A 72,089-nucleotide genomic window follows, 5' to 3' on the forward strand; every position below is an offset into this window, starting at 1 on the left:
CTTTTGCTGGCTGTCCTTCCCCAGTTCCTCCTACCTACCCCCCACCGCTAGCCCTGAAAATCCCTTTTCTGTGAAGCTTTTTTTTTTTTTTTTTTTTTTTTTTTTGAGATGGAATCTTGCTCTGTCACCCAGGCTGGAGTGCAATGGCACAATCTCAGCTCACTGCAGCCTCAGCCTCCTGGGCTCAAGCAACTCTCCTGCCTCAGCCTCCCTAGCAGCTGAGATTACAAGGACCCACCACCACACCTAGCTAATTTTTGTATTTTTAGTAGAGACTGGGTTTCACCATGTTGGCCAGGCTGGTCTCCTGGCCTCAAGTAATCCACCCACCTCAGCCTTCCAAAGTGCTCAGATTACAGGCATGAGCCACCGCACCTAGTCACCTTTCCTTGTTCCATCAGAAGAATGTATTGTTCTCTACGTTTCCATGATGCTTCATGCATTATAGATTTTATCATATTGTGAAATTTGGCCTATTTGTCTATCTGACTAGATTACTCATAGTATTATCAATAATAATAACTAGCTATCATTTACTGAACATTTACGAAATACTATTCCAAAGACAATAGCTCCACAAGATAGGTACTACTATTATCTGTTTTACAGATATGGAAACTAAAACTCCAAGAGTTGGATTAACTTGCCCAAGGTCACCCAGCTACTAGTGGGCAGATCTGAGATTTGAACCCACATCTGACTCTTGGGCTCATGTTCTTAACCACTAGATTATAAGGCAGAGATTATACCATATCATTCTCTGCACCCAGCGCAGGGTCTAGCCTTCAGTATGTGCTAAGTAAATAATTGTTGGATGAATGATGGAATAAAGGCATCATCTCTATGTTTGCTGCTGCATCCCTAGCTCCAGATCCAGTGCCTGGTACAGGGAGAGATGTTCAATAATAATTTGTCAATTGACTGACTGAATTAAATAATCAATTTATTTTCAGCTCTAACACCCTGCAAAGATGGGGCAAGAATACAAAAATGAAATCATCTTCCCCAGGTAAGAGTTATTACAACTTATTGATTCTGAAGACTATTCTTTTCTGAGGCCATCACCACCAAGAACCATTTTTTAAAGGATAACAGACCCCAAGTCCCACAGAGTTCTTGGACTGACTCCTCAAGTTTCATGGGGAGTCCAGTGAGTGAATTAAAAAGGGACTGAGTGGGTAGTGTGTGAGGTTCACTCTAAAGTTATTTTCCAAGCCAGACCCAGAGGCCTGGTCTTGAAGCAAGCCAAAATTCAGAAAAAGCAGAGTTAGCATTCTCGAGCCACTACTTCAATAAAACAATAATAATGAGTTGAAAGAATAACTGCTTCTAGGCCATTATTTCTGAACCCCTGGGCCAACCAGGCAGCTTCAGTGTAAAGCCTTCTAGGTGTCACACGTGATAGGAAAAGATGAGGTGTGGAAACAGATAGAAAAAGAGTTCTGTTTGGCTGTCTCGGTGTGACCTTTCATGGTTTTGCTGGAGGTCTGGTCCCAGTCAGATGCACATGGAAGCCACTTTTCCTAACCTGGTTTTAATCAACTGAGGTCTCAGGAGTACCTTTTTACCTGCCAGGTGCATGGCTAAAGTAGGCACATAGAGAGGGAAGGAGAGGCCCAGAGGAAAAAGAATGCTGGTGTAGGCAATTTGAGTTTATTTTGAAATAAAACAACATCGGCCATGAAGTTAAATTAAATAATAGTCATAAAAGGGCCAGCCCAAGACTTGGCACAAGATTAAATGCTCAGGAGGTGTGAGTTCCCCTTCGTTCTGCAAATTATAGCTACAGTAACCGAGACCTTCACTTTGGCAATGCCTGTTCCCCGAACATGCTTAATACACTGTTAAAGGGAGAGTATAAGATTTCTAACTGCGGCATTTAGTGTCTCAGCCAGGGCTAATATTCAACCAGTTTGCCCAAAAGGCTGTACCAGTTGTTTACAATGAGCATCCATCCCAACTGGATCATGCCTGTACCTTCTAGTTATGAAATACTTTGAATATCACATCTGGTTCCTAGTATTCATTTATTTAATACATATATATTGAGCGCCTCCTCTATGCCAGATGCTGGTCAAACAGCAGGGAAAGACCGGATGGAAAAAAAAAAAAACACCTTGAAAATGTCTTCTCTTCATAGAGCTTACATTCCAATGGAAAAGACAAGCAGAATAGAGTACAATACATGGTAGCTTCAATGGTGATAAGTGCTATGGAGAAAAATAAGGTAGGAAAAGGCATAGCAAGTACAGGAGTGCACTTTTTAAACTTTTCATTGAAGTATCTACATGTAAGGAAAAGTGATCAAACCATAAGTGTAACAGATTTTCTCAAAGTGAACATACCTGATATGGTTTGGCTCTGCGTCCCCACCCAAATCTCATCTAGAATTGTAATCCCCACATGTCAAGGCAGGGACTTAGTGGGAGATGATTGGATCATGGGGGCCATTTCCCCCATGCTGTTCTCATGATAATGAGTGAGTTCTCGTGAAATTTGATGCTTTAAAAAAGTTTGGCAGTTACCCCCTCGCTCTCCGTCTCTCCCTTGCCTGCTGCCATGTTGCTTCCCCTTTGCCTTCTGCCATGATGGTACGTTTCCTGAGGCCTCCCCAGCCATGTAGAACTGTGAGTCAATTAAACCTCTTTTCTGTATAAATTACCTAGTCTTGGGTAGTTCTTTATAGCAGTGTGAAAATGGACTAATACCCATGTAACCAGCACCCAGTTCAAGGCAGTCAGCACAACCAGCACCTATGAGGTTCCATTTTTCAACAGAGTATCAGAACCAACACTCCTGTGATGTGGGAATTGTCACTGGGGTTGTTGCCCAGATATTTCCAGCTCGCTGCCTCCTGTTCTTAAGGTAGGATTGCACTTCTCTGCTGCCTACTGGGTGCAGCCACTGACCTGCTCTGGCCTATACAAGCACAAGTGATGAGTATCACTTCTCCATGGTCCCTATTATGCTGTGGTGATTGTGGAATCTGTGATGCAATGGAGCTTCCATCAGCCTCAGTCCAAAGTGACTCTGTGGAGCAGAGCAGACCTGCATACCACAAAGGGCATGTAGCATGAAGACAAATACATCTTTTGTAGTTAAGCCAATGAAATTAAGGGCTTATTTGTTACTTCAGCATAACCCAACCAAACCTGACGATAATCAAGGTGATAGCTCAGTAAAGATCTGAAGAGATAAAAGAGTGAATCTTCTGGAAACCTAGGGGAAGAACGACCCAGAGACAGCAAATGCAAATGTCCTAAAACAGGAATGTGTATGGTGTATTTGAGAAGCAGCATCTGCTGTGGTCTGAATGTTTGTGTCCCTCCCAAAATTCACATGTTGAAATCCTAACCACCAAAACGTGATGGTATTAGGAGGCAGGGCCTCTGGGAGGTGATTAAGTTATGAGGTCAGAGCCTTCATGAATGGGATCCGTGTCTTATAAAATAGGCCCAAGGGAATGTTTTGGCCCCTTCTACCAGGTGAAGACATAGAGAGAAGACATCATCTATGAACAGGAATGTGGGCAATCATCAGACACTGGATCAGCTGGCACCTTGATCTTGGACTTCCCAGCCTCTAGAACTGTGAGAAATAAATTTCTGTTGTTTATCAGCTTCCCAGTCTATGGTATTGTTATAGCAGCCTGAATGGACTCAGACAGTGTCTTAAGCTAGAATCCTCCAGAAGTTGACCCCAAGAAAGAATCTGAATACAAGTGGCTTATTTTGGTAGGTGATCCCAGATACACTGAGAAGAGAGTGAGAAAGTGAGAATGGAAGGGGAGGAAGCTGCTATAGGAAGGGTTCTGCAATGACCAGGTTACCACTCTGGGCAACTGAGGCTCAGTGCCCTGAGGACATCAGAGAGATGGCACAGAATATGCTTCAGAGTTGTCCCCTGGGGTCTGAGGAGGCTGAGGCTTTATCCTTCAGCATTGGCTATTGGCTGAGGCTGCTCCCAAGTGTTAATACCCAGGCACTTCAGACCTGCCCTTGGGCAGCCAAGAACAGGCCAGCAGGCAGCGCTCCAGGTGCCTGTCCCTGCCACAGGGTGCCTCAGGCATGAAGGGGAAAGGGCAGGGCACTGGCAGCATCTGCTGCCATCTTCAGGCTAAACAAATGATTCAAGTTCTTACCCGTTATCTGGACTATGTAACACCCTCCTACCTATTACCCCTGCCTCCAGCCTTCCCCTGATCTAATCCACTCCTCATACTCAACCAAAATGATCCATAAATCATATGAATCTGACAATGACACACCCCCACTCAAAATCCTTTGGCAGCTTTCAATCTGTCAGGATAAACTCCAAGCTCTTTGGGTTGGCCCTCAAGACCCTGTGGGAGCTGGCCCTGCCCATCTCCACAGCTCAGCTCCACTCTGCATGTGGGCACTGATCCTGCGGCCACACCAGATGGCTGACCACCCTTGCTGCCCATTGTTCTCTCAAAACTCCATGCCTTTGTGAAGGCTATTTCCTCCACCAAGAGTCCTAGAATATCATCCCTCCATCTTTGTTTACCTAGTCAACTCATTCATTCAACATATATGTATTCAAGGCATACTATGCTCCAGGCTCTGGGAGACACAGCTGTAAATAATCAGACCTGGCCCTCCCACATTCAATGAGGCTTAAAGGGGGTGCAGGGTAGAGACAAATAATTTTAAAAAGTAAATGAATAAGAAAATCAAATAGTAGTAAATTCAGGGAAACAAAAAATAACAGTGTTATCTGACAGAGAGTGGAAAGCAATTCTGTATTCAGGGAGGGTCTCCTGAGGAGGTGACTGGCCTGAAGGGCAAGAGGTTACCAGCCATGCAAGAACCAGGACAGGGCAGGTAAGAAATGCAAAGGCCCTAAGCTAGGAAGGAATTTGGAGTGTTGGCATAACAGAAAGACCACTGTGGCAGGGGCATAGCAAGTTGAAGGAGAGAGGCAGGAGATGTGCTTACAAGGCAGGATCAGGGAATCGTGGAGGGCTTTGCTGGCCACAGAGCGCTGGACTTCATCCTACCATCTTCAATTCACATGATACCTCTATGTGTGTCCTTTTCTATCCTCCAGAGGGTGTTGAGGAATGGAGGGGCCCCTTCTCCTAGCATCCTTTACATGCACCATCTTTATGATTGAGACCCTTAACACAAAGGTCCCAACAACTGATTTGCTTCAGGCATCTATTCTCGGCCTTGCTTCTGCCTGGCTGTGTGACATTGGATAAATTATTCAACCTCTCTGTACCTAGAAATTCTCCATACATTTCTGTTCCATCCTCTGAATGTTATTTTTTTCTTTTTTTATTATACTTTTAAGTTCTGGGTTACATGTGCAGAACGTGTAGTTTTGTTACACAGGTATACACATGCTATGGTGGTTTGCTGCACCCATCAACCCGTCATCTACATTAGGTATTTCTCCTAATGTTATCCCTCCCCAAACCCCCACCCCCTGACAGGCCTCAATATGTGATGTTCCCCTCCCTGTGTCCATGTGTTCTCATTGTTCAACTCCCACTTATGAGTGAGAACATGTGGTGTTTGGTTTTCTGATCATTTGCTGAGAATGATGATTTCCAGTTTCATCCATGTCCCTGCAAAGGACATGAACTCATCCTTTTTTGTGGCTGCACAGTATTCCATGGTGTATATGTGCCACATTTTCTTAATCCAGTCTATCATTGATGGACATTTGGGTTGGTTCCAAGTCTTTGCTATTGTGAATAGTGCTGCAATAAACATACATGTGCATGGGTCTTTATTGTTCATTCTACAATAAAGGATTTATAATCCTTTGGGTATATGCCCAGTCATGGGATTGCTGGGTCAAATGATATTTCTAGTTCTAGATCCTTGAGGAATCACCACACTGTCTTCCACAATGGTTGAACTAATTTACACTCCCACCAACAGTGTCAAAGCCATTCCTATTTTTCCACAACCTCTCCAGCATCTGTTGTTTCCTGACTTTTTAGTGATCACCATTCTAACTGGTGTGAGATGCTACCTCATTGTGGTTTTGATTTGCATTTCACTAACGACTAGTGATGATGAGCATTTTTTCATTTGTCTGTAGGCTGTCTAAATGTCTTATTTTGAGAAGTGTCTGTTCATATCCTTTGCCAATTTTTTGATGGGGTTGTTTTTTTCTTGTAAATTTGTTTAACTTCTTTGTAGATTCTGCATATTAGCCCTTTGTCAGATGGATAGATGGCAAACATTTTCTCCCATTCTGTAGGCTGCCTGTTCACTCTGATGATAATTTATTTTGCTGTGCAGAAGCTCTTTAGTTTAACTAGATCTCACTTGTCAATTTTGGCTTTTGTTGCAATTGCTTTTGGTGTTTTAGACATGAAGTCTTTGCCCATGCCTATGTCCTGAATGGTATGGCCCAGGTTTTCTTCTAGGATTTTTATGGCCCTAGGTTTAAGTCTCTGATCCATCTTGAGTTGATTTTTGTATAAGGTGTAAGGAAGAGGTCCAGTTTCAGTTTTCTGCATATGGCTAGCCAGTTTTCCCAACACCGTTTATTAAATAGGGAATCTTTTCCCCATTGCTTGTGTGTGTCAGGTTTGTCAAAGATCAGATGGTGGTAGATGTGTGGTGTTATTTCTGAGGCCTCTGTTCTGTTCCATGGGTCTATACATCTGTTTTGGCACCAGTACCATGCTGTTTTGGTTACTGTAGCCTTGTAGTATAGTTTGAAGTCAGGTAGTGTGATGCCTCCAGCTTTATTCTTCTTGCCCAGGATTGTCTTGGCTATGCAGGCTCTTTTTCGGTTCCACATGAACTTTAGTTTTTTCCAATTCTGTGAAGAAAGGCAGTGGTAGCTTGATGGGGATAGCATTGAATCTATAAATTACTTTAGGCAGTATGGCCATTTTCACGATATTGATTCTTCCTATCCATAAGCATGGAGTGTTCTTCCATTTGTTTGTGTCCTCTCTTATTTCCTTGAGCAGTGGTTTGTAGTTCTCCTTGAAAAGGGCCTTCACATCCCTTGTAAGTTGTATTCCCAGGTATTTTATTCTCTTAGTAGCATTTATGAATGGGAGTTCACTCATGATTTGGCTCTCTGTTTGTCTGTTACTTGTGTGTAGGAATGCTTGTGATTTTTGCACACTGATTTTGTAACCTGAGACTTTGCTGAAGTTGCTTATCAGCTTAAGGAGTTTTTGGGCTAAGATGATGGGGTTTTCTAAATATACAATCATTCATCTGCAAACAGAGACAATTTGACTTCCTCTCTTACTATTTGAATACCCTTTATTGCTTTCTCTTGCCTGATTGCCCTGGCCAGAACTTCCAATACTACATTGAATAGGAGTGGTGAGAGAGGGCATCCTTGTCTTGTGCTAATTTTCAAAGGGAATGCTTCCAGTTTTTGCCCATTCAGTATGATACTGGCTGTGGGTTTGTCATAAATAGCTCTTATTATTTTTGAGATACATTCCATCAATACCTAGTTTGTTGAGAATTTTTAGCATGAAGGGGTGTTGAATTTTTCGAAGGCCTTTTCTGGATCCATTGAGATAATCATGTGGTTTTTGTCATTGGTTCTGTTTATGTGATGGATTACGTTTATTGATTTAAGTATGTTGAACCAACCTTGCATCACAAGTATGAAGCCAACTTGATCATGGTGGATAAGATTTTTGATGTGCTGCTGGATTCAGCTTGCCAGTATTTTAATGAGGATTTTTGCATCGATATTCATCGGGGATATTGGCCTGAAATTTTCTTTTTTGTTGTGCCTCTGCCAGGCTTTGGTATCAGGATGATGCTGGCCTCATAAAATGAGTTAGGGAGGATTCCCTCTTTTTCCATTGTTTGCAATAGTTTCAGGAGGAATGGTATCAGCTCCTCTTTGTACCTCTAGTAGAATTCAGCTGTGAATCCATCTGGTCCTGGACTTTTTTTGGTTGATAGGCTATTAATTACTGCCTCAATTTCAGAACTTGTTATTGGTTTATTCAGGGATTCGACTTCTTCCTGGCTTAGACTTGGGAGGGTGTATGTGTCCAGCAATTTATCCATTTCTCTAGATTTTCTAGTTTATTTGCGTAGAGGTGTTTATAGTATTCTCTGATGGTAGTTTGTATTTCTGTGGGATCAGTGATGATATCCCCTACATCATTTTTTATTGCGTCTACTTGATTCTTCTCTTTTCTTCTTTGTTAGCCTGGCTAGCGGTCTATCTGTTAACCTTTTCAAACAACCAGCTCCTGGATGCATTGATTTTTTTTGAAGGGTTTTTCGTGTCTCTATCTCCTTCAGTTCTGCTCTGATCTTAGTTATTTCATGTCTTCTGCTAGCTTTTGAAGTTGCTTGCTGTTGCTTCTGTAGTTCTTTTAATTGTGATGTTAGGGTGTCAATTTTAGATCTTTCCTGCTTTCTCTTCTGGGCATTCAGTGCTATACATTTCCCTCTGAATACTGCTTTAAATGTGTCCCAGAGATTCTAGTACATTGTGTCTTCATTCTCATTGGTTTCAAGGAACACCTTTATTTCTGCCTTCATTTCATTATTTACCCAGTAGTCATTCAGGAGCAGGTTGTTCAGTTTTCATGTAGTTGTATGGTTTTGAGTGAGTTTCTTAATCCTGAGTTCTAATTTGATTGCACTGTGGTCTGAGAGACGGTTGCTTATGATTTCCATTCTTTTGCATTTGCTGAGGACTATTCTACTTCCAATTATGTGGTCAATTTTAGAATAAGTGTGATGAGGGGCTGAAAAGAATGTATATTCTATTGATTTGGGGTGGAGAGTTCTGTAGATGTCTATAAGGTGCGCTTGGTCCAGAGCTGAGTTCAAGTCCTGAATATCTTTGTTAATTTTCTGTCTCATTGATCTAATATTGACAGTGGGGCGTTAAAGTCTCCCACTATTACTGTGTGGGAGTCTAAGTCTCTGTAGGTCTCTAAGAACTTGCTTTATGAATCTGGGTACTCCTGTATTGGGTGCATATATATTTAGGATAGTTAGCTCTTCTTGCTGCATTGATCCCTTTACCATTATGTAATGCCCTTGTCTCTTTTGATCTTCATTGGTTTAAAGTCTGTTTTTTTTTTATTATTATGCTTTAGGTTTTAGGGTACATGTGCACAATGTGCAGGTTTGTTACATATGTATCCATGTGCCATGTTGTTTTGCTGCACCCATTAACTCGTCATTTAGCATTAGGTATATCTCCTAATGCTGTCCCTCCCCACTCCCCCCACCCCAAACAGTCCCCGGAGTGTGATGTTCCCCTTCCTGTGTCCATGAGTTCTCATTGTTCAATTCCCACCTATGAGTGAGAATATGCGGTGTTTGGTTTTTTGTCCTTGCAATAGTTTACTGAGAATGATGTTTTCCAGTTTCATCCATGTCCCTACAAAGGACAGGAACTCATCATTTTTTATGGCTGCATAGTATTCCATGGTGTATATGTGCCACATTTTCTTAATCCAGTCTATTGTTGTTGGACATTTGGGTTGGTTCCAACTTTTCGCTATTGAGAATAGTGCCGCAATAAACATACGTGTGCATGTGTCTTTATAGCAGCATGATTTATAGTCCTTTGGGTATATACCCAGTAATGGGATGGCTGGGTCAAATGGTATTTCTAGTTCTAGATCCCTGAGGAATCACCACACTGACTTCCACAATGGTTGAACTAGTTTACAGTCCCACCAACAGTGTAAAAGTGTTCCTATTTCTCCACATCCTCTCCAGCACCTGTTGTTTCCTGTTTTTTAAAAGGCCATTCTAACTGGTGTGAGATGGTATCTCACTGTGGTTTTGATTTGCATTTCTCTGATGGCCAGTGATGATGAGCATTTTTTCATGTGTTTTTTGGCTGCATAAATGTCTTCTTTTGAGAAGTGTCTGTTCATGTCCTTTGCCCGCTTTTTGATGGGGTTGTTTGTTTTTTTCTTGTAAATTTGTTTGAGTTCATTGTAGATTCTGGATATTAGCCCTTTGTCAGATGAGTAGGTTGCAAAAATTTTCTCCCATTCTGTAGGTTGTCTGTTCACTCTGATGGTAGTTTCTTTTGCTGTGCAGAAGCTCTTTAGTTTAATTAGATCCCATTTGTCAATTTTGGCTTTTGTTGCCATTGCTTTTGGTGTTTTAGACATGAAGTCCTTGCCCACGCTATGTCCTGAATGGTATTGCCTAGGTTTTCTTCTAGGGTTTTAATGGTTTTAGGTCTAACATATAAGTCTTTAATCCATCTTGAATTAATTTTTGTATAAGGTGTAAGGAAGGGATCCAGTTTCAGCTTTCTACATATGGCTAGCCAGTTTTCCCAGCACCATTTGTTAAATAGGGAATCCTTTCCCCATTTCTTGTTTTTGTCAAGTTTGTCAAAGATCAGATAGTTGTAGATACGGGCATCATTTCTGAGGGCTCTGTTCTGTTCCATTGATCTATGTCTCTGTTGTGGTACCAGTACCATGCTGTTTTGGTTACTGTAGCCTTGTAGTATAGTTTGAAGTCAGGTAGCGTGATGCCTCCAGCTTTGTTCTTTTGGCTTAGGATTGACTTGGCGATGCAGGCTCTTTTTGGTTCCATATGAATTTAAGTTTTTTTTCCAATTCTGTGAAGAAAGTCATTGGTAGCTTGATGGGGATGGCACTGAATCTATAAATTACCTTGGGCAGTATGGCCATTTTCACGATATTGATTCTTCCAACCCATGAGCATGGAATGTTCTTCCATTTGTTTGTATCCTCTTTTATTTCATTGAGCAGTGGTTTGTAGTTCTCCTTGAAGAGGTCCTTCACATCCCTTGTAAGTTGGATTCCTAGGTATTTTATTCTCTTTGAAGCAATTGTGAATGGGAGTTCACTCATGATTTGGATCTCTGTTTGTCTGTGATTGGTGTACAAGGATGCTTGTGATTTTTGTACATTGATTTTGTATCCTGAGACTTTGCTGAGGTTGCTTATCAGCTTGAGGAGATTTTGGGCTGAGATGATGGGGTTTTCTAGATATACAATCATGTCATCTGCAAACAGGGACAATTTGACTTCCTCTTTTCCTAATTGAATACCTTTTATTTCCTTCTCCTGCCTGATTGCTCTGGCCAGAACTTCCAGCACTATGTTGAATAGGAGTGGTGAGAGAGGGCATCCCTGTCTTGTGCCAGTTTTCAAAGGGAATGCTTCCAGTTTTTGTCCATTCAGTATGATATTTGCTGTGGGTTTGTCATAGATAGCTCTTATTATTTTGAAATACATCCCATCAATACCTAATTTATTAAGAGTTTTTAGCATGAAGTTGTTGAATTTTGTCAAAGGCCTTTTCTGCATCTATTGAGATAATCATGTGGTTTAAAGTCTGTTTTATCAGAGATTAGGATTGCTCCTCCTTTTTTTTCTTTCCATTTGCTTAGTAAATATTCCTCCATCCCTTTATTTTGACCCTATGTGTGTCTTTGCACATGAGATGGGTCTCCTGAATACTGATGGGGCTTCACTCTTTATCCAATTTGTCTGTCTGTGTCTTTTTATTGGGGCATTTAGCCCATTTACATTTAAGGTTAATATTGTTATGTGTGAACTTGATCCTGTCATTATGATGCTAGCTGGTTGTTTTGCCCATTAGTTAATGCAGTTTCTTCATAGTGTCGATGTTCTTTACAATTTGGTATGTTTTTGCAGTGGCTGGTACTGGTTGTTCCTTTCCATGTTTGGTGGTTCCTTCAGGAGCTCTTGTAAGGCAGGTCTGGTGGTGACAAAATCCCTCAGGGTTTGCTTGTCTGTAAAGGATTTTATTTCTCCTTTGCTTATGAAGCTTAGTTTGGCTGGATATGAAATTCTGGGTTGAAAATTCTTTTCTTTGAGAACATTGAATATTGGCCCCATTCTCTTCTGGCTTGCAAGGTTTCTGCAGAAAGATCCACTGTTAGTCTGATGGGCTTCCCTTTGTGGGTAACCCGACCTTTCTCTTTGGCTTCCCTTAACATATTTTCCTTCATTTCAACCTTGGTGAATCTGATGATTATGTATCTTGGGGTTGCTCTTCTCGAGGAGTATCTTTGTGGTGTTCTCTGTATTTCCTGAATTTGAATGTTGGCCTGTCTTGCTAGGTTGGGAAAGTTCTCCTGGATAATATCCTGAAGAGTGTTTTTCAACTTGGTTCCATTTTACCTGTCACTTTCAGGTAAACAATCAAACACAGATTTGGTCCCACATTTCTTGGAGGCTTTGTTCATTCCCTTTTATTCTTTTTTCTCTAATCTTCTCTTCTCTCTTTATTTCATTAAGTTGATCTTCAATCTCTGATATCCTTTCTTCCACCTGATCGATTCAGCTATTGTTACTCATGTATTCTTCACAAAGTTCTCATGCTGTGTTTGTCAGCTCCATCAGGTCATTTATGTTCTTCTCTACATTGGTTATTCTAGTTAGCAATTCAACTATCCTTTTTTCAAGGTTCTTAGCTTCCTTGCATTGGGTTAAAACATGCTCCTTTAGCTCAGAGGAGTTTGTTCTTACCCACCTTCTGAAGCCTACTTCTGACAGTTCATCAAACTCATTCCCCATCCAGTTTTGTTCCCTTGCTGGTGAGGAGTTGTGATCATTTGGAGGAGGTGAGGTGTTCTGGTTTTGGGAATTTTCAGCCTTCTTGCACTGGTGGTTCCCCTTCTTTGTGGATTTCTCTACCTTTGGTCTTTGATGTTGGTGACCTTAGGATGGGGTATTTGAGTGGACTTGCTAATCCTTTGTTTGTTTCTTTTCCTTCTAACAGTCAGGCCCCTCTGCTGCCAGTCTGCTGGAGTTTGCTGGAGGTCCACTCCTGACCCTGTTTGCCTGAGTGTCACCAGCAGCGGCTGCAGAGTAGCAAAGATTGCTGTCTGTTCTTTCCTCTGGAAGTTTTGACCCAGAGGGGCACCTGCCAGATGCCAATCAGAGCTCTCCTGTATGAGGTGTCTGTTGGCCCCTACTGTGAGGTGTCTCCCAGTCAGTATACACAGGGGTCAGGGACCCACTTGAGGAGGCAGACTAACCCTTGGCAGAGCTCAAATGCTTTGCTGGGAGGTCCGCTGCTCCCTTCAGAGCTGTCAGGCAGGGATGTTTAAATCTGCTATAAGCCCCTGACTGGGGCTGCTACCTTTTTTACAGAGATGCCTTGTCCAGAAAGGAGAAATCTGGCTGTCTGGCCACAGCTGCCTTGCTGAGCTACTGTGGGCTCTGCCCAGTTCAAACTTTCCAGCGGCTTTGTTTACACTGTGACCGTAAAACCACCTACTCAAGCCTCAGCAATGGCAGATGCCGCTCCCCCCACCAAGCTCGAAAGTCCCAGGTGGATCTCAGATTGCTTCTGTGCTGGCAGTGAGAATTTCAAGCCAGTGGATCTTAGTTTCCTGGGCACCATGGGGGTGGGACCCACCGAGCCAGACCACTTGGCTCCCTTGCTTCAGCACCCATTTCCAGGGGAGTGAACAGTTCTGTCTTACTGGTATTCCAGGTGCCACTGGGGCATGGAAAAAAAAGAGCTCCTGCAGCTAGTTCAGTGTCTGCCCAATTGGCCACCCAGTTTTGTGCTTGAAACCCAGGGTCCTGGTGGGGTAGGCACCGGAGGGGATCTCCTGATTTGTAGTTGTGAAGACCATGGGACAAGTGCAGTATCTGTGCCAGAGAGCCTCAGGCTCAGACCCTCACGGCTTCCCTTGGGTAGGGGAGAAAATTCCCCAACCCTTTGCGCTTCCAGGGTGAGGCGATGCCCCACCCTGCTTCGGCTCACCCTCTGTGGGCTGCACCCACTGTCCAACCAGTCCCAGTGAAATGAACCACATACCTCAGTTGGAAATGCAGAAATCACCCACCTTCTGCGTCCATCTCACTGGGAGCTGCAGACGGGTGCTGTTCCTATTCGGCCATCTTGAATCCCCTCTGAATGTTATTGAATTAGCCTTGCAGGTAAATCAAAAGGAACAGCAGAATTTTCTGCTATCAGAAAAATGTGTTATGAGTCCTCCCCCTTTACCACAGTCATGAAGAACATGGGCTTTGACATCAGACAGACCTCATTTTGCACCCTGGTTTCACTGCTTTCTTGGGCAAATTATTTAATCTCCCTTAGTCTTGGTCTTCTCAGTTGTAAAAAGGAGCTAATAATTGCCCCCACTGTATTGTGTTCTGGGAATGATTCTGTGAAGTAAGGCCTTTGATCACTTAACCACAGTCTTTGCATTAAGCAAACTCAATATATAGTTTCTACAATTCTTCAATCGATCCTTCCAATACCCTCTGGGCTTAGAATTTTATCTCATTGCTTCCTCTCCAAAAAGGCTATGATGTGCATTACAAGAATCTCTCAAAAGTTCACCTTCAAATCCTAGTGCAGTGGAAAAACAGGGGGTCCTAAACTAGGATTCAAATCCCATCTCAGCCACTGTCTTTTCCATTTAAAGCAAGTCCCCTCTGTTCTCACCACATGACTGAAAGAACTGCCTTTCAAAGAAGCCAATAGTACACAAAATAATGGCCCTCTCACCCTGTAGGATGTACACATCCTGATCCTTGAAGCCTGTGAATACGTTGCCTTACATGGCAAAGAGGACTTTGCATGTGTGATTAAGTTAAAGTCTTGAGAAAGGGACATTATTCTGCGTTATCCAGGTGGGCCCAAGGGTCCAAGGATCCTCATGAGGGTCCTTAAAAGAGTCAGAGAGGGATTCGCAAAGAGAAAAGCAAAGTGTCAGAGGGACTCCAGGTTGATCTGAAGATACTGCACTGCCAGCTCTGAGGGGGGCCAAGGAATGCGGGTGACCTCTAGGAGCTGAAAAACACAAGGAAACAGATTCTCCACTAGAGCCTCCAGAAGGAATGCAGCCCTGCCAACACCTTGATTTCAGCCCAGCGAGACCGATCTTGCACTCTGACTTCCAGAACTGTGAGAGAATAAAATTTGTGTTGATGTAAGGCACTAAGTTTGTGATAATTAGTTACAGCAGCCAGAGGAAACTGATACAAGGCTGCTCTGTGAAAGGTCTTTAAAAGTCACTCTCGGCCGGGTGCGGAGGTTCACCCCTGTAATCCCAGCACTTTGGGAGGCCGAGGCAGGCAGATCTCAAGGTCAGGAGTTCCAGACCAGCCTTACCAACATAGTGAAACCCCATCTCTACTACAAATACAAAAATTAGCCAGGCGTGGTGGCACGTGCCTGTAATCCCAGCTACTCAGGGGGCTGAGGCAGGAGAATTGCTTGAAGCCAGGAGGCAGAGGTTGCAGGGAGTAGAGATCACACCACTGCACTCCAGCCTGGGTGACAGAGTGAGACTCCATCTCAAAAAAAAAAAAAAAAAAAAAAGTCACTCTCTGGCCAGGCGCAGTGGCTCACACCTGTAATCCCAGCACTTTGGGAGGCCGAGGCAGGCAAATGACTTGAGGTCAGGAGTTCGAGACCACCCTGGCTAACATAGTGAAACCTTGTCTCGACTAAAAATACAAAAATTAGCCGGGCATGGTGGTGGTCGCCCATAATCCCAGCTACATGGGAGGCTGAGAGGCAGGAGAATCACTTGAACCCAGGAGGCAGAGGTTTCAGTGAGCCAAGATCATGCCACTGCACTTTAGCCTGGGTAAAAGAGCGAGACTCCGTCTCAAAAAAAAAGAAAAAGTCGCACTCTGCCTGCTTGCTTTCACCCACCCACACACACACACACACACACACACACACACACACACACACCATGGCTACTGCTAACATTTAAGGTGAGTGACTCGGCAGATCAGCCAGTAGTCCACGCTCTAGCAGAGGGAAGTGTAAACCCAAGACTTCACTACCCAGAGGTCAAGGGTTCCTGAACCTTCATTAGATGAGACCCAGCTGTCACAGAAATTAAACTGGGAGCTTCCCATTCACAGCTCCCTGGGAGATCCAGAGCCTGGAGAAGGTCAAGGAATTTCCAATCTTTCCAACAAACACTTATTATGCTTTCCACCCTTACTCAGAACCAAAGATTTTGTCCCAACCAGATCCATCCTGGCAGAAATGCACCATCCGCAGGAATTTAGCACAGCCGTGGCTATTTTGCATCCAACATGAAGAATACCAAGGAAAAAAAAGCCAGCCTTCTTCCAGTGGTCGCTGACAGCGTTTTGCTCCATCGTCTGTAATTACCCTGTGTTATTGTTGGTGTCTTGTGTTTCTCTTTTTCCCCCATAAACAATGCAATTTGCCTTTGCTTTTTGGGAAAGTTCCTTGGAGAAAGTGCAAAAAAAAAAAGTTTTTCGGGATCCCTCCCTGTTGTTTCAAACTGCTTGGCTCCAGATTTTTCTGGGGAAAAGTTCCATAAACATTCTGCCACGCGGAGAACTCTTGCCTGGCACGAGGAGCATTGTTTTTGGCAGCCAGATGTGTCACCAGGGGCACACCTGATTAAGGTAGCCCTCTCTCGTGCTCTGCAAAAGCTGAGGCTATGTGGGGAAGTGGGCCATGCAGGTGGCCAGGGCAGAGATGGGAGCCAGGGGCTAAGGCTGGGGCTGGGGCAAAGCTTAATAGGACACACCTGTCGGAAACAGCATCGCAAGGGAGCCCTCAAGTCAGTTGGGCACTTTTCAAGACCACGTGCTGCGAAAACGCAGCCCAAGATAGAGTGATAATAAAAGGGGGAGAGATTTGGGCAAGGAGAAGGGAGGGCGGGTTGGTGGAAGCCAGTGGAGACGGAAAAAGAAGAAGAAGGAGAGGGGAGGGGAGGGGAGGGGAGGTTAAGAAAGAAACTATTAGTGTTGGGGGGATACATATTATTGTTTAGAATTTATTGCTGGGAGAAAGATATGCACACACACACACACACACACACCTTAAATGCTGACATATCCTGAAAGATCAGTGTTGTGTGTAGCTCACTTCAGCTCAAGGTCTTCTCTTTTCTGGGACACTTAAGATGCGGGGGTCTCCCTCTTCCTAGCTCACCCTCCATGGCTGAGTCCCCCAGGCTCAGTGGAAAGACTGCTGGATTCGGGACAGTGAGGAGCTGCTCCCTAGCCTCTTGCTTTTTCTTTCCTTCTGCAGCCCCCTCCTAATGAACAGAGGCCCAGGGAAATGGTACCCTGGAGAAGTAAAACCCAAGTCCCAAGCAAGCCTCTAACCACCAAAATGTGCCCACTGGAGTAGGCTAACCAGACCACATGGAGGAAGCCGCCAGGCTGAGAGTATTATATACCCAGCTAAGGGTCTGAGACCTCAGCTACATGGTAGGTGACGGGTAGCCAGGGAGAGATGCAGGAAAGGAACATGTTAGAATAATGAAGCTGGTAATCTTTGGCTGAGTGGATTAGAGACATAGAAGAGGAAAAAGTGTGAAAAACAGGAGAATTTTGTGGTTTTTCTATAATGAAAGGAAAAGAATGACAAAAGGAAGGGTTAGAAGTAGTGGCTTTATGAAAATAGAATGATAGGCTTTATCTTTCTCATTTTCATGCTAGAAAACACAGAAAAGGATAGCAAAAATAAAAGTGATGCATAATCCTCCCATCAAGAAATATTTTTGTTAACAGCTTTCCTCAAGTACAACTGGCAGATGATAAAGGGCATATGTTTCAAGTGTAGAATTTAGTCAGTTCTGACACATGTCTACACCCATGAAATCAGCACCACAATAATACCGTGACCATGTCCGTCTCTCCCAAAAATTTTCTCCTACCCTCTTGGAATCCCTCCTTTCCACCCCTTTGCATTTTATCTTCCATGGTGGTTTATTAGCTATAACTTTGGTTTGCAACTTTGGTGGATTTTCTAGGGTTCACAACATACATCTTTTTTACTATTATAAGTTCTGGGGTACATGTGCAGAGCATGCAGGTTTGTTACAAAGGTATACACGTGCCCTGATGGTTTGCTGCACCCATCAACCCGTCATCTACATTAGGTATTTCTCCTAGTGCTCTCCCTCCGCTTGCCCCCCACCCCCCGACAGGCCCTGGTGTGTGATGTATAACATACATCTTTAACTCACAGTCTACCTTCAAGTATATAATGCTGCTTCACATCTAAGAATTGTACAACTATCCTATTTTGCCCTTCCTCCCTTTTTGTGTTCTCGTTCTCATATATTTTATTTCTATATATGTTATAAGCTCCACAATAGTTTGTTACTTTGTAAATTTAAACAGTCAATTATAGTTTATAGAATTTAAATAATGAGAATTTTTACTCAACATAATTAACAATTCTGAGGCTCTTCATTCTCTTACATAGATTAAAATGTCTGCCTAGTAGCATTTTGCTTCTGCCTGGAGGACTTCCTTTAATATTTCTTTTTCTTTTTTTTCTTTATTTTTCTTTTTCTTTTTTTTTTTTTTTTTTTGAAGCAGGGTCTCACTCTATTGTCCAGGCTGGAGTACAGTGGTGTGATCATGGCTCACTACAGCCTCTACCTCCTGGGCTTAAGATCCTCCCACCTCAGCCTCCCAAGTAGCTGGGACCACAGGTGCATGCCACCATGCCTGACTAATTTTTGTATTTTTTTTTTTTTTAAGAGATGGGGTTTCACCATCTTGCTAAGGCTGGTCTTGAACTCCTGGGCTCAAGCCATCCTCCTGCCTTTGCATCCCAAAACACCGGGATTACAAGTGTGTGAGCCAGTACACCCAACCTAATATTTCTTATAGTACAGATTGGCTGGTGATATTAATAAATTCTTTCAGCTTTATTTTGCCTTCATTTTTGAAATGAGTTGATGGTTTTTCTGTCAATATTTTAGATATATTGCCCAATTTTCTTCTACCTTACATCGTTTCCAATAAGATATCTGCTGTCTCCTCTTTAGTAGAAAATGTGTTTTTCTCCCTCTGGTTGCTTTTAATATTCTCTACTTGTGACCTGTTTTAAGCAATTGAATCATGATGTATCTTCGTGTAATTGTCTTCATGTTTCTTGGGATTAGCAAGCATCTTGGATCTGTGGGTTTACACCTTTCATCACATTTGAAAAATGTCTGCCATTATTTCTTCAAATATTTTTCTGCTCTCCCCTCTGCTTCAGAGATTCCAATTACATGTATATTTGGCTACTTGCAGTTTTGCCACAGCTCACTAACGTTGTTTGTTTTGAGTTTTTTTCAATGTTTCGTTTCCAATAATTTCCACTGTTATGTCTTCAAGCTTATTAATCTTTTTTCTCAAATGTTTAACCTGCCATTAGTACCATCTTGAACATCATTGTTTTCACCTCTAGAAGTTTGACTTGGGTCATTTTTATAACTTCCAAATCTCTACTTACCATGTTTAATATTTCCTCTAGCTTCTAGAACACATGGAATACATTTATAATAATTATTTTAATATCCTTGCCTATAGCTTTTAACATCTGTGTCACTCCTAGGTCAGTTCTAATTGATTGAATTTTCTCTTCATTATGGGTTGCATTTTGCTGATGTTTTGCATCAGCCTAACATTGTGAAATTTACCTTTTTGGGTAAAATTTTGTATAGTTTTTATATTATTATAAATATTCTCGAACTTTGTTCTGGGACACAGTGAAGTTACCCGGAGACAGTATGATGTTTTCAAGTCTTGCTGTTAAACTTTATTGAGCAGGACCAGAGCAGTTTTGTTTGATGCTAATTTTCCCTACATCTGAGTCCTCTGCCTAATGTACTGTGAAGTATGAGGTTTTGAGGTTTTCACTTTTACTGGTGGGAACAGAATCCTAACCCTATGTGAGCTCTGAGAATTATGGCCTCTCATTCTTTGTGTGTTTGTTTGTTTGTTTTTGAGATATAGTCTCACTCTGTCACCCAGGCTGGAGTGCAGCAGTGCGATCTTGGCTCACTGCAACCTCTGCCTCCCGGGTTCAAGTGATTCTCTTGCCTCAGCCTCTCGAGTAGCTGGGATTACAGGTGCATGCCACCACGCCTGGCTAATTTTTGTATTTTTAGTAGAGACAGGGTCTCACCATGTTGGCCAGGCTGGTCTTGAACTCCTGACTTCAAGTGATCTGCCCACCTCAGCCTCCCAAAGTGCTGCGATTACAGGCGTGAGCCACTGCGCCCAGCCTCTCATCCTTTTAAGTCATTCTTTCTCCAGCCTTGGATAGTTTTCTAAAACACATGTGCTGATGGGTACTCTATTGAAGATTGGAGGGAGACCATCTGCAGATCTCAGAGTTCTATCTCCTCTGCAGTTCTCTGTCCTGTAACCTCTAGCCATGTTGGCCTCACCAGGCTCCTGGCTTTGCCTATTCAACTCAGGGAGACTGCCAGAATCCACCTGGGATCTCCCTCCCTGCACCACAGCCTGGGTTGCCCAACTCTCCTCAGTTGGGCAACATATTCCTCCCCAGGCAACAAGCTAGGGCAGCTGTAGGACTCATTTCATTTGCTTCTCTTCTTTCAAGGATCACTGTCCTTCATTGCCTAGTGATCAGTATCTTGAGAATCATTGTTTCATATATTTGATCCAATTTCTTAGTTTTTTCAGATGAATGGGTAAATCCACTACTGTTATTCCACCTTGGCCAGAAGCAGAAGTCAAAATAATGAGTTTTTCATTTATTTTCTTACAGAATTTTCTGGCATACACTCATCTCTGTTATATATATATATATATATATATATACACACAAATCTTTACTGGGTGCTTGCTATGTGCAAGGCACTATAGCAGTGGTGGGGATAGAGCTCTCATCGAGACAGACACAACTTACAGCCTAGGAGATGAACTAGGCAAACACATAACTATATAATTACCACAGCTCATCAAATCTAGATGCCATTGCTCATAAATTGCACCATTAGTTTATATACCACTAAAAAAAACACTACCAATGTTACTTCTGAGATGCCTTCAATTATAAGACGCATCCTGACTTCAGAGATGTTAGGTGTTTAGAAACATACGCACATATCAGAAAGTCAAGGAAATATAGTAATAATTAATTGCAATTTTGATAAGAGCTGAGATAGAGAAATCCGGAATGCCAGCAGGCCACGTATTAGAAGAACCTGACTTAGCCTGGAGAATCAAGGAAGCCTTATTCACATGCAGCATTTCAGCTGAGATCAAAAAGATGACCTGGTGTTAGCCAAGTGAAGGTGGGTAATAGGAAGGGTATTCTAGGCAGAGGGACTAGGTTGTGCCAAGATGCCAAGGTGGTAAGCAGTTTTGCATTGGTGGGGAACTGAAAGTGCTTCTAGTGAAAACTGAGGGACTGCAATGTGATTTTTAACTTTACCATCAGAGCAACACAAGCCAGACTATAAACAAAGGAGTGATACACAGTTGTGTATCACTTAACAATGGAGACACATCCTGAGAAATATGATGTGTGGTTAGGTGATTTTGTCATTATGAGAATATCACAGAGTTCATACACAAACCTAGACAGCATAGCCTACTACACACCCAGGCTATATGTTATGGCCCATTGCTCCTAGACTACAACCTGTACAGTATGGGACTGTCCTGAATACTGTAGGCAATTGTAACAGAATGGGAAGTATTTCTGTATCAACATATCTAAACATACAAAAGGGACAGTAAAAATATGGTATTATACTCCTGTAGGATCAACATTGTGTATGCAGTCCATCACAGACTGAAATGTCATTAGGTGGCGCATGACCATAAGTAAATTCATCCTGTTGAAACATCACTCCGGCTTCTGTGTGATGGGTGGACTGGGAGAAGCACAGACACTGGTTAAGAGGCAATTACAAGAGTCTGGGAAATAGAGAATGATGGTTTGGACAAGAGTCATGGCAGTGGAAATCAGGAAAAGTTCTCAGGAGATATTTATAGAGATGCAACAATAGGATGACTGGCTGTGGACACTAAGGGAGAGGGAAGCACAAAGACTCATGCTTCTGACATGAGAAATTAGATGGAAAAGCCATTTACTCCGATATGGTTCAATAGAGGAGAAGGTTTCAGAGGAGTGGTCGATGATTTCATTTGGAGCACAGTGAATGTAATAAGTTTGTATCACTCATGGGTTTTTGTTGCAATCAACACAAAACACTCCTGAACATTTGCCACGTCAACCCTGAATGCTCAGTTTCTTCAGTTTCAGTGTAAATAACTTCTGATCATCTATGTGCCACAAAGATTCAGAGCTCTAGTCTGAGAGTATGTAATTGGCTAAGAACTAGAAGAGATAATATCTGTGCCCCCTCCCTAAAATAGAAAGGGTGTTTTAATGACAGAGAGTCCACTGAAAGATCTTTAAGCAAGCCTTGGAAGGATATCCAGTGGCTCATGACCAAGCCCTTAGGACTGGTGGAGGAAGAGAAGCCTGCACAGCTCCCAAGAGGAAGTGGTCATCAGAAAGGCCAGAGACTCAGGTGCTGAAATTATTCAGGCAAGAGGGAGGCAAAGTTCAGGTGAAAGCAGTCTGTTGTGGATGCTACTAGTGGCATCACCACACCTGGACATTCGCCACCTCAACCCTGGACCCTCAATGTCTTCAGTTTCAGTATAAATAACCTCTGATCATCTCTGCCCCACAAAGACTAGAAGTTCTAGTCTGAGAGCACGTAATTGGCTGAGAACTAGAAGAGAGGATATCTGAGCCCTTTCCCCCAAATAGACGGGGGGTTCTAATGACAGAGATCTGCTGAAGGATCTTGGAACATCCGGGTAGAAATGACAAGTAGGCATTGGACCAGTGCTGGGCTGGAACTCAGAAGAAAGGTCTGGACTAGATATAAAACCTTAGGGTCCTCAGCCTGTGTAGGTAGCCTGCATAATGTAGGCATAGATGGCATCACCCAGGAGGAAAACATAGAGCAAAGAGAGAGAACAGCTCACATCCAAGCCCTTAGGTCTGGTGGAGGAAGAGAAGCCTGCACAGCTAGCAAGAGGAAGTGGTCAAGAAAGTAAGAAGAAAACCAGGAGCATGAAGTGGCATGGACACCAAGGGAGGGAGTGGGCACCTGCAGTGAACACAGATGAGAGGCTAAGGGAGATGGGAACAGGAGGAACTCAGATCTTGAAAACTATCAGTGACTTCAGCAAGAACCATCTTGATGACAAAGAGCAGAGTTCATGATACAGGGGATTGAAGAGTGAAGACAAGCAGACAAGGACAGGTGACTCCTTGGAAGTTTGTCTGTGGAGGGAAGGTAAGGGGTGAGATGGCACTGGAGCTTTTCTCTCTCTCTCTCTTTTTTTTTTTTTTTTTTTTTGGTTTTCTTGAATAGGAGAGAGGCAAACATGTTTAAGACTGGACTGGATAAAGCCAGGAAAGGAGAGGTTGAAGAGACAGGAGAGAAGGAAGAGGATCGAGAGTATCTCCTTCTGGGTGGTTGGGGCCATTCATTCAACAAATATCACTGAACCCTTAGCTACATGCATAGGCATGATAGCACAGTGGTTCAGAGCACAGTCTCTGGGCCAGGCACGGTGGCTCATGCCTGTAATCCCAGTACTTTGGGAGGCCGAGGCAGGCGGATCACCTGAAGTCAGGAGTTTGAGACCAGCCTGCCCAACATGGTGAAACCCCATCTCTACTAAAAGTACAAAAATTAGCTGGGCGTGGTGGCACATGCCTGTAATTCCAGCTACTCGGGAGGCTGAGGCAGGAGAATCACTTGAACCCGGGAGGCAGAGGTTGCCGTGATCCAAGATCGCACTACTGCACTCCAGCCTGGGTGACACAGTGAGACTCTGTCTCAAAAATAAAAAGTACATAACCTCTGGAATGTCTGCATCTTGACTCTGCCTCTTACTAAGTGACCTGATCAAGTCACATAAGCCATATGAAACTCAATTTCCTCAGCTGTAAATGGAACTAATAATACAACCTGCTTCACACACTTGCGAGGGATAAATGAGTTAAAGCATGAAAATAATAATGGTAAACATTTAATGAGCACTTATTATGTGCTTATGATTTAGTTGTTTCAGACAGGTGGATAAATCCAGTCCCTGTTACTCTACCTGGCCAGAAACAGAAAGGAAGAGATTTTTTTTTTAATGTATTTTCTTCTGAGATTTTTTTTATCAGGATACATCAATCTGCGTAATACAGACATGCACATATATATTCAACAAATCTTTGTTAGGTGCCTAATAATAATGCTGTAAGCACTTTACAGATTTACTTCTCACGAATACTCTAGGAGGTAGGTACTATTACAATCACCTCATTTTCCAGGTGAGGAACTGAGGCAATGAGTTTAAGTGCTTCGCCCCAAGTCACACACCCAGGTGGTCTAGCTGCAGAGCCTAAGTTTCTAGCCACGAGGCTATGCTGCCCCCACCAGCTCCAGAAACAAGTCCAAAGGTAATACCAGGACAGCGGGTAAGAGGGCCACAGCCACGGATGCAGGAATAGTCTGGAAAATGGGAAGTGTGGTAGGAGGGCCCTGAACAAGTCTCACCTACCCTATCCAGTGCTCACACTTGTGGTGCTGGCTTTGTGGTGCTGGGTGATTCTGGCAGGATCAGAGGCCAATGGAGAAACAAATACCCAGAACCATTGAAAATACCCATTTGTCTCTTAATGACAAGCCCTTAGGCCTCCAGAGCACCCACTGAAATGACTCCAATGGAAAGAGACTCTGCCCAGAGTCAGAGGCTGGGAGGTGAGGGGACTGCCGATGGGGTTTCTGAAGCATAACAAGGCATGTTCGGTGGCCGTCTGAGCCAAGCCAGAAAGGGTTCGCCTGCTGACTTCACTTTTTATCTCTGCCAAGGAGCACCCAAGGCCACCACAGAGTCTGCATCAAGCCATTTCTGGAAGGCAGTTCCATCAAGAAAGAAAATAGGCTCTGCTTTTACAAAATGCAGAGATGGGCAAACCACCAGTGTGTGCTGTCTGTAACTTTAATTGTTTCTTTGGGATTAAGCACTCCTCCAACAAGGGCAGGAGCAGGCTACAATGTCATGCTGGATTCCAGTCGACTTGGGGTGGTTTGACAGGCTGCCCAACCTGAACATGTGACCCCAGGGGAGTTGTTTTAAGGCATTTTTTTTCCTCCTGCTGGATTCACTTAGATTTTAGCCCCCAACAAAAGAAACTTCCCAGCCACACCCATCTCCTCCCCGAGCCCTTGCTTCTGGTTTCTTCCTTCTATAACCCACTTGGAATTCTTGACTGATTCATTCCAGTTCTCTCCTGATGGGACTGCAGAATGTCAGAGCTAGAAGGGGCCATCAGGAAAAATTGGGCCAAGCTTCTTAACAGCAGGTCCCAGCTACTTCCATGCAGTCTGGCCTAGAACCTTCATCGGCTGCAGCTGCTCCCTCCCGGGCCGCTGCACTACAGTGCCCTCTTCTGGTAGTGGATGGAAATTGCCTCTGAGTGGCATCTGATTTTCAGGACTGTCTCGTGGCTCTGACACCTTCTCAGCATAGACTTTCTCTGCAGAGGGGCTCTAGGGGTTGAGTGTGTGGGCTGCCTCTCTGCAGATTTTACTCCCTCTCTCCTGTGCCCCTCCTTACCTCAGCAAGCCCCGGTTCCTTCCCGCGAAGGCTAGGAGGAAAGTAGCCATCTGCAGAAGAATGTGGAGAGGGACTGCCATGGTGGGCTTTAGTTCTTGGCTATAAGAGCCTCTGTTCTCAGCAGGAGAAGCCAAATTGCACAAGAAAACCCAAAGATCTTCTTTGATGTACAAAGCTATGAAGTCACAGCCCTTAAAAGAGGTCGACAAAGAGCCCAAAGTTTCCATCAGGTTGACAATGTCCATGTAATTCATCTCACTCACTGCAAGGATCGAAACACCAAATGCTTCCAGGAGCCAGACAGGAGGCCTAAATGAATGGAGAAGCAGACACAAGTGAGTAGTGGGCAATGTGAGAATCTAGAGGCCACAGGCCCACCTGAAGGCCCTCACAACCAAACACAGGCCCACCTGAAGGCACTCACAATCAAAATTCCAAACTCGGCAGGGCGCAGTGGCTCGTGCCTATAATCCCAACAGTTTGGCAGGCCGAAGTGCAAGGATTACTTGATCTCAGGAGTTTGATACCAGCCTAGGCAACATAGTGAGACCCCTGTCTCCATGAAAAAATCAAAACATGCGCCAGGTGTGGCGGTGTGCACCTGTGGTTCCAGCTACAAGGGAGGATTAAGCGGGAGGATCACTTGAGCCTGGAGGGTCAAGGCTGCAAGTGAGCTATGATCATGCCACTGCACTCCAGCCTGGGCAATGGAGTGAGACCCTGTCAAAAAAAAAAAAATTCTAAAGTCACATTTTGCAGGCCAACAATAGGAGGGCTCATTTCACAAGCTTGGCATTTCAAATTCCCTGCATTTAGTCAATTTCTAAGTACTATTTATTGAGCACTTCACTGTCATGGCCACTGTTCTAAGCACCGCAGATGGAGTAAGCCTCACAACAACCCTATGAAGTAGGCACTATCGTTAGCATCGTTTGCATTTATAGGTGGGGAGACTGAGGCAGGGAGCACTTAAGTAACTTTCCCAGTGTCAGAACATGCCATGGCTGGGAACTCAAATAGTAAAGCTCAAAAACCCAATTTATCCAATTTCTTATCTTTTTTTTTTTTTTTTTGAGACAGGGTCTCACTTGGGCTAGAGTGCAGTGCTGCCGTCATGGGTCACTGCAGCCTCGACTTCCCAGGCTCAAGCAATCCTCCCACTTTAGCCTCCTGAACAGCTGGGTCTACAGACATGCACCACCACACCCAGCTAATTTTTATATTTTTTGTAGACATGGGGTTTTGCCATGTTGTCCAGGCTGGTCTCAAACTCCTGGGCTCAAGCAATCCACCTGCCTTGTCCTCCCAAAGTGCTGGGATTACAGGCACAAGCCACTGCACCTGGCCAGAACCCAGTGTCTTAACCACCAGTATTATATACATAGTACAAGTACATAGTTGTATCCTGGGACATTATGGGAAGCTGATTTTATTACCATGGGAAAGGGAGTATGGTTTAATGGACAAAAAGCAGGCTTTGTTAGAGACAAACAGAGTCCGAGTCCTGCTGCTACCACAGACTCTGTGCTCCCAGAGCAAATTAATGACCATTTCTTAGCTGCAGCGTCTGATCAGTAAATCAGAGACAACCACTTTTACTCCCTGGGATAATCGTCAGGGTAAGTGAGATGATAAATGTGTTCCACCTAAAGCATGACATCGAACACAAAACACAATTATGGGTGGCTATCACTTAAGTGATGGACTAAGCATCCAACATTTGACTTGCCTTATTTAAAGGGCGCCACTTGCACTTCTTTTTCTTTTTTTCCTTTTTTGAAACAGAGTCTCGCTCTGTTGCCCAGGCCGGAGTGCAGTGCTGTGATCTCGGCTCACGGCAACCTCCGCCTCCCAGGTTCAAGCAATTCTCCTGCCTCAAGCCTCCCAAGCAGCTGGGATGACAGGCACGTGCCACCACGCCCAGCTAATTTTTTGTATTTTTAGTAGAGATGGGGTTTCACCATGTTAGCCAGGATGGTCTCGGTCTCCTGACCTCGTGATCCGCCTGCCTCGACCTCCCAAAGTGCTAGGATTACAGGCGTGAGCCACTGCACACTTCTTAACTAGCTTGACGTAGGAATGATAAAGGTCTTTAGGTATCTAAACTTCTACTAACAAAAGATTCATATTAAACAAAACCCTTTATTATCTAAGTTTTCAAAAGGGGCTAATTAGTAGGATAGTATACACATTACAAAAGCATTCATGTCACAGAGAAATACACACTTAGGTCTTTTAAATAGTGGATTTTTCTGGTATTTTTAATGGTACAATTGGATTTTATCCCCTTTATGAAACAAGAGCTAAAAATGAAGAAATCATTCCTGTGATCCCTGACTCAGACACTAGATGGCAATAAATTCTCACTTCAATTATGTTCTCTGGGTTCCTACAGCTGATTTGGGGCTATTCCCCAGCTGAAAGTTCAGGGGCTTGAGCCGCTTTGAATTTTTTACTGGTGCATCCCGGCATCTTCTGAAAGTGAACAGTCTTCACATGAGGTTATCCAAGATGTCAGACCAGCCCGGCCAACTCTCCCCATTTCACCCCAATAAATAAGAAAACATTAATTGTGACCCAGTGTGTGCCGGCCCCCATGGGAGCTACGAACAGACCCTTGGTTAAGACAGAAGCCACCCTGGCCCCTAGAGATCTGCTCATTGTCTAGTCCTTTTTCCCTTAGACCTCCTCCTGCCCACCCGAGGCTCCAAAAGAATCTTGTGCGATGGTTAAAGTCAAGGAAAGTTGGATCTGGAAGAGAACATCAAGATTACTTTATCTCCCTCCCCTCGCTTTTCAGATGGGAAAACAGATGGAGGCCCAGAGAAGGAAAGTGAATTATCCCAGGCAGCACAGCCCAGCAGGCCAGCATTCGGACCAGAGTCCTGATTCCAGGTGACTTCCCCCATCCCTGCTGTTCTTGTCACCCCATGTGGGAACTCCGTCCTGGAGTGCAAACCAAGATCATACCAGTGAATGGAAGAAAAAAAAAGACCTAGGTTTCTGAGTTTCCATGAAGGACTCTGTGGGACAGGATGTGTCCTAACACCAGCAGCCACACCCAGTTGGTAATGCCTCTTTCAACACAACATCACCAGCTATTTGAACACAGATCGGCCGGGATTTCCCCACAGCTCCATTACCCAACAGGTACTGCTCCTGAGTGTTCACTGCCACACGCGGGGGCTTGCACAGCAAGGCCAGGCTGCCACACCCCTTCCTGCCAAGAGTAGGTTTTGCTGCCTGCAGCAACTCAACTGCCCTGATTCTTCGCTTACTTCTGAGCATTTTGGATCTGTGCTTAGGCCTGGAGCCAAAACAAATTGTGGGGGATAAGAGAAGAAATTAGACCCTGTCTTCTTAGCCAGTTAGTGCATGAGCTTGGGTGAACAACTTCCTGTCTCTGAGACTCAGCCTCCCCCTCTGTAAAACAACAGAATTAGATTAGAGCCTTCTCTCAGCCTTAGCTTTCTAAGGCCTGTCACATGGCTGCTTAGCTGTCATTACTATGAAAAGTAATTAATCATGCGTAAATGCAGCACTTCACGTAATATATGTAGGTGTCATTTGTTTTCTGACATGTACTAGTTTAACTATTAAAAGTATAAGCTTTTCTCTATGTGTTTCTTCCCCTTTTTAAAAAAAAAAGTTTAATTACAAAATATTTCTGATCTATGAAAAGATATCAGGAATATGGGGAGGCCGGGCATGGTGGCTCACACCTATAATCCCAGCACTTTGGGAGACCAAGGCAGGTGATCACTTAAGCCCAGGAATTCAAGACCAGAGTGAGCAACAAGGAAAGAACTTGTCTCTACAAAAACACAAAAATTAGCCAAGTGAGGTGGTGCATGCCTGTTAGTCCCAGCTACTACTTGGGAGGCTGCGGTGGGAGAATCACTTGATCTGGGGAGGTAGAGGCTACAGTGAGCCAAGATCGGCCACTGCACTGCAGACTGGGCATATATATATATCACGTATATATATATACCATCTCCCCATATTTTTTTATTGTTCTGAACAGAGCAAGACACTGTTCAAAAACAAAATGGGGAGATGGATATATATGTGATACACAAACATAGCAAAGTGTTCATTATAGTATCTAAGTAGTAGATATATGAGTGTCCGCTGGACAATTCTTTCAACTTTGCAGTTTGAATTTTCATAATAAAATATTGAAAGGAGAAAAATGGTATTATGAGTGATATCATGAATACTTAGGTAGCCCCCACTCAGCCTAAGAAATCAAATGATCTGAATTTGGATATTCGGTCTCCTAGTCATTTCTTGGTACTTTTACTACAATATATAGCATTATTTTACATGGTAAAATGTCTTAGTTTTAAGAATTAAGGAATTTCTGGTGTCACACTGTGTATTTTGTCTGCAGCTTATTTTTTCACTCAGCATTTTAGTTGTGAGATTCATCCCCATGATATATGAGATTAGGATTTCTTCCCTTTTGTTATTGTTTTGAGGTCTATTGTATGAACAAGTGATAGCGGATTTACTGATCTTGTAGCTACTTTCTTGGTGTTTCCACTTTTCTTTCTTCGTAAGCGGTGCTGCTGTACCCATTCTCTCCACGGCTCCATGTCACCTTGTGCGCGGGAACGGGGACACAGTGGTGTTCAGGTGCTCTGTGGAGACACACATGGCCTCTAGCACAGGTGGCCTAAGTGTTCAAACTATGTCCTCAGGAACCTGTGTTTCGCTGACTCTTGGTTCTGTTTTCTTCTATGCTGGCCTCATTCTCAGTGGCCTCCGCACATGTGGTGGCCTTTAGCAGCCCTGGGCATTTATCCAACTTGGCAATCCCGGTGGGCAGAAAGCATCCCTTTCCAGAAAGTTCCAGCAGTAGTCAATGGACCGGATGGCGACCTGTATTCCTCTTGCACAAGTCAGACCAGATTTCTGATTGGCCAAACCTGGGTCATGCACTCAGCCCAGTCAGTCTCATCAAAGCCAAATGGACTGAGAGTGGGGAAGGGGTGATTCCCTAACAGAAAACAGAGAAGTGGTCACCAAATGAAGGAGGATTGGATGCTGGGCAGGCAACAACAACACATGTCCAGGACCCAGCTGTCCTCATGTGGTCCCTTGACCGCTGCACAGGTCACCCTGCATGTGATTATGGTGCCATTTACATGTCTGTGTCCCCTGTTTGGCTGGGAGCCTCTCAAAGAGGGAGACCTCATCTTTCATCTTATCTCTGCTGAGCAAATGCAGCTCAGCACTTGGTTTATAATAAATGACAGTGGATGGAATCAATCCCTTGACCAAACACATCCTGAAGAGGGGGAAGGGCAATTCAACCCTCTACCTCTGAGGTTTTAGGTCCTCCCTCTGTGAACCCAGTCAGAGGGGTACGACGAAGAAAATGTCCACTACACCTCACCCTCTCTTTTTCTGAGTTACTGACCATCAGGACAAATGCAATGTCCAGTTCAGAAGTCCATATGTTCTCAAACAGCTGCCCTTTATTGAACACCTACTATGTACCACACATTTTTTTATATATGGTGGGGCAAGATTCATCCAGACAGGAATGTTTCCAGCCTTCTGTGAATATGCTGAAAACCACTGTACACTTTAATATGGTGAATTTTATGGTATGTGAATTTTATCTCAGTAAAGTTGTCATTTTTTAAAAGAAATACCAAGTCTTATATGGTATGATTTCATCTCTACAAAATTCAAAAATGGGCAAAATAGTCTATGGTGATAGCAGTCAGAATAGTGGTTAGGTTAGAAGGTATTGACTGAGGAGCACAGGGAGCCCCTGGTGTGCTGGAAAAGTTGAATATCTTGAGCTGGTAGTGAGTACATGGAGATATCGTGTGCAGAAATTCATTCAGCCATATATTTCAGATGTGTGTGCCTTAAAGCACCAAAGTTGCACCTTAACAAAAAGTAATCCCAAACAGTGATGTCTTTTTAAGTGAAGAAAAGAAACCAGTTCTAGAGCAGTACAAAATTTTAATGGTTTACAAATAAAATATAATGGTTTGCCATTACTTTTAATGGCAAAAAACACGATTACTTTTGAACCAACCTAATAACTCAAGCTATTGGGTTCTAAACCTGGCTACCCCACTTGCTAGCTATGACTAGGAAGTACTTTGGCCAAGTTACTGAATTGCTTGTACCTCAGTTTCCCCATCAGTAAAATGGAGAAGCCAGTAGTACCTACCCTTAGGATTATTATAATGATTGAATGAGATAATCTTTGTAAAACCTTTAGAGCAGTGTCTGGCACATAGTAAATGCTCAATAAATTTTAGTTATTTCTGTTATTATTGATGTGGGCCAAGCACAATGATCTCTGTGGATGCAGAGATGAAAGACAGAGCCTTATTCTCATGTGGAACACTCCAGAAGCAAGCGGTCATGATACAGACAGAGGAGCACTTTGAAGACAAGAAGCTTGGAGTGTGGGCTCTCGTGGGAGGAGCTCCCAAATTCAGCCTGTGGTTTGGGTTGAAGGATCCAGGGAACGTGCAAAGGCACCAAGAGTGACAGAACCAGGGGGCCGCATGAGGGGTGGTTATGCTAATCAGGGCAGCTACAAACAGAGTTCACAGAAGAGGAGGCTGGAGGGCAGGAAGACAGAGCAATCGGAAAGCTCCTTCTTGGCCACGACCCAGAGCCAGGCTGCTCCTGAGGCCAAGGGGAGAGCCTAGGGATTCAGCAGGGAGGGGACACAGGCAGATTTACTTCTGAGAAAGAGAACGATGGTCATCCATGGAGGATTCCCTGAATCGGAGCCAGGCTAGAGACAGGGAGGCCAGTTAGGAGGCTGTACCCGTCCCTCAAGCATATACTGCAGTCTGTATAATACATTGTCCTGTCTGTTTCTCTATGTCTCCTCCCAGCTGCATCATGAGTACCATGAAGGCAGGAACCGTATCTGTAATCTCCTTAGTCTGGCAAAGAGTGCGTGCTCTCTGAATATTGTTGAATGGATACTGAGTGCATGGACCACGTTTCTGATCTCAGTTGACCAGCAGAGAGCACCGTGGGGAGCGGCTGCTGCTGGAACCCAAAAGGCTGGGAGGAGGGGACAGAGGTGGATGTGTCAAGGCCTCAACCCTAGGAGAAGTGGAGGGAGGGGAAAGGGGAGAAACAGGGAGACAACAGGTGACTCCTGAGCTTCTAGCTTAAGCGGTGAAGAGGCCAGCTGTGCCATTTACTTCGAGGGGAAATGACTTCAGTTTGGATCCGAGGGAGATTTCTGGGGGTGTTAGGGGGCAGCAAGGTGTCCAGATATTATTGGAAAAACAGATCAGTAGCTCAGAGGTATGGTCTGAGCTAGGCATAGGGATTTAGGAATTATTATTATCTAGGTGGCAAATTACATGAATGCATACACAAGAAAAAGTCTAGAAAATGACTGCATCATTCTGGCATCTATGTTGAAATAAAAAATGATTTAATGCATTCATTCATACCCATCCTTGTTATGAAAAAAATTGAGATGGCACTCATAAATACACTTTTTATATTTCTTTTTAGGCTATAGCTTCCGGCTCCTTCATCTTTTTCCTCCAGGTAGAAATAAATACACCTGCCACCACAGATTTTTAGTCTTACTCTCTAATTCTACCCTAGTGGTTTTCAAAAGTGTAATCCCCTCACCAGCAGCATCAGAACTATCTGGAGCTTGTTAAAGATGCAAATTATTGGGTCCCTCCCCAGAAATCCTGACTTGGAAATTCTGGGACCTACAATCAGTGGTGTGTGTGTGTGTGTGTGTGTGTGTGTGTGTGTGTGTGTGTGTGTTTGGATACGGAGTCTCACTCTGTCGCCCAGGCTGGAGGGCAGTGGTGTGATCTTGGCTCACTGCAACCTCTGCCTCCCAGGTTCAAGCAATTCTCCTGCCTCAGCTTCTCAAGCAGCTGGGAACACAGGCGCGTATCACCACGCCCAGCTAATTTTTTGTATTTTTTTTGCAGAGACGGGGTTTCACCATGTTAGCCAGGATGGTCCTGATCTCCTGACCTCATGATCCATCCACCTCAGCCTCCCAAAGTGCTGGGATTACAGGCGTGAGCCACCACACCGGGCCCAGTGTTTTCACAAGGTTTCAAGGTGACCCTGATGCATGTTACAATGTGAGAGCCACTAGTCTGGCCCAATGCCATCATTTTGCAGATGAGGAACATGAGATACAGAGAAATTAAAAGATGTATTTGCCTGACATTAAGAGGTGACAGTGTGCTGGCAGCCCTCGCAGCCCTTGCAGCCCTCGCTCACTCTTGGTGCCTCCTCGGCCTCAGCACTCACTCTGGCTGTGCTTGAGGAGCCCTTCAGCCCGCCGCTGCACTGTGGGAGCCCCTTCCTGGGATGGCCGAGGCCAGAGCCGGCTCAATCAGCCTGTAGGGAGGTGTGGAGGGAGAGGCACCGGCGGGAACCGGGGCTGTGTGCGCCAGCTAGAGTTCCGGGTGGGTATGGGCTTGGCAGACCCACACTCGGGAGCGGCCGGCAGCCCGGGCAGTGAGGGGCTTAGCACCCGGGCCAGCAGCTGCAGAGGGTGCGCCGGGTCCCCCAGCAATGCTGGCCCACCGGCGCCGCACTCGATTTCTCACCAGGCCTTAGCTGCCTCCCCACGGGGCAGGGCTCGGGACCTGCAGCCCGCCATGCCTGAGCCTCCCCCCTATCCCCCCCACCTCCGTGGGCTCCTGCAGCCCAAGCCTCCCCAACGAGCGCCACCCCCTGCTCCATGTGCTGCATGGCACTGGGTCCCATCGACCGCCCAAGGGCTGAGGAGTGTAGGCACACTGCGCGGGACCGGCGGGCAGCTCCACCTGTGGCCCCTGGTGTGGGATCCACTGGGTGAAGCCAGTTGGGCCCCTGAGTCTAGTGGGGACTTGGAGAAACTTTATGTCTACCTGAGGGATTGTAAAGGCACCAATCAGCATCCTGTGTCTAGCTCAAGGTTTGTAAATGCACCAATCAGTGCTCTGTGTCTAGCTAATCTAGTGGGGACTTGGAGAACTTTTGTGTCTAGCTCAAGGTTTGTAAACGCACCCATCAGCACCCTGTCAAAACGGACCAATCAGCTCTCTGTAAAACAGACCAATCGGCTCTCTGTAAAATGGACCAATCAGCAGAATGTGGGTGGGGCCAGATAAGGGAATAAACTCAGGCTGCCCGCCATAGCAGTGGCAACCCGCTTGGGTCCACTTCTGCACTGTGGAACCTTTGTTGTTTGACTCTTTGCAATAAATCTTGCTGTTGCTCTCTCTTTGGGTCAACACTGCCTTTATGAGCTGTAACACTCACTGCAAAGGTCTACAGCTTCGTTCCTGAAGCCAGTGAGACCACGAACCCACCAGAAAGAAGAAACTCCGAACACATCAGAACATCAGAAGGAGCAAACTCCGGACACGTGGGCTTTAAGAACGGTAACACTCACGGCGAGGGTCCACGGCTTCATCCTTGAAGTCAGTGAGACCAAGAACCTGCCAGTTCCGGACACAGCATCACACATTGGCCATAACAGGACGTAATCCACACATCTGAAGAAAGGCTAAGATCAAGCTACACAGCCCAAACAGAGGCAGCTACCTCCGTTGCAGTGGTGGTATCAGGAAGAAATGTCTTCAAGGGGTTGACTCTGCAAAGCCATCTCAAATCACTCAACTTAAGTGTCTGCTAAAAGCAGGACGCTGTGTCAATCTCAGAAGTAAGGCATGGGCATTGCTAGAAACCAGAAAGGAAAGTACATTTTCTTTATCAAATAATGTCTCACCCATTGGAGGCCTTCTGTATGAGTTATGGTCCCGTCAGGAAACAGAAATTAAGTAATTTAATTAGGGGAATTTCAGCATACAGAATTGTGACCTAGTGAGGCGTGGTTAACTACTCAAGCCACGGAGCTTTGGCCGCTGACTGGCCTCCTGGGCCTTTCCTTTTCTTACCATTACTCCCCACTCATTTTCCTCCTTCCTCTCTGATCATTCTTTCGTGGGTTCCTTTCCTTCACATCTCCTTTAAATTATCTAAGCAATCTTATCCACTTCCTTAATTTCATAGTAAGTATGGATGAGTAATTCTGAAAGCAGGCCTCTCAACCGAGCTCCAGACCTGGCCAGCCCATGGGCTCTGTTTGTACAGGCACCATGAGCACAAGTCACCTTCTTATATCCTCTCCCATCTGGGAAGGCTGTTGTCTTAGAGGCCTTTCCCTTCCTCACCCCACATGGCATTCAGCAGCATCTAACCTGGTACGTCTCTGACATCCATCTGCAACCCTCATCCTCAGGGCACATCGGACCCAGCCTGGACCACTACTTCCCAATGTCCACCTGCCCTCCTCTTGCTCTCCTCCAATCCTGCCAATGCGGGGGCACTCTAGAACCCAGTTCTGACCATGGTTACTTCCCCCGCCCCACTTAAACCCTTTTGTTTATTCCTCATAGTTCAGATCCAAACTCTCAGGGATGACACGCAAGGCCTCCAGGTCCTGGCCCCATTAGCCCTCCTACCCCATCTCCACCTGACTCCCCACCTCTGCTTCCTCTATTCCAACTGCAAGAACTGTGCTCAGCCTCTCAACTCTCCTGACCACTTCAAACCCAGTACCTTTTGCCTGGTACCTGACAACCCCACTTATCTTTTAGAACTGGGTTCAAGTTTTACCACCTCATTATGTAGTCACTTCTTTAAAACAAATCTTACACACACACCAATTATTGAGTTTACAAGGAAGGATAACTTCAAAATATCTAATCTGATGGGCACCCACCCATCAGAACAAATGCAGGCCCTGGGGCTGGAGCAGTCTTATGGTCTCTGCTATACTAGAATATTAACCTATTAAGTTGCTGGATTGTAAAGAGGTATAGTGGTCCAGAGAGGACATGCAGGGGGCTCAGGGCAGAAGCTATTCACCAACTAGGACAACAGTATTTCAACATTTTTAACCTCTGGTATGATCCATGCACGCATGATCACTGAAGCACTTATGATGTGCCAGATTCTGTGCTAAGCGAACCCCTCTCAACACGATACCTCATTCAGTCGTGACAACCACCCTGTACCATCACATCATCTCCATCTCCACCATCATCTCTATTATCAACACCATCATCATTCTAAGTGACTTGCCCAAGGCCACATGGTCAGTGGTGTAGTCTCCTCACCAGGGTGCTGTCAGTCCTGCCTGAGAAGTTTCACTGCAGCCTCTTATCCTGGTGCTGGATCTGCAATTTAACCAACATGTTCAGTAATTTGTGTATATCGTTTGTTCAAAGGGCAGAACAACCTGTTTCCTGAAGCTTCCCATTACTCATGAAAGCATTCCAAGGGACTTCCCCCAGCCCTTCAAAAACCTGTTCTAACCACCTCTAGACCAACCATGGCACAACGGTCACTCCTTCCTCTTGGCCCAATACACCCAAGTATAGCACCTATATTTTTAATACCTACCATTTTCCATGACTGTCATTCCCACTGGGCTAGTCCTGTACATTTTAATTCACTGATACTTAGCAAAATGGCTGGCAATCAGCTCAATAAATGTTTGTTGAATGAACACTATATTGAATGAATGAACAAGACTGAGCTGAATTATTTGGTGTCAGAACTCTTAACTGCCCCACCATCAGAAATACGTGAATTCCTAATATATTCCTTTTATTTTCACCACTAGAATTTATATTTATCAGACACCTGTCAATGTTTTCTTTTATAATATTAATGAGAATCTATTAAACCACTGCATAGTCAGAGATTAGCAACTGCAGAAATGACGGCAGGAAAAACAACAAGAACAAACTCAATGCAACCAATTGGCCTGAGAAGGAAATGAATTTAATTTTTTCCATGCCTGCGACTTTATGCTGTTCCGCACCCTCCCCAAGTGGGTGAAAGTAGCCATTTAAAGCATACATGTCAATACTTAAGACTTTAAAATAAAAAGTAAAATGGTTTGGAAATAAAAATAGAAATTATTTACAGAGCCTGTCCTGATTTGCTAATTGCTTTGGAAAAAACTTCCAGCTCTGAGTTGTGAAACTTTGAGGGACCCAGAGTGACTGACAGCAATTCAAAGATGAGGGGCCCTCCAGCCAGAAAGGGGGACATCAAGCCACAGGACCTCAGGTCCTAGCCACCCTCTACTCCCTAGGTGGGAAAGAAGAAATCTCTTGCAGCCTCGGGCTCTGGAACAGGACAGATACTCCACAGGCCAAATGGACCTGTACTGGTGTCAGTGGACGGTACAGGATGTTGTCCCAGTTAGAGCAAGGATGAGGTCCAAAGCTTAGCCCTGCCACTTCCTAATGAATGATCTTGTATGAAGCTTCTCAGCCTGCTGTTCCTCTGTGAAATGGGAAATGATACTGCCTACCTCGGGGGACTATAAGGAGGAATAACAGGTTATTATACATGCTGAGCACAAGACCTGGCACACAGGTACTCAATAAACAGCATGCGGTTTTTATTGGGTGGAGGGTGGAAGGAAATCCAGGGAAGGAAACACGCCCAGGTGTGCACTAGGGCTGAAGGTCACTCAGATGGTCTGAGACACTGGTTCTCAACCCTGGCTGGACATTAGAATCAGAGAGGGAGCCTTTAAAATACCAGTGCTGGCCAGGCACAGTGGCTCACGCCTGTAATCCCAGCACTTTGGGAGGCCAAGGCAGGCGGATCACAAGGTCAGGAGATCGAGACCATCCTGACTAACACGGTGAAACCCTGTCTCTACTAAAAATAAAAAAATTAGCCGGGCATGGTGGCAAGCACCTGTAGTCCCATCTACTCGGGAGGCTGAGACAGGAGAATGGCCAGAACCCGGGAGGCGGAGCTTGCAGTGAGCCGAGATCCTGCTACTGCATTCCAGCCTGGGTGACAGAGCGAGGCTCCATCTCAAAAAAAAAAAAAAACAAAAACTAGTGCCAGCTTCTTTATGCCTATTCAGTCAGCATCTGTGCGGGCAGGACCCAGGCATTTTTTAAAAGCTCCCAGGAAGATTCTAATAGGTAGTGAAGGTTGAGATCCTGTGCTTGAAGCTAACAGAGCTGGAGACAAGTAATCATTGAACACACTTGCTAACAGTCCATCAAAGGAGGTCCCTGGCCCAAGAGTGAGGCCATCTTGGTTTCAGAATTAAAAGAAAAAACAGCCTTCAAATAGTAAACTTACCTATTTGCTAATCGTTTATACCACATGCTAATAAAAAACACATCATAATTACGAAATTCTCAGAATGTAACCACTCTGGAAAAGTCATAACAAAGCTCAAGTGTTTATTAAGAATTAAAAATACTGTAAATAAGCCATACAGTTCATTTCACAGTAAACTAAACTTTTTTTTTTTTTTTAACTTTTCGGGGTTTTTTTTGTTTTTTTTGTTTTCAATTTTTTTTGGAAGGGCAAGACAGCCATTAAAGAACAATACAGCTCAGAGGGAAGGGAGATACAGCAAACAATTACAGAAATGCAGTATGCACGCTCCTTGCCGACAGGGCTGCCCAGACAGCAAACCTCTTCATGGATATCATGTTAAAATAAAAGGACTTGGCCTACATTCCCCAGGGAGACCCCCCATTCCACTGTGGACAGCTCTCCTCACGCATTTTTTGAAAAGAACCCAAGGACTCCCCTTTCTGGTAGTCTAAACCTGTGTGTTCCTTGGTGACCTCCGGAAAGAGAACACGGGCCGGCAGTGGGGACAGAGGGCACCAGGACTCTGCTGGGTGTAGTGCTTCACATTCAGAACCGTCTGGATGCTTTGCATAGTTACCTCTGATATCACAAGATGTGTCAGGAAGAGAAACGACACGCACAACACAGGGGAGGCGGCCCTCAAACAGCGGATTCCTTTCAAAGAAAGACCCAGGGGCTTCTCCCCTCCTCATTCAGAGCTGACAGCTATGAGCTTTAACCGGTTCAAAGTGGAAGACAAGTGAGAGATACCTCATAAAAATTTCGGCCAGTACAAAAAAAAAGTAAAATTAATTTTCCTTAAAGACAACTAGAAAGAAAAGCGTCCCCCCAACCCACCTTTTTTTTTTTTTACTTGAAATCTGCCAGCCAGACAGGATTTCTGAGGTTAATCTGCTTCTGTTAATCCTCAATTTAAGCCTTTATCATTTTTCTCTGACTAGAGACATCCATGAAAAGCCACCTGTTATTCACAGGGGCTGCACTTCAGGAAACCAACCAAATGCAGAAGCAGAGAACTTAAACATTGTCAATAAATTAACTGGGCACGAAAATACAATGCCTTGGTGTTCAGGTGGTGACAACTGCTCTTTAAGAGAGGACAAGAAATTGGGGGGTGGGGGACACTTGGGAGAAAACCACACATTTTTTGGTCATGAGGAATTGGACTTTAAATCCGCGCCCTGCACACGCAATTCATTTAGACCTTTTCATGAATCTTCTCCACTTTCACAAACAACCTATCCAGATCATTCCTCAGGTCATCTAGTAAACCCTTGGCTGATTCCAGATTGTTCTCGTTGGTTTCTATTTTGACCGAGTATGCAACCAAACTGTCCACGGCAGTCCTGAGCATTTTCAAGTCCGCCTCCACTTTGCTGACTGAGGCTTTCAGGTTGTCTAGAGAAGAAAGTCTGTCCAGGAAGTCCTGAGGAGGCAGACGGGCGGCCTGGGCTTGGTCCTGACTGAGCAGCGTGTGCACCTGCTCCTGCACCTTCTGGAGTGATTCCACAGTGCTGGGGAGCTCGCCCACACTCCTCTTCAGCTCCTCCACGTCGCCGTACAGCACCAGCTGGGCCTCGCCCAGGCTCCTCACCGTGCTGGCCAGGCCATCCTGGTCTGCCTCTGAGGACCCCAGGCCTTCCAGGCGCCCCTGCAGGGCGGCCAGGCGCTGCTCGTGCTCCTGGCTCTTGGACAGGAGGGACTCCAGGCTCTCGGTCTGGCGCGCAGAAGCCACCTGCATGGAGAGCACCCCATCCTCCACGTGCTGGAGCCTGGAGTCCAGTCCCTGACTCTTTTGCTGGAGCGCCTCGAAGGCTTCCGAGTGTCTAAAGCCTCCGTCCTCCTTCGGCCCGTGGGAATCGGACTTCAGCTGGCGGAGCTCTTCCTCCAGTCTCCGGATCTCCTCCGGAAGGCGGGAGACGGACTCCTCGGACCTGAGAAGCTTCTCCGTGAGGGCCTTCAGGGCAAGCCGCTCCGTGTCGGCCGCCTCCTTGAAAGCCTGCTGCTCCTGCTTGAGGCTCACCAGCTCGCGGACCTCGGTGTAGACGTCAGACTCCACAGTCTGAAGGGCACTTCTCAGGGCCTCCATGTCCCACTCTCTGGACTTGGCTGAGGTCTGGATCTCCTTCACAGCTTCCTTTAAGGCTTTCAACTCCTGCTTGTGCCCCTCGGATTCTTCCAGGGAGGCAACCTTTGCCTTCACGTCATTGATCTCCTTCTGGCTCCTCTTCTGGACTTCTGTGAAGATGGCGATGTTGTCGTTGATGGATTTGGTGAGCTCCGTCAGCCGCTCCTCCACGGTGTTCTCCAGGGACGTGAAGTCCCGCTCCCGGGCGTCCTTCACCACATGGATCCCATCCGAGAGGTCTTTGAGAATCTCATTCTGGAGTTTCTGCAGCACTTCGCTGATCCGGCTGACCTCACTCTCCCCTTGCTTCACAGCTTTCTCTGTGAGGTCTTGTTTATGTTGGGAGCTTCTCAAGATGGACTCAAAAGTTCCAAATGTGGCTTGCAAAGACTGCACCTGTAATCAAAATCCAGACGTTAATTGCTGAGAAGAGCTGATGAGTTTCACATGATACAACTTTTTTTGTCTGCCCAGCCTCCAGGTCCCGTTTTTTTCCAGAATGGCACCACAATTCTCCTTTGGAGAAACATCCTTCCACATATAGTCCATATGGTTTTGAGGACTAATCCTAGGGCCCCCTCCTAGTGCTCCAGGGATGATTTATAACCCAGGCCTGACTAATCAGGCTGGACAGCACAATGATTAATAACCTGGTAATAAATGGATTAATAACCATTAAAGGTGGCACATGGTGCCACCTTTAATGCTTTGTTGCAAAAAAAGAAAAAAAAAAAAAGGAAAAGACAGAAAACAAGAACCTGACTCTACCAAGTCCCCATCATGCAGGAGAGACATGTCATGAGGATGCAATCAGCCAAACCCACAATGTGGAAAATTCTACAGGACAAAGAACCAGGATCTTCAACAACTAAGTGGCACTTTAAAAGAAGGAAAAACAGGAAACTCACAGACTGAAAGAAATTTAGGAAATTTTTCAATCAAATATAATGTGTGGATCTTACATAGATTCTGATTTGAACAAACCAACTATTAAAAAGACATCTTTGAGCTGGGCCTGGTAGTGTCCACCTGTAGTCCCAGCTACTTGGGAAGCTAAGGTGACAGGTTGCCTTGAGCCCAGGAGTGCCTTGAGCCTGGGCAACAGAGTGAGGTTCTGTCTCTAAAACAACAAAAAAATTAAAAAATGAATAAATAAAATTTTTAAAGCCATTTTTGAAATAATCAAGGAACTGTGATTCTGGACTGGGTGTCAGATGATAAGTAATACTGTAAACTTTGTTAGGTGTGATATGCTGTGTTCTGTTAAAACAAACAGGGAAAGGAGGAGAAAGGGAAGGAAAGGAAAGGAACTCTTATCAGTTGCAAATAAATCCTAAAATGCTTTGGGTAAACTTAGAATGTCAGCCAGGGATTCATTTTAAAACTAATTCCTAATTCACTATCCCCTGGATCTGCCAGGACAACACAGGCTCTTCAGAGGCCCTAAAGCTGAACTGCCAACATTTTCTGAAGCCCTGGACCCACTTCTGCCTAGTAAATTTTCTGGCTTCAGGACAGGACAACCTCTCTGCCTGTGCTATGGCCATTCAACACCAACAGCATCTGGAGAACAAGGGAGACCAGGTTGGGCAGGCATAGGGCAAGAGAGTGGTTCAGAGTCAGACTTCTAACTCCAGCCAAAAAAAAAAAAAAAATGGCAGAGGGGAGGGGTGCTGATGGAATGAAAAAAGAATGGCAAAACATCAGTAATTCTTGAAACTGGGGATCATTATATTGTTCTTTTTTTGTTTACACTTGAACACTGCCATGATTAAAAGTTAAAAAATAAAACAGCACAGTCTCTGGAGCCAGACTGCCTAGGTTCAAATCATAACTTTAACACTTCCCAGCAGTGTGATCTTGGGGAAGTTATTTAGCCTATCTGTACCTTGGTTTCCTCAGCTGAAGGATGGGAAAACAGTACCAGCCTCATATGATTGTCCGTATGAGGATTAAGTGAATTAATAATATATCAAGTACTTAAACTGTGCCCAGCACATAGTGAACACCCAATACATGGCAGCTATCATCATCGTGATTACTTCCCATTTCTTCTGAAGCACCTGGTAAGTCTGCAGATTCCTAGAACTATCCTCAGCCCATGCCAAAAGGCAGGAGGATAAACTGAAGTGGGATGTGAACAGCAAACCTCAGCTTTCGTGCCAGCCCCACCAGTAGACAGCTCTGTAAGCATGAAGAGTCACATTCACTTTCCAAGTCCCAGGCTCCTCATCCAATAGCAAATAGGTCTCTAAAGTGCTGTCTAGCTCCATCAGTCTGTTTTAAGGCAGATTAGAATAAGGTTCTAAGGGGCTCCAGAATACTAGACAATTTCCCTGCCCAACCAAATACGACCTGAGTCTTAAAGGACACTCTGTGAAGGTACTGGAGAGAGCCCAACTCTGAAACTAGGTTATTAAATCACAGTGTCTGCCTGTTCTAAGCATAGCACTCAGAACAGAGGTGTGAGCAGGTGAGCACAGTACCTTCAACATGGCAGGCTTTCATCCAGTGTTTTTTGATGGAATCACAGAATGAGGGAATTCAAGCAAAGCCTGATGAGCTGGTCCATGTCTCCTCTGATCCCTGTCAGCCCTGACCTGGGCTGGCTCTTCACAAATGGTTAGGAAGGAGACTAGAACAGAAATTATACCCAACCCCCAACACTATAAAAAAGAACATGGTGTTCCCCTACTGAGGGGACTATGAGTTGTGCATTTTTATGTGCAAATAACTCATTATCATCAATATGCATTGGAAATATCTGTTCCTCCAGTAAATGTGGGATGCCCACTAAGTGGCAGGCCACGGGCAAGATGCCAGAGATGAAATAATGGCTAGGATCCTTGCCCTCAAGGTTACACCCTAGGGTGGGGGGACTGGGTGTTAGCAGTGGTTGACATTCAACCAGACACTTGTGATGGACCAATAACTATACAAAGGACTTCAGACACATCATCTCATTACACCCTCATCATAATCTCATGAGTTGGTATCTCCCAGTGATCTCCATTTTACTAATGAGGAAACTGGTAAGTGGTAGGCTCAAATGTCAAAATCCTAAAATGCTTCATTTCAGAACCTGAGCTCTCAACCAGTATGTGATATGCTCAGGCAGGGGCACTGACTTCAAAGTGCCCTGAGTACCTGGAAGAGAGACTGCCAACTCCTGAAGCCCTGACTCCTTAGCCAGAGAATCTAGACAAGAAAACAAAGAAATATGACCAGGGAGCTCACTCTTCCACAAATAGGTCCTAGTCTCATTAAACTGTCCCTACCAGGCCTAGCCTACTCCTACCATTGCTTTATATCACGCTGGATCTGCCAGGGCAACACAGGCTCTTCAGAGGGCCTAGAGATGAACTGCCAACACTTTCTGAAGCCCAGGACCCACTTGTGCCTGCTGAAACCTCTGGGTAAGGACAGGCCAGCCTCTCTGCCTGTGCTACCGTCATTCAGAAGATTTGAGCCATTCTCCAATAACAAGAACATCTGGAGAACAAGAGACAGGGGGGCACCCAACTCCAGCTACACAACTTATGGTCTGTGTGTGACCTTGAATGAGTTACACAGCCAGTCCTCAACTGCCCCATCTGCAAAATGGTGCTACTAAATGACACCTGCCTCAGAGGGTGGCTGGGAGAACCGAAATCATGGCTATAAAGCATTTAATAGCATGGCTGACCCCTAGTGAACACTAATTATGAATACTGTAAGTATACTTCCCTGCTATGAATCAAACTCCACCACCCAACAAGTAACCAAGAGTTATAAAAGGGTTCAAACTTAGGCTGTCAGAGAACCAAACACAACTGGTTCCTCAATGCAAAATAACTTATTGACTGGCCACCCCAAAGATACAGAGAGAGTGGCCACATTCTATGGCAAATCCTAACACTGTTCTGGCCATGTTCTGAGTCTCAAGTCAATGGAACATTTATTGGGCATCTACTATGTACTAGGCTAAATAATGGAGTGGTTAATAGTGTTCTAGGAGTTAGACAACAGTTTGGATCCTAGCCTAGCCACTTACTAGCTGTATGACTGCTCAGTTACTGAGCCTCTCACTTTTCTCATCTGTCAGAGAGGGCTGATGATAGTACCTACCTCTTGGGGTTGTTGTGAGAGTCAGCAGATGATGCATTTTCAAATGCTTTGCATAGTGCCTGGCATGTAATAAGTGCACCATCAATATGACACATTAAATTATGGTTTGATTACACTACTAAATTAAAAGAAAAGCGGTCAGCCAGGCGCAGTGGCTCACATCTGTAATCCCAGCACTTTGAGAGGCCGAGACAGGAGGACTGCTTGAGCCCAGGAGTTTGAGACCAGCCTGAGCAACACAGCAAGAACCTGTCTCTACCAAAAATTTTAAAAATAAATAAATAGCTGGACATGCTTGTGCATGCCTGTAGTCCCAGCTACTTGTGAGGCTGAGGCAAAAGGAACGCTTGAGGCCAGGAGCTCAAGGCTGCAGTGAGCTACGATCACACCACTATGCTCCAGCCTGGTGACAGAGCGAGACCCTGTCTCTACGAAATATAAAATATGAAATAAAAAACAGAGAAGTCACTATTTCAATGATTTTAGAGCCATGAGGATTCTTAAAAGTCTGGACGGAGCCCTCTTCTCATTGTGTGGATGGGAAAACTGAGCCCCAAAGAAGAAAGTGATCTATATACATAGCTGTGATGGAGAAGAGATGAGAAGCAAAAAGAAGGGACTAAGGGAGGGGCAGGGAGAAGCACAGAGAATTAACCTGGATTCAAGACCTTCCCTATTTTGGCCTCAACTTCCAACCTACCCTCTCTCACAATTTCCTAAATGTGACTCTGCCATTGGCAGGGTAGCCACCTCCTCTCTTAAACATGCTCAAAATAGTGCCCCTGCCACGGTGTTCATCACAGTCCTCTCAACATTTATCGATCACGAGCTAGATGGCTGGCACTACCCTGGCCACCGGGATACAGGCGAAATTCCACACCCTCCCTCTTCTGAACTTTCACAGGAGTTACCCTCAACTGACACCTCCTTATGCGCTGCACAAGTGATTCGTGTCTTTTGCTCCTTCATACCCTCCCACAAAGCCTACACAGAGCCATGCAACTATCAGACTTCAATAAATATTATGATTGACTAGTAAGTAGGTGGATGAAAGAGAAGAAACAGAGGCTAGTCATTATACTTCAGCATTATGTCTATTTTTTAAGAATGGTTTGACATTCAGGATAGGCAACGCAGCACTGCCTACTTAATTCCCTTAGAAAAGTCACCTCCCTTGGCCTGCAGCATTTAGCAGGCTGACTCATTCCAGTTGCTCTGCCAGTCCTTTTTTTTTTTTTTTTTTTTTTGAGACGGAGTCTCACTCTGTCGCCCAGGCTGGGGTGCACTGGCAGGATTTCCGCTCACTGCAGCCTCCACCTCCCGGGTTCAAGCAATTCTTCTGCCTCAGCCTCCTGAGTAGCTAGGACTACAGGTATGTGCCACCACACCCCGCTAATTTTTGTATTTTTAGTAGACACAGGGTTTCACCATGTTGGTCAGGCTGCTCTCAAACTTCTGACCTCAGGTGATCCGCTCGCCACGGCTTCCTAAAGTGCCGAGATTACAGGCGTGAGAGACCACGCCCGGCCATGCTCTGCCAGTCTTAAGAGGAAATTCCTAGTCCTGCACACTCAACAAAAGCAGAGAGCAACTTGGCAGGACAGACAGCATGCTGGGAAAAGGAGGCAGTGGCTCCGGGATCAGAAGTGGCGGGATTTTTTGTTTCAGTCTTGCAACCAAGTTTTATTGAGCAATGACACAGTGCAGGGCGAATGAGATCAAAGGGGCCGTACTTGGTATGGAAAAACCACAGAAGGGTGGAAGCTAAGCACCTTCGCCTTGAGAGTTGGGTCCATCTATACCTGAAATGGACCCCTGTGGACCCTTAAAGAACAGGGCAGTAACCTGGACATTCTCATGTGTCTGCCACTCACCAGCTGGGGACTTTGTCAACTCACTCCTCTGTCTAAACCTCAATGTTCCGCTCTGGGAAATGAAATCAAAACTGTTAGTCCTCCCTCCCTCCCAGGGTAGCTATAAGAATTAGATAATATGTGAGTAAGCATTCTAAACACCATATAAATGTGGCTAGAAGTATTATTCACCAGTATGATCTAGTATTTTTGGCCCTTCCCTTCCCCTAAAGCTGAAGTAGGGCCGGGCGCAGTGGCTCACGCCTGTAATCCCAGCACTTTGGGAAGCCGAGGCAGGCGGATCATTTGAGGTCAGGAGTTCCAGACCAGCCTGGCCAACACGGTGAAACCTTGTCTCTACTACTAATAAAAAATCAGCCGGGCGTGGTGGCACATGCCTGTAAATCCCAGCTACTCAGGAGGCTGAGGCAGGAGAATCGCTGGAACCTGGGAGGCAGAGGTTGCAGTGAGCTGAGATCGTACCACTGCACTCCACCCTGGGCAACACAGCCAGACTCCCTCTCAAAAGAAAATCCAAAAAAGCTGAAGTAAGACTACGTCAAAGGCCCACCTGGGCAGGCTGGTCCAATACAGGACAAGGGACCTAAAGATAGATGGTATTTCATTTGGACCTGCAAATGAGTAAGAATGCCAGCTCCGGGTCTATTAAAAACCCCGCTCGGATGTCTCCCACAGGCAGAGCTGAGGAGGGGCCTTGCCTGAGGCTTCCAGGGATGCGCTGGCTTCCCTTCCAACCTCCTTTTCAGACAACTCTGCCCATTCAGCGGTTCCTAATCCAGAAAGAATGGGCTCCCCGGAGCCTGCCGGCTTCCTTACAGGTCACCGCTAATGCCCTGTGACAGGCCCTTGGCCCACCCTGCCAGGCGGGCCTGGCCATCCTCGCGGCGGCCCATCCCTCGGGGCCGATTCCTCCGCAGCCATTAACAAAGGGGGTCTGGGGACTGCCTCGGAACTAGGGGGCCGCATAGAGGGGGGTGTCTAGGCCAGGGCCCGCCAAGGAGGAGCGGCCGGCTCCCGCCTCGGGGCCTGGGCAGGCAGCGCTAGGGGCGGGTCGGGAAGCACGAAGGAGCCCGGCCGTGGGTCCGGAGGCCGCAGTTGATGGGGACAGTTGGGGGGCCGGGGGTACCCACCTTCTGCTCGACGCCCTGCAAGCCCTGGCCCAGCTCCTCCCTCTGCCGAGAGAAGTCCTGGTGGCTGCGCCGGACCTGCTGGACCTCCTCCAGGACGTGGTGGACACACCAGCCCGAGAAAGCGGCCGCCGCCACCAGGGCGAGGTAGAAGAGAAAGTTGAGCGCCCTGCCGAGCCTGCGCGAGCAGGACGCCGAGGACGAGGCGGCGGCAGCGGCGGCGGAGGAGGAGGAGGAGGAGGACTTGCCGCCGCCGCCGCGGTGGCCGCCCTTGCCGTGCGCCTGGTTCTGCGGGTGCTGCTGCGGGTGCTGCTGCGGGTGCGGCGCGGGCGGCGGCGGCTGCTGCGGCGCCGGCGGCGGCTTCTTCGCCACGTCATCCGCGCCGCCCGACGGGTGGGCACCCTTCTCCGAGGGGCTCGCGGCGCCGTGGCCGCCCTTGGAGCCCCTTTGTTTGGCCGAGGGCATGGCGGGCGCGGCGGCGGCTCGGGCCACGGGCTGGGAGGCGAGCGAGCGCGGCGCGCGGCCCGGGAAACTTGCAGGGGCTCCCCCGGGACTGGGCGAGCGGCACGCGGGCGCTGCTGGCGTCGGAGCGGCCGAGAGGACGCGCGGCCGGGGAAGGAGGCCGGGCCGAGGAGGCAGGAGGAGGGGGCCTGCCTCCGCCGCCGCGGCGCCGACCCCGCCTCCCGGTAAGGGAGGCCGAGCGAGCCGAGCCGGGAGAGCCTGCCACGCACGCCGGCCGGGCGGCCCCTCCTCCCCGCCGCCACGACCCCGGAGAGGGAGGGCCGGGCGGGGTCTACGGGGGCCGGGAAGCCGGCGCGGGGGTGGCCGGGCGCGGGGCGGGAGCCCGGCGGGGTCTGCTGAGGCCGCGGTGGGCGCCGAGGTGGCCGCGAGGGGAGGGGAGAAATGCGGAGCGGAGCGGAGGGGAGGGGAGGGGAGGGGAGGCGGCCGAGGTGGGGCTGGCGGCCCGGCGGGTTCCACGCAGGCCGGGGGCGGAGGGCCAGATCGACCCCAGCCGGGGCGGCCGAGCAGGGTCGACGGGGGCCGGGTATGGGCGGCCAGGCGGGGTCGGAGGGACGAAAGCCGGGGTGACCCTGCGCCGCGGGCCAAGCACGACCCCCTCCCTTTCCGACCTGTGCGGAGAGGAGAGAAATGAAGGGGGGCGCCCAAGGAGCCCTGGCCCCGGGAGTGGGAGTCAGCGGGTGGAAACAGATCGCCCTTCCTTTCCGCTGGGAATTGGGGGAATCCCCCTGCTTTCACTCTCCCAGCCCGCCATGGGGTTGGGCCTTGTCCTTTGCCTTGGGTTTGAAGGCGGAGGCACAAAAGGCTGTCTAAAATCCAGCCAGCTTCGGAGGCATGGTTGATGCGAGTTAGCAAAGATTCTCGATTGCGGTAAGTCTCTTCAAGGGGACGCATTCACCGAGCGTCCCCGTTAGCCAAGTTAGCCTGCTGTGGCCAGCTCTTTACTTTTTCCCCCCGAAGCCCTTTCAGCTCTGTTTTCTCTTTCGGAGTCATGAAGTTTGTCCACGGCCCCGACTCCTGACAGCCTCTGGGATGGGTGCTGCGGAGTCAGCAGCAGCCGCACAGAAAGAGGCAGATCAGGGTTGTCACCCCTACTTTTGTAAAAGGAAATCTAGTATTGCCAGGCTGTGTGCTTAGCGACTCACATATGTTCTCGAAATCTCACAAAAGCCCTGTGAGGTAGAAATTATTTTACCCATTTTGTAGGAAGGAAATTGAGACTGAGGGAGCCGGCTTCGGATTGGCTCAAGGTCACATATAGTCATCATTCGAACCTCACTCAGTCGGCTTCTTTCTGAAGTCTGTGCAGCTTAATCACTTCAGAATGAGAAGGAAACGCGGGCCCAGGGAAGTTAAGCAACTTGCCCACTCACTCAGTCTAGTTGGTGCTGGGGCAGGGACAGAACTCACTCAATTCCACTGCTTTCCCCAGTTCCTGGTGAGTGATGTGTGCCTGGCACTGTGTGCGGTAGGAATGCTGTTTCTTCTGTCTGTAACCTCCTCCCAGTTCTGTTAACAAAGACAAAACCATGCCCTGCCCTTAAAGCCTATGGGGTTCAAATGCCACCTCTGATGATACGTTCCCAGTAACACCACTTGATACCTCTCATGGGACTTAGCAAGTAATTGCAACGAGAAGCATTTATGTTAGTTCAATATAGCAAACCTTTGTTGAGGGCCCACTATGTGCCAGGTATGTCTCCCCTCCTTGAGGACTGGAAGCAACCATAGTTTATATTTCTCCTTCTTTCTCGCTTTATAAGGTGCTACTAAAAGCCTCTAGTGAATGAACGAACACTTGTGTGCCTGCCCTCAAGGAGCCTGCATTACACTTGGAGATATATACAGAAACCTGTTAAGGGCCAACTTAGGTAAATTGGGAATATAAATGTAAAGAGATTTGGAAAGCAAACCATTGGGCTGTACATGGGCAGGCTTTGGGGGCAGAAAGACCTTGAGCAGTGCCTTGAAGAATGATTTGCATATGAGGAGAGCACGGAGGATATTTCTGTGGCGGAAATGGGGTGAGCCCAGGACACCTGTTGGCCATGAGGGTGTGTTCTACATGTAGAGAAGAAAGAGATGAACTGGGTGGAGCGGCTCCAGATTGCAGAAGGCTGTAGAAGCCAAGCTGGCCGATAGAAGAATCGCTATTAGTGTGGGAGGACAGAGTAAATTATAGCAGGTTCTGGACTAGAAATATAACCATCTGCCCCAGACAGAGAGGAACACCCTACTTCAACTAAATACCAGGAGTTATCGTAGGAGCCTCCTGGTTCAACAGGGCGCAGGTCTCTGACCTGTGGAGCGGGGAGACAGCAGAGGAAATGAGAAGACTCACTCATCACAAGAACCTTGTTTAAAAACTGTTCAGCTAAGTTCGCGTTGTGTTGTTAAAATCTCTAGTGCACAAAAAGAGGTTATCCCCCTTCAAGCAGTTCTCCATGTTAGGGGCAGAGGCAGTGATAACTGGTAAAGCAGCTTGCTGCCAAGATCTGGCTTTGGAAGCAAGAGCCCTACCCCTTTAGTGCTACTACCAAAGTGTGTGATCTTGAGAAGTATCCCTAAACTCCTCTAGATTTCAGGGTCACCCTTTCTGTAAGGTGCATCTTTAAGGACCTTTCTTATTATTAATCTGTTTCTTAGAGAAATAGTCATCTGATCCTTATCAAAAATAATTCAATGATATTTAAATTTTTAAAAATTGATCCAGGCCAAGTGCAGTGCCTCACACCTGTAATCCCAACACTATGGGAGGCCAAGGCAGGAAGATCACGAGGCCAGGAGTTCGAGACCAGCCTGGATAACAGCAAGACCCTGACTCCACCAAAAAAAATTTGCTGGATGTGGTGGCATTCAGGAGGCTGAGACAGGAGGATCGCTTGAGCCCAGGAGTTCAAGGTTATAGTGAGCTATGATGGCACCACTGTACTCCAGCCTGGGCAACAGAGCAAGACCCTGTCTCAGAAAAAAAAAAAAAAAAAAAAAACACCCAGATTGTAGGCCAGATATGAGAATGGACGGTTTCTCAATTTTTGCCTCTACTGAGCACTGAATGAATGAATAGAGAATAGGACAATGGGACTGTTAATATTTTCAGCATTTCCCTCTCATTCTTTTCCTCTGGGAGATAGTACATATAGTGGTTAAGACATAGGCTGTAGAATAGACTGACTTGGGTTCAAATTCAGCTCCATGACTGACTTTGGAGTGTGACCTTTCTGAACCTCAATATCTTCAGCTATAAAATAGGAGTAATTTCTACCTCATTGGGCCAGGCGTGGTGGCTCACACCTATAATCCCAGGACTTGGGGAGGCTGAGGCAGGTGGATTGCTTGAGCCCAGGAGTTCAAAACCAGCCTGGGCAACATGGCAAAACCCTGTCCCTACAAAAAAATACAAAAAAAAAAAATTATCCAGACATGGTGGAGCATGACTGTAGTCCCAGCTACTTGGGGAGCTGAGGCGAGAGGATTGCTTGGGCCTGGAAAGTCAAGGCTGCAGTGAGCCCTGTTCACCATTGCACTCCAGCCCAGGTGATAGAAAGACCCCGTCTCAAAAAAGAAAAAAAAGAACAACCTTGCTGTTATGAGGATTAGACAAGAGACACCATGATACTGGGCATATGGCAATGCTCAGTGAATATTGGACAGCTAATACAATTTGCAGAGTCACTGAGGGAAAGTATAGCTTCACAGAGCTTCTGTGTCCAGATTTCAACGATTTTCTTTCATCATTATTTCTTGGGACTCCCAGGACCATATGTGGCTTACAAACCACAGGCTAGGATGTGTTTAACGTTAAAAGCAAGCAGTGTGTTTCTCTGAAGTGTGGCTCCACCATGGTGTTCAGTTACACCCAGAAGAGGAGGCTGGTGGGCAGTCATGGAAGCGCATCTTCCAGGGCAGGCAGGAAGGGATCAACAGCTCTTCCTGGAGACTTCCATCCTCCTACCCCAGTTTCTGAGCACAGCATGAATCTAGAGGAGTTTCTCTTCTGCTTTTCCTCTTGGTTTTGTTTCCTCTATCCCTTTTCATTGCTAAAGTGTGTTGGATGGTCAGGAATGTGGGCGGAGAAGAGGGGGAGCTGGAGACATCGCTTCCTTTCATCCAGCTTGTGTAAAAATGCCTCAGAACTCCCTCGTACCGCATGCACCATAAATTATAAGGTCAAGCTTTCTAAGCCTGCAGCCCTCTTGGCTTTCTGCATGTTGGTTAGAATGCCTAAATAGAAAACCCCTGTTAATGTTGATTGCCTCTTCTCTGTTCCAGGTTGGCAAGGCCCCCAGTGGCCAAGGCATGAGCCTGGATGCCCGGCAAACTGAGTAGGTGTTAGGGATGGGGGCCATTCTTTATAGTTTGGCTCTGGAGAGCTAGGACCACCTTTCCCAGCCTCAGGGGTGCACATCCTCAGGAGCTGCCTACCTCCAGATATTGTAAGTCCATGCAGAAGAGGAAGGGCCCAGCTGGGGCACCTCTTGGTTGAGGAATGAGTATGTGACATTTTCATGTGGGCACATTTTGATACTACTTTAAAAATAGGCCAAGCACAGTGGCTCACACCTGTAATTCCAGCACTTCGGGAGGCTGAGAGAGGTGGATCACCTGAGGTCAGGAGTTCGAGATCAGCCTGGCCAACATGGAGAAACCCTGCCTCTACTAAAAATACAAAAAATTAGCTGGGTGTGGTGGCACACCTGTAATTCCAGCTACTCAGGAGGCTGAAGCAGGAGAATCGCTTGAATCCGGGAGGCGGAGGTTGCAGTGAGCCGAGATCACGCTACTACCCTCCAGCCTACACTCGATATGATGATGAGGAGGAGGATGATGGTGGTGATTATGATAGAAATGGTGATGGTGATGATGACAATGGTGATAGTGGGGATGGTCTCGCTCTGTCGCAATCAATAAATGAATACATAAACACATTTCCACTTGTTTTTGCAGTCCTAAGTGCTCAGTAGCATCCCTGCCCTTCTAATGTGAACTTGAGGGATGGGTAAGACCCAGAGATGGCATGGGGGACAGGATAAGGAAGGCCTACTGTTCATATTACTTGTGAACATAAAATGGTTTTATATTTTGATGCCACTTCATTAAATTGACTGTATGATATGAGCTGACGCTACACCCTCCTGTAAATTCTGGCTAACACATCCATATCCTCAGGTGGTATCAGTTGATAATGCCCATGAAAATATTTTGTAAACTACAGGGTGCTAAACAATTGTTTACTTCTATCCCTTTCTGTGGGGCACAGTTTGGTGCTATACACAAAGCAGTGAAGTCTCAACAAGAATGATGACCACTACAATGAGCACAAAATAAAGGCTTTTTGGGCTTTTTGTTTTGTTTTGTTTTGTTTTTGAAACAGGGTCTCTGTCACCCAGGCTGGAGTGCAGTGGCGCTCAATCTCAGCTCACTGCAACCTCTGCCTCCTGGGTTCAAGTGATTCTCCTGCCTCAGCATCCTGAGTAGCTGAGATTACAGGCCTGTGCCACCACACCCGGCTCAATTTTTCGTATTTTTAATAGAGATGCTGTTACACTATGTTAGCCAGGCTGGTGGTCTTGAACTCCTGGCCTCATGTGATCATCTTGCATCAGCCTTCTGAAGTGCTGGCATTACAGGTGTGAGCGACTGCTCCCAGCACAAAATAAAAGCCTAATAAAATAATATTAAAATTAATAGCAAACTTTTGTTGGGTCTTGCTTATGTGTGGTCATTGTACTAAGCACTCTGCATATATTTTTTATTTTTTATTTCCATAGGTTTTTGGGGAACAGGTGGTGTTTGGTTATGAATAAGTTCTTTAGTGGTGATTTCTGAGATTGTGGTGCACCCATTATATCTTTTAAACTTCACAACAACCCTGTGAAGGACTTACTCTTCTTCCCATTTTACAGATGATAAAACAGAAGAGTAGCATAGAACAGTTAAGAAACCTGGCCTAGTTCCTGCAGCTATTAAGTGATAGAACCAGGATTTGAACCCAGGTGGACTGACCAGAGCCCGTGCTGTTAGGCACCATTTAGCTGCTTGCAATCCTAGCAGGCCCGGCCAGTGCTGAAATGGGTAAATAATGATCACTGGGTGGCTAAGGATGGAGAAATCTTCACACCCAGAGTTGGAATGGAAATCAGACAGCTCAGTCCGAGGTGCCTTAACAGTCACTGAAGCTTATTCATTTTCAAGTTAATGAGTTAGAATTTCACTCACCAACCAAAACTTCACTGGCCAGAGGGATCTGGGGCCTCCTCCAGCTGGCATGAGTGCTGTTAAATTTGGTGTTCTGGAAGGTAAGCGGCCTCCAGTGTTCTCTCTAGAGGAAGGGAAGCCTTCATGTGCACAAGTTTCACTCCTGTGGAAAAGAGGGACCTTGTTTAGTTTGAGTGGGAGCCATCAGTATAACCCTTGATGGTCAATGGTAAAGCCCTTGCAGCTGAGAGTTGGTTGGAACCCAGATCTAAGGAAGCCAAGACCAGGGCTTCTGTGAACTTGGCTTCATTATAGGGTTATAGTCTGTAGAATCAGGGAGAGCTAGTTCAAATCTTGGTTCTTGCCACTTAGGTGACCTTGAGCAAAATACTTCACTTTAGTGAGTTCCAGTTGTTATGGAAGATAACCATAGTACCTACTTTACAGGCACAATATGAGCATAAAATTGATTTTCTCCTCCACATCTGCTCAGTCTTCCACATCCCAGCACATGCCAGTTCCATCTGTTCAGCTGCTCAGGAATCATCCTTGACTTGTCTCTTTCTCTCACTCCTGTTCCATATTCAATGCAATATATTAGCAAATCCTGCTGGCTTTATCTTCAAAATATATCTTGCATCTCCCACTTCTCATGACCTCCACAGCTATTCCATTGATTCCAGCCACCAGCAGCTCACACTTGGGTTACTGAAATAAGCTAAAGACTGGCCTCTCTGCTTAAGTACTTGTCGCCTTGTCTCGTGTTTTCAGCACAAAAGCCAGAGTGACTCCATTAGAATATAAGTCAGACCATGTTACGCCTCTTTACAAAACCCTCTGATGACTTTCCAAGTCAGTGAGAGTAAAGGCCAGAGTTTTTACAATGACCTGGTCCCCATGTTCTGCCCCCTGCTGCGTCTCTCATCTCATCCACTGCTATTCCCCGCTTTCATCTAGCCACACTAGCCTCCTTTTTGCTCCTCACATGCCAGGCATGTTGCTGCCTGGGGGCCTTTATAATTTTGTTCCTGGCCTTTGCCCCACCAGGTATCCACATGGGCCTCCTTCCCTTCCTCAATTCAAATGTCACCTCTAGATGAGCCTTCTTTAACCATCTCAAATAAAAATGACAACTGTCCAACCCCAGAAACTTCTTTCCCTGCTTTATTTTTCTCTCCAGTATTAATTTTACTTTGACATACTATATAGTTCCTTGTAGTATGTCAAATTCTACAAGGAAATATGTAGTATGTCAAAGGAAAATAAATGTCAATCCTTGTAGTATTGTAAATTCTCACTTGTGGAATTAGGTTAATGAGAAGAGACAGAGAATATGTCTGTCACTTCTCATTAACCTAATTCCACAAGTGAGAATTTTATTTAGCTCACCCCTGTATCCTTTGTGCCCAGAAAAATGTCTGATGTATAGTAGGAGCCCAATAAATGTTATGAATATCACATCATAAAAATCTAGGTAGGGCCTTCTTTTTCATAAGACAACCACAAGGAAGAAGACTGGAAGCAAGGAACCCAGTGAGGAATGACCTCTGAGAGCTTCGATATGACGATGAGGAGGAGGATGATGGTGGTGATTATTATGGAAATGGTGATGGTGATGATGACAATGGTGATAGTGGGGATGATTGTGCTGATGACAATGGCAATATGAGAAGGATGATGGGATGGCAAGGATGATGACGATGAAGACAATGATTACTACAATGACATTGAGAATTTGATCACCGTTAAGCTCCAGGGGAGCTGCAATGACACATGCCTTTGTGATCTTTAACATTTACTGATCATTACTGTATGCCAAACACTATGCCAGGAGCTTTACACGCATTACCTCCTTTCATCCTCAGCGAATCTTTGATGTAGGCACCACAGTAGTATTGATCCAGTTTGCTGATGAGGGTGGACAGCTTATCCAAGGTGACCCAGCTTGAGAATGGTAGGGGACAGAGTAGAATCCAGGCAGCTAATGCTAAAGCCCATACTCTCAACTAGCATATGAACAGATAAGAGATAAGAACAGAAGCCCTAGTATGATGAAGTGACTAAGCCAATATCATTCAGCCTTCAGATAAAATCCAGATTCTTACTAAGCATCATGAATCTCAAACTGTGAAGGGGAAGGCAGGGCCATATCTCAACCTGACACTGATATTTCACCTCTGCAACTGTTCCCTCTCACCGTGCTGTTGACAGACATGCATCATCCCTTAGGTGTGCTATAGGCAGAAAAAACAATTACGAGGAACACTGCCTTAACATGAAATTGAAAAAAAACCCTTGGCCGGGCGCAGTAGCTCACGCCTGTAATCCCAGCACTTTGGGAGGCCGAGGCTGGCGGATCACAAGGTCAGGAGATCGAGACCATCCTGGCTAACACAGTGAAACCCCGTCTCTACTAAAAATACAAAAAATTAGCCGGGCGAGGTAGCGGGCGCCTGTAGTCCCAGCTACTCGGGAGGCTGAGGCAGGAGAATGGCGTGAACCCCGGGGGGGCGGAGCCTGCAGTGAGCCGAGATCGCGCCACTGCACTCCAGCCTGGGCGACAGCGAGACTCTGTCTCAAAAAAAAAAACAAAAAAACCCTTTCTCAATCCTTCTCTCTAGCCTCATTTCTACCCCAGTCTCTTCCTGCTATACATTTAGCCAGACTGAGCTTTCATGCTCTTGCCCTGATTTGCCATATTCTCTTAGGAACTCAGCTTCTTTGACCCTTTTCCTGCCTTCACCCCCAACCTGGATAGGTGTCCCTTCCTGGTACATCCCCAGCTCCCAGATGGGTCATAACACTTACCACAATGTATTGTAATTGCCTGTTTACCTGCTGTCATCCACACTAGAACTTGCAGAGCAGAGACTGATCTGTTCCTTTTTTATCCCAACACTTTGCCTAGATTGTTGCCTAGATGTATTGCATAGACACTCAACATATGATAGATGGATGGATATGGATGGATGGATGGATGGATGGATGTGGATGGACGGATGGACGGACGGAAGGACCGACGGATGGATGGATTATATTTTAGTTTGCTAGCACTCCCATAACAAAATACCACAGGCTGGGTGGCTTACACAACAGAAATTTATCTTCTCACAGTTCTAGAGTCTAGAAGTGAAAAATCGAGATATCTATCAGCAGGCGTGGTTGCTTCTAAGGCTTCTGTCCTTGGCTTCCACCTTCTCACTGTGTCCTCACATGGTCTTTCTCCTCTGCACATGCATCCCTGCTGTCTCTCTGTATGTCCAAATTTCCTCTTCTCATAAGGATAACAGTCAAATTGGATTAGGGTTCACCATAAGGACCTAATTTTAACTTACCCCTTTATCTATACATTTAGCCAGACTGACGCTTCCTGCAGTTGCCCTAATTTGCCACATTCTCTTTGGAACTCAGTTTCCTTGACCCTTTTCCTGCCTTTACCCCCAACCTGGATAAGGTGTCCCATCCTGGTACATCCCCAGCTCCCAGATGGGTCATGGCACTTATCACAATGTATTGTAATTATGTTTACTGCTGTTTACTTACTGTCATCCATACTAGAACTTTCAGGGCAGAGACTGATCTGTTCCTTTTTTATCCCAATATGAGGCACTTTGCCTAGACTGTTGCCTAGATATATTGCATAAGCACTCAATATATGATAGATGAATGGATAGATGTTTAAATGGATGGACAGATGGATGGATGGGTGGATGGATACTATCTTTAATGATACTATCTCCAAATGCAGTCACATTATTAGGTAGCAGAGGGCTTCATCATAAAGAATTTGGGGGTACACAATTCAGCCCATAACTGGTGAATGGGTAGATATGACAGTACATGACTTAGAATGCTAGGCTTCTGGAGGAGGTGGAGCAAGATGGTGGAACAGAGGCCTCCACTGCTGGTCTTCCCCACAGGAACACCAAATCTGGCAACTATCTACCCAAAACAGCACCTTCATAGGAACCAAAACTAAGGTAAGCACTCACAGTACCTGGTTTTAACTTTATATTACTGAAAGAGGCACTGAAGAAGGTAGGAAAGTCAGTCTTGAATTGTTGACTCCACCTCTCCCTATTCCCTGGCAGTGCCCTTGTGGTGCGGAGACAGAATCTGTGCACTTGAGGGAGGGACAGCATAGCAATTAGGGAACTTTGCATTGGAACACAGTGCTGCCAACACTGGGCAGAAATCAGGTGACACCTATGGAGGGAGCATATAGACAAGCCCTAGCCAGAGGGGACTCACCCATCTCAGTGGTCAGAACCTGAGTTCCGGCAAGCTTCGTGACTATGGGCCCAAGTGATGTGGGGTTCAAAATAAACTTGAAAAGCAGTCTAGGCCACAAGGACTGCAACTCCTAGGCAAGTCCTAGTGCTGTGCTGGGCTCAGGGATAGTGGACATGGATGCGTCTCTGATCTCATCCACTATTACTCCCCGCTTTCATCTAGCCACACTAGCCTCTTTTTTGCTCCTCACATGCCAGGCATGTTGCTACCTGAGGGCCTGTATAATTTTGTTCCTGGCCTTTGCCCCACCAGGTATCCACATGGGGCCTCCTTCCTAGTAAGACAGCAGCTGGGGCAGCTAAAGGAGTGCTTGTATCTCCCCTCCCCAAACCCCAGGCAGCACAGCTTGCAGCTCCAAAAGAGAAAACTTCCTTCTGCTTGAGGAGAGAAGAGATTAAAGTCAAGAGGACTTTGTTTTGCAACTTGGATTCCAACTCAGCCACAGTAGGATAGGGCACCGGGCAGAGTCATGAGGCCCCCATTTCAGGCTCTAGCTCCAAATAACACAACCTGGGCCAGAAGGGAACCTGCTGCCTTGAAGGAAAGGACTCATCCTGGCAGGATTCATCACCTGCTGACTACAGAGCCCTTGGACCCTGAATAATCAGCAGCGGTAACCAAGTAGTACACACCATGGGCCTTGGGTGAGACTCAGGGACATGCTGGCTTCCGGAGTGACCCATCATATTTGTAGTTGCGGTGGCTATGAGGAGAGATGCCTTCTACTTGAGAAAAGAAGAGGGAAGAATAAATGAGACTTTGTCTTGTGGTTTAGGTACTAGCTCAGCCATAGTGGAAAAGAGCACCAACCAGCCTCTTGGGGTCCCCAAGTCCAGGCCTTGGCTCTTGGACAGCATTTCTGGATCTACTCTGAGCCAGAGGGGATCCCACTGCCCTGAAGGGTGAGTCGCATGCCTGGCAGCATTCACCACAAGCTGACTAAAGAGCCCTTGGGCCTTAAGTGAACAACACTGGTGCCCTGCACTAATCCCCATGGGTCTGTGGTGGTGGTGGACATGGGGAGAGACTTCTCTGCCTGGGGAAAAGGGAAAGAAGAGTGGGAAGGACTTTGTCTTGAGGTTTTGTTGTCAGCTTAGCAACAAAACAATAGAGCACACCAGGTTGATTTCTAGGGTTTCCAGCTCCAGGCTCTGGCTGCCGGACAGCATCTCTGGACCTGTCTGAGCCCCAGGGGAACTTGGCACTGTGCTGGTTTCAGGTCTGACCCAGCACAGACTCAGTGGTGGTGGCCACAGGGGTGCTTGTGTCACCCTTACTCCAGCTCCAGGCAGCTCAGCACAGAGGGAAACAGACTCTATTTCCTTGGGAGAAAGTAATGGAAGAAGACAAGAGCCTCTGCCTAGTAATTCAAAGAATTCTTCTGGATCTTATCTAAGACCACCAAAGTGGTACCTCTATGAGTCTGTGAGAATTACAGTAATACTGGGCTTGTGGTGCCCCATAATGCAGATATGGCTGCAATGACCAAAAACTTAGATCGCAAGACCCCAGATCCCTTTGAATACCTGGAAAGCCTTCCCAAGAAGGATGGGTACAAACAAGCTCAGGCTGCAAAGACTACCATAAATACTTAACTCTTCAATGCCCACACACTGACAATTTTTTTTTTTTTTTTTTTGAGATGGGATTTCACTCTTCTTGCCTAGGCTGGAGTGCAGTGGCGCGATCTTGTCTCACCGCAACCTCCGCCTCCAGGTTCAAGTGATTCTCCTGCCTCAGCCTCCCGAGTAGCTGGGATTACCAGCATGTGCCACCATGACCAGCTAATTTTGTATTTTTAGTAGAGACGGGCTTTCTGCATGTTGGTCAGGCTGGTCTCGAACTCCCCACCTAAAATGCTCGGCCCTCCTCGGCCTCCCACAGTGCTGGGATTACAGGCATAGGCCACTGTACCCAGCCCACACTCACAAATATTTACAAACATCAAGACCATCCAGGAAAGCATTACTGACCTCACAAAATATATTAAATTAGGCACCAGGGGCCAACCCTGGAAAGATAGACGTATGAAACCTTTCACAGGGAGAATTCAAAATAGCTGTTTTGAGGAAACCCAAAGTAATTCAAAATAACACAGAGAAGGAATTCAGACTCCTATAAGATAAACTTAACAAAGAAATTAAAATAATTAAAAAGACTCAAACAGAAATTTTGGAGTTGAAAAATACAATTGACATACTGAAGACTGCATCAGAGTCTCTTAATGGCAGAATTGATCAGGCAGAAGAAAGAAATAGTGAGCTTGAAGATAGGCTATTTGAAAAGATACAGCCAGAGAAGACAAAAGAAAAAAGAATAAAAAGGAATGAAACATGCCGACAAGATCTAGACTATAGCCTCAAAGGGGCAAATCTCAGAAGTATAGGCCTTAAAGAGGAAGTAGAGAGAGAGACAGGGATAGAAAGTGTATTCAAAGGGATAATAACAGATAACTTCCCCAACCTAGAGAAAGATATCAATATCCAAGTACAAGAAGGTTATAGAACAGCAAGCAGATTTAACCTAAATAAGACTACCTCAAGGCATTTAATAATCAAACTCCCAAAGGTCAAGGATAAAGAAAGGATCTTAAAATCAGCAAGAGAAAGGAAACAAATAACATACAATGGAGTTTCAATATGTCTGACAGCAGACTTTTCAGTGGAAACCAGGAGGGTGGCATGACATATTTAAAGTGCTGAAGGAAAATAACTTTTATCCTAGTATAATATATCCTGTGAAAATATCCCTCAAACATGAAGAAGAAATAGTTTCCCAGACAAACAAAAGCTGAGGGATTTTATCAATACCAGGCCTGTCCTACAAGAAATGCTATAAAGAGTTATTCAACCTGAAAGAAAAGGATGCTAAAGAGCAATAAGAAATCATCTGAAGGCACAAAACTCATTGGTTATAGTCAGGTCACAGAAAAACAAAGAATATTACAACACTGTAATTATGATGTGGAAATTCATATCGTAAGTAAATGAATCAATCAAAAATAACCACAACTTTTCAAGACAGAGTACAATAAGGTATAATTCAAACAACAAAAAATTAAAAAGTGGGGAGAAAAAATTAAAGCATAGAGCTTTTAGGGTTTTTTTTTCTTGTTTGTTTATGCAATCAGTGTTGTTGTCATCAGTTTAAAATAATGAGTTATATTTTTTGCACACCTTATGGTAACCTCAAATCTAAAAATATACAATGGATACACAAAAAAATAAAAAGAAATTAAAAGATACCACCTGATAAAATCAACTTCACGAAAGAGAAGACAGGAAAGAATGAAGAAAAGATTACAAAACAACTAGAAACAAATGACAGGAATAAGTTTTTACTTATCAATGATAACATTGAATGTAAATAGACTAAACTGTCCAATCAAAAGACATACAGTGGCTGAATGGATTTAAAAAAACAATCTATTGCCTATAAGAAACACCCTTCACCTATGAAGACACATATAGACTGAAAATAAAAGATTGAAAAAATTATTGTATGCCAGTGGAAACCAAAAAAAGCAGGAGCAGCAATACTTACATCAGACAAAATAGATTTCAAGGCAAAAGCTATAAAAACAGACAAAGAAGTTCATTATATAATGATAAAAGCGTCAATTCAGCAAGAGGATGTAACAATTGTAACTATATATGCACCCAACACTGGAGCATCCTGATATACAAAACAAATACTATTAGAGCTAGAGAGAGAGAGAGAGAGACCTCAATACAATAATACCTGGAGACTTCAACACCCCGTTTTCAGCATCAAACAGATCATCTGGACAGAAAATTAACAAAGAAACATTGGACTTAATCTGCACTATACACCAAATGGATCTAACAAATATTTACAGAACATTTCATCCAAAGGCCACAGAATACATATTCTACTCCTCAGCACATGATTCATTCTCAAAGACAGGCCACATGTTAGGCCACAAAAGAAGTCTTAAAACATTTTAAAAAATGAAATAATATCAAATATCTTCTCTGACCACAATGGAATAAAACTAGAAGTCGATAACAAGAGAAATTTTGGAAACTATACAAACACATTAAAATTAAACAACATGCTCCTGAATGACCAGTGGGTCAATGAAGAGATTAAGATGGAAACAAAAATTTCTTGAAACAAGTGATAATGGAAACACAACATACCAAAACCTATGGGATACAATGAAAGCAGTACTAAGAGAGAAGTTTATTATCATAAGTACCTACATCAAAATAGAAGACAACCTTCAAATAAACAACCTAACAATGCATCTTAAAGAACTAGAACAGCAAGAAGACTAAACCTAAAGTTAGTGGTGGAAAAAAAAAATACCGGTAAGAGCAGAAATAAATGAAATTGAAATGAAGAAAGCAATACAAAAGATGAACAAAATGAAAAGTTGGTTTTTTTGAAAAGATGAATAGAATTAGCAAACCTTTAGCCAGAGTAAGACAAAAAGAGAGAAAACCCAAATAAATAAAATCACAGATGAAAAAGGAGACATCACAACCAATGCTGCAGAAATTCAAATAATTATTAGAAGCAACTGTGAGCAACTACATGCCAATAAATTGGAAAACCTAGTAGAAATGAATAAATTCTCAGACATGTTCAACCTACCAAAATTGAACCATGAAGAAATCCAAAACCTGAACAGACCAATAACAAGTAACAGGATCAAAGCCATAATAAAAAATCTCCAAAGAAAATCCTGAGATCTAATGGCTTCACTGCTGAATTTTACCAAACACTTAAAGAACTAATACCAATCCTACTCAAATTATTCCAAAAAGAGAGATGGAAAAAATACTTCTGAACTCATTTTACAAGGCCAGTACTACCTCATTCCAAAACCAAAGACATATCAAAAAAAAAAAAAAAAAAACTACAGGTTAGTATTTCTGATGAACATTAATGTAAAAATCCTCAACAAAATACTAGCAAATCAAATTCAACAACACATTAAAAAGATCATTCATCATGACCAAGTGGGATTTATCACAGGGACTCAAGGATGGTTCAGCATACAAAAATCAATCAATGTGATACATCAAATCAACAGAATGAAGGATAATAACTATGTGACTCTTTCAAGTGATGCCAAAAAAGCATTTGATAAAATTCAACATCCTGTCATGATAAAAAAAAAAACCCTCAAAAAATTGGGTATAGAGGGAACATACCTCAACATAATAAAAGTCACACGCCATAGGCCCACAGTTAGTATCATACTGAACGGGGAAAAACTGAAAGCCTTTCCTCTAAGATCTGGAACAAAACAAGGATGCTTATTTTTACCACTGTTATTCAACATAGTACTGGAAGTCCTAGCTAGAGCAATCAGACAAGATAAAGAAATAAAGTACATCTAAACTGGAAAGGAAAATGTCAGATTATCTTTATTTGCAGATGATATGATCTTATATTTGAAAAAACGTAAAGACTCCACCAAAAAACGTTAGAACTGATAAACAAATTCAGTAAAGTTGCAGGATACAAAATCAACATTATGGCACAGTGGCTCACACCTGTAATCCCAGCACTTTGGGAGGCCAAGGTGGGCCGATCACCTGAGGTCAGGAGTTCAAGACCAGCCTGGCCAACATGGCGAAACCATGTCTCTACTAAAAAACACAAAAATTAGCCAGGCACGGTGTAGGGCGCCTGTAATCCCAGCTACTGGGGAGGCTGAGGCAAGAAGAACTGCTTGAACCTGGGAGGCGGAGGTTGCAGTGAGCCAAGACTGTCCACTGCACTCCAGCTTGGGCGACAGAGAGAGACTCTGTCTCAAAACAAACAAACAAACGAAACGAAACAAACAAAAGCATAAAACAAAATCAACATATAAAAATAAACATCATTTCTACATGCCAACAGCAAGCAATCTGAAAAAGAAATCGAGAAAGCAATCCCATTTACAATAGCTATGAATAAAACTAAATACCTAGGAATTAACCAAGATTTCTATTGTGAAAACTATAAAATATTGGTGAAAGAAATTGAGGAGGACATACACACAAAATGGATAGATATTCCATGTTCCTGGATTGGAAGAATAAATATTGATAAAATCTCCATACTATCCAAAGCAATTTACAGATTCGGTGCAATCCCTATCAAAATACCAATGACATTATTCACAGAAATAGAAAACAAAATCCTGAAATTTATATGGAACCACAAAAGACCCAGAATAGCCAAAGCTATCCTGAGCAAAAAGAACAAAAGTGGAGGAATCACATTACCTGACTTCAAATTACACTACAGAACTACGGTTACCAAAATTGTGTGGTACTTGCATAAAAAAAGACACATAGACCAATGAAACAGAATACAGAACCCGGAAACGAATCCATACATCTACAGTGAACTCACTTTTGACAAAGGTGCCAAGAACATACATTGGGGAAAGGACAGCCTCTTCAATAAATGGTGCTGGGAAAACTGAATATCCATATGCAGAAGAATGAAAGTAGATCCCTCTCTCTCACCATATATAAAAATCAAATCAAAATGGATTAAAGACTTAAATCTAAGACCTCAAACTATGAAACTACTATAATAAAACATTGAGGAAACTCTCCAGGACAGTGGACCGGGCAAACATTTCTTGAGTAATACCCTACAAGCATAGGCAATCAAAGCAAAAATGAACAAATGGGACCACACCAAGTTTAAAAGCTTCTGCACAGCAAAGGAAACAATCACTAAAGTGAGGAGACAACCCTAGAATTGGGGAAAATATTTCTAAACTATCAATCTGACAAGAGATTAATAACCAGAATATATAAGGAGCTCAAACAACTCTTTAGGAAAAAAATCGAATAATCTGATTTTAAAATGGGCAAAAGATCTGAATAGACATTTTGCAAAAGGAGACATACAAATGGCAAACCGCTGTATGAAAAGATGCTCAACATCATTGAGCATCAGAGAAATACAAATCAAAACTATAATGGGATAGCATTTCACCCTGGTTAAAATGGCTTCCATCCAAAAGACAGGCAATAACAAAGGCTGGCGAGGATGTGGGGAAAAGGGAAGCCTCATACACCATTGACGGAAATGGAAATTAGTACAACCCTATGGAGGACAGTTTGGAGGTTCCTCAAAAAACTAAAAATAGAGATACCATATGATCCAGCAATCCTACTTCTGGGTATACATCCAAAAGAAAGGCAATCAGTATGTCAAAGAGATATCTGCACTCCCATGTGTGTTGCAGCACTGTTCACAATAGCTAAGATTTGGAAGCAACCTAAAAGCCCATCCAGAGATGAATGCACAAAGAAAATGTGTTATTTATACACAATGGAGTTCTATTTAGACATAAAAAGGAATGTGATCTTGTCATTTGCAACAACATGGATAGAACCAGAGGTCATTATGTTAGTAAAATAGGCCAGGCACAGAAAGGCAAACTTTGCATTTTCTCACTTACTTGTGGGAGCTAAAAATTAAAACTATTGAACTAATGGAGATACATGGTTACTAGAGGCTGGGAAGGGTAGTGGAATGGTGGGTGGGTGAGTAAGGAGGAAGTGGAGATGGTTAATGGTATGTTAGTCCATTCTTACATTGCTATAAAGAAATACCTGAGACTGGGTAATTTACAGGAAAAGAGGTTTAATTGGCTTATGGTTCTGCAGGCCACACAGGAAGCATAGTGCTGGCATCTGCTTCTAGGGAGTCCTCAGGAAGCTTACGATCATGGCAGAAGGTGAAGGGGGAGCAGGCGTCTCACATACCAGGAGCAGGAGCAAGAGACAGTCGTGGGGAGACGCCACACATTTAAACAACCAGACCTTATGAGTACTCGCTACTGCAAGGACAGCACCAAGACATGAGGGATCTGCCCCCATGACCCAAAACACCTCACACGAGGTCCCTCCTCCAACATTGTGGATTGCATTTCAACATGAAATTCGAGCAGGAACAAATATCCACACTACATCAAATGGGTACCAATAAATAGTTCAAAAGAATGAATAAAACCTAGTATTTGATAGCACAATAAGGTAACTATGGTCAATAAAAATTTAATTATACATTGTAAAATAACTAAAAGAGTGTGATTGGATTGTTTATAACACAAAGGATAAGTACTTGAGGTGATGGATACCCCATTTACCCTGATGAGATTATGACACATTTTATGCCTGTATCAAAATATCTCATATACCCCATAAATATATATGCCTACTATGCACCCACGAAAATTAAAAATAAAAAAAAATTATAAGAATGCTAGAGTTCTGATTCTCAGCATCCTGCATTGTCAAGGTTCGTTTTTTGTTGTTTTTGTTGTTGTTTGTTTGTTTTTTGAGACGGGAGTCTGTCACCCAGGCTGGAGTGCAGTGGGGCAATCTCAGCTCACTTCAACCTCCACTTCCCAGGTTCAAGCAATTCTCCTGCCTCAGCCTCCTGAGTAGCTGGGATTACAGGCGGGCGCCACCATGCCTGACTAATTTTTGTATTTCTAATAGAGATGGGGTTTCACCATGTTGACCAGGCTGGTCTTGAACTCCTGACCTCGTGATCCATCTGTGTCAGCCTCCCAAAGTGCTGGGATTACAGGCGTGAGCCACTGCACGCAGCCCAGGGTACCCACTCTTTAGGTGGACAGAATGTTGGGAAAGTCTCAAAGCTTTGAAAGTGGTTAGTAGAAGTGGGTATTATATATAAATGCAATGTTCTGTGATAGGTTCAGATAATACATATAAACACATGTTGCTAATTTAACCAAGCAAATAGAAGTGGTGCATGGACACGATGGATTTCTAAATAAGTAGGATGAAAAAATAGCTGTAGAAGCCCTATTTCATTGTGCCCTTGCGTTGCTCAGGGGTCTGCCATATCTCCTTATTAGAATCAAACCACAATGGCCAGGAGTGTGTGGGGGTGGTTAGGGTTGGAGATGTGGAAACTATGCCTCCTCACCCACCCAGGATTCTACTCAACCTACCACTCCCTGCCCTACAGCCACCTGCAAGCCTTTGTCCTTTGTTCAAGCTCTTCTCCCTAGTGCTACAACCTGTAAGTCCCAATGGTCTCTTTCTCTAGAAGAATATAGTCCCTGACTACTGCTCCCTGTCCAACTAGTGCCCCCATCATTTGGACTCCTTACAATGGAGAAGAATTTTAAGGATACAGATTGGGTCTGATGCCATCTAGAAGAGTTCGTAGGTGTGTGGCTCTGGTAAGTTCTCTAACTTCTCTAAGCCCCACTTTCCTCATTTATAAAGTAGGATGAATTCTTAACAGTATTTATGGGAAGAATTAAATACGAAAAAGGCCATTATAATGGTAAGTTACATATATACAGTTATCATCAATATGTGCCAACAAAATAAGTCCATTCTCTCTGTAACTCAGAGGCTATCCGGGTATTTTCAACTGTAGAAAAACAAAGATAGCATCTGTAAACTAGGGATTATAGTACGCACATCTTAGGGTTGTGGTAAGGTTTCAGTGACATGATATCAGTAAAGCACCCAGCATGTTCTATTTCAGGAGAATGGAGACTATTGTATAATTAGTTCAGTATCTTATCCTCAACAGGCCATAGGACTCTGGAGGGAACAACCTTGTCTGCCTCGTTCACTGCACTATCCTGCTGCTAATTGTTGGGTGGAGCACATAACTAACACTAAGAAATAATATCTTTTATTCAATTCATGGAGCAAATTTAAGCATCAGACCTAGGCCAAGGGGCTACAGAAGTGAACAACACAGTCCAAAGTCCCTACCCTCGTGGAGCTCTCAGGCTAGCAAGAGAGACAGACAACAGTACATTAGTAAAAGTCAGCATGGCCAGGCGTGGTGGCTCACACCTGTAATCCCAGCACTTTGGGAAGCTGACGGGGGTGGATCACCTGAGGGCAGGAGTTCGAGACCAGCCTGGGCAACATGGTGAAAACCCCATCTCTACTAAAAATACAAAAATTAGCCGGGTGTGGTAGCATGTGCCTGTAGTCCCAGCTACTCTACTAGGGAGGCTGAGGCAGGAGAATCGCTTGAACCCAGGAGGCGGAGGTTACAGTGAGCCAAGATTGTGCCACTGCACTCTGGAGATCATGACACTGCACTCCAGCCTAGGCAACAGAGTGAGATTCCATCCATCTCAAAAAAAAAAAAAAAAAAAAAAAAGTTAAAGGCAGCATCCTAGATACAGTAGTGCTAAGCACTAAGAGGAAAAAGTGAAATGGAGAAATAGGAACAGAAAGGGTTGGGAACTGGGACAGGGGTTATAATTTTAGATTAAGTGGTCAGGGACCTCACTGAGAAGGTGACACTGGAGGAAAGACCTGAAGGAGTGAGGAGCCAGCCAACCAAATACATGGAAGAAGAGCTTCCAGGCAGAACAAAAGAGCAAATGCAAAGGCCCTGAGGTGCATCCAAGAAACAGAAAGGAGGCCAGGAGAGCTGGTGCAAGTAAACAATTCATTCAGCAAGTATTTATGTTGCCCTAACTGTTTATTTATTAAATTAACAAATAAATTAGCACAATGCCCGGCACGTAATCAGCTCTCAGCACATGTGATGTTATTATCAATGTCATTATCACTATTATCTCTGTATCTCTCCCATCACCACCACCATCACCCAGTACCCAGCACAAGACCTGCCACCTAGTAAGAGCCCAGAAGCTGCTTAGTAAACTGAATCTCACTGTCCTGTGTAGGCTGGTGTCCCTAACCATTAACACTTGGTTGTCCTTTGAGGTTTAGCCGCATTGGAAACTTACTATTTCTTTACATTGGACTTTTTGCTCTAAAAAATCATCAGGTCTTAAAGTGATACCAGAATTGTACATAAGTGCAGTAGTATATTTCTTTGGTTTAATTCCTCTACCTTCAAAATGATAGAGAGTCTAATGTTTGGATTCTGACTTCCAATCAGTCCCCTGGATCCCTTCATTGTATAGGTCCATGACCAGCAGGATCCCTCGAGGGAAGGGCAAGTGCACCAGGCCCAGCATCTCCATGGCTTTGGAGTATCACGCAGGACCCAGCAGCCAGAACGAAGAGCTTGCTCTGTAAAATGCAGATTCACCTCTGAAGGGATTCTGCCAAAAAGAGGGTAGTTGAGAGCGAGGGAACCAGAGCTCACCAGGAAACTTTCAACCACAGTGACACTGCAATAACTCAGTAGACTTATCTAGTATGCTTAAGTCCTCACTTATCACTGTTTATAGGTTCTTGGAAATTGCAACTTTAAGCAAAATGACATGTAACAAAACCAATTTGACCATAGGCTAATTGATATAAACAAGAGTTAAGTTTCCTCACCCTATTTCTGGCCACAAAAGTATCACCAAACAGGCCAGGTGTGGTGGCTTATGTGAGCCTGTAATCCCAGCAATTTGGGAGGCCAAGACGGGCAGATTACCTGAGGTCAGGAGTTTGAGACCAGCCCAGCCAACGTGATGAAGCCCCGTCTCTACTAAAAATACAAAAATTAGCTGGATGTGTTGGCACACGCCTGTAGTTCCAGTTACCTGGGAAGCTAAGGTAGGAGAATTGCTCGAACCAGGGAGGTAGAGGTTGCAGTGAGCCGAGATCATGCCACTGCACTCCAGCCTGGGTGACAGAGCAAGACTCTGCCTCAAAAAAAAAAAAAAAAAAAAGTGTCACCAAACTTCTAAAGACCAAAACACTTCTCATAGTAAACACTAAAATACCTGTGAGCTACACATACATTTAAGAAAGATTAATAAAAACAAGAAAGATAATTATTTACCCAATTATTCCAGTTCAAGGTTCTAGGTGGCAGAAGCCTCTCCCAGCAGCTCAGGGCACAGGACCGGAAACCACCTTGGACAGGATGCCGTTCCATCACAGGGCACACTCACACCCACACCGATGCCCACACTCACTCATACTGGGACCACTGAGACATGCCAGTGAAACTGACCTGCACATCTTTGGGAGGAATCCAAAGTACCTGGAGAAAACCCACGCAGACATGGAGAGAGCCTGCAAACTCCATACAAACAGTGACCCAGCTGGGAATCCACTGTTTTTTTTTCTCACCAACTTTATAACAATACCACATTGAATGAAAAGACATTATTCAAGACCTGCTGGACATGAAAGAGATTGAGAGTTGCTAAGGAACTCCCTTCTGAACCTCTGCCAGCTAGGAGATTTCAAGTCTCTTAGAAAGGAGACTCCTTGGTGAGCTAAGATAATCCTGTACTTTTCTCACAGTGAGGAAGTCAGTATTACTATCTAACATAAGACCCTCTTGTTTCAATAAGCCTAGGTCTCCTCATTCTTTCTTCAAGTGAAAAAAGTGCCATCGGCAGGGCATGGTGGCTCACGCCTGTAATCCCAGCACTTTGGGAGGCTGAGGCGAGTGGATGACTTGAGGTCAGGAGTTCGAGACAAGCCTGGCCAACATGGTGAAACCCCGTCTCTACTAAAAATACAAAAAATTAGCCAGGCGTGGTGGTGGGAGCCTGTAATCCCAGCTACTGGGGAGGCTGAGGCTGGAGAATCACTTGAACCCAGGAGGCTGAGGTTGCAGTGAGCTGAGATCGTGCCATTGCACTCCAGCGTGGGCCACAAGAGTGAAATTCCATCACACACACACACACACACACACACACACACACACGCCATCCTCTCTTGATCTATTTCTCCGATGTCCAGTAAAAGCAAAGCAAAAAATAACCCTCCATTCTCAGGAGGCTTTCAGTTCAGCTGCAAACTGTCTCAATGTGTTCATCCTCTGCAGCTCAAGCCCCACCATCACCCAGGGACTTCCACAACACCTATTCTAAATCTGGGCTTTTGTGATCTGTGTATCAAGCAGAAGGGCTCTTCTTCCACTGTTCCAGTGTAACTTCTCATTGTTCCCAAACACACCTCCCTCCCCGCTTATTGGGCAGGCTGGTTGGTCTCTTTCTGTCCCTCTGGTACCTCACCAGCTCCCATCTTCTGGGATGAATGAGCTCTTTCCTCCTCTCCACCGAACTGAATGCCACTCTGAAGAAGAGAAAACTGGCTTTAGAGTGAGAAAGACATTATTCTCATTTTAGAGACAAATAAAGCTGGGTCAGAGTGTCTTCGCGATTAGCCTAAGTCACACAGCTTGTCCCTATCGAGAGTCAAGGTTTGAGACCATGTGTGTCTGATTTTAAACCTTTCTCCCTTTCTTCCAGTCACATTACCTCTTGGCTGGGTGACCTCCAAGGAATGCTGATTAGTACCCAATCCCAAAATAAATATTTGGTGTCAATTTATAATACAAGGAGGCGTGGAAAATTGGTTTAAAATTAT

The 72,089-nt window shown here is 45.1% G+C and overlaps 1 protein-coding gene across 1 annotated transcript; it reads right to left on the reverse strand.

The window, feature by feature from the left end:
• Positions 1-38,617: 38,617 nt before the first annotated feature.
• On the reverse strand, positions 38,618-48,535 carry CKAP4 (cytoskeleton associated protein 4). The gene is made up of 2 exons (XM_030821297.1): positions 47,797-48,535; positions 38,618-41,081 (listed from the first exon to the last, which is right to left on the reverse strand). The coding sequence occupies exons 1-2, from the start codon at positions 48,256-48,258 to the stop codon at positions 39,756-39,758; spliced, it is 1,788 nt and encodes a 595-aa protein (XP_030677157.1). The 5' UTR covers positions 48,259-48,535; the 3' UTR covers positions 38,618-39,755.
• Positions 48,536-72,089: the final 23,554 nt, after the last annotated feature.

The sequence above is a fragment of the Nomascus leucogenys genome, chromosome 10 (assembly GCF_006542625.1).
Source record: "Nomascus leucogenys isolate Asia chromosome 10, Asia_NLE_v1, whole genome shotgun sequence".
NCBI lineage: Eukaryota > Metazoa > Chordata > Mammalia > Primates > Hylobatidae > Nomascus > Nomascus leucogenys.

Coding starts and splice junctions, on each gene's coding strand:
- CKAP4 (XM_030821297.1), bottom strand. CDS start 48,258: ATGCCCTCGGCCAAACAAAGGGGCTCCAAGGGCGGCCACGGCGCCGCG. Junction 41,082..47,796: donor TGCAGGGCGTCGAGCAGAAG/GTGGGTACCCCC, acceptor TTTTGATTACAG/GTGCAGTCTTTGCAAGCCAC.